We start from the raw sequence: 68,553 nt of genomic DNA, 5'->3' as shown, positions 1-68,553 counted from the left end.
GATGTTGTACTGTCTTGGTTGACACAACTCTACAACATTGCGTGGACATCGGGGACAGTGCCTCTGGACTGGCAGACCGGGGTGGTGGTTCCTCTCTTTAAAAAGGGGGACCGGAGGGTGTGCTCCAACTTTAGGGGGATCACACTCCTCAGCCTGCCTGGGAAAGTCTATTCAGGGTTTCTGGAGAGGATGGTCTGTCGGATTGTCGAACCTCGGATTCAGGAGGAGCAATGTGGTTTTTGTCCTGACTGTGGAACTGTGGACCAGCTCTACACCCTCGGCAGGGTCCTGGAGGGTGCATGGGAGCCCAACCAGTCTACACATGTTTTGTGGATTTTCGAGCCCCTCGGGGGCTCATGTGGGGGGTGCTCTGGGAGTACAGGGTACCGGATTCCCTGATTGGGGCTGTCCGGTCCCTGTATGAACGGTGCCAGAGTTTGGTCCGCATTGCCTGCAGTAAGTCAAACTTGTTCCCGGTGAGGGTTGGAATCCGCCAGGGCTGTCCTTTGTCAATGATTATGTTCATAACTCATATGTACAGCATTTTCTAGGCTCAGCCAGGGCGTTGAGGGGGTCCGGTTTGGTGACTTCAGGATCGGGTCGCTGCTTTTTGCAGATGATGTGGTCCTGATGGCTTCATCGGGCCGTGACCTTTAGCTCTCACTGGAGCGGTTCGCAACCGAATGCGAATTGGCTGGGATGGGAATCAGCACCTCCAAATCTGAGGCCATGGTTATCGACTGGAAAGGGTGGAGTGCAATCTCCGGGTCGGGGAGGAGATCTTGACCCAAGCGTAGGAGTTCAACTATCTTGGGGTCTTGTTTAAGAGTGAGGGAAGAATGGAGTGCGAAATCGACAGGCAGATCGGTGCGGCATCCGCAGTGATACGGGCTCTGCATCGGTCTGTCGTGGTGAAGAAGGAGGTGAGTCGAAAAGCGAAGCTCTCGATTTACCAGTCAATCTACGTTCCTACCCTCACTTATGGTCCCAAACTGTGTGTAGTGACCGAAAGAACGAGATCGCAAATACAAGCGGCCGAAATGAGTTTTCTTCGCAGGGTGTCCGGGTTCTCCCTTAAAGATAGGCTGAGAAGCTCGGTCATCCGGCAGGGGCTCAGAGTAGAACCGCTGCTCCTCCGCGTCGAGAGGGGCCAGTTGAAGTGGCTAAGGAATCTGATAAGGATGCCTCCTGGACGACTCCCTGGTGAGGTAATCTGGGCACGTCCCACTGGGAAGAGGCCCCGGGGAAGACCCAGGACACGCTGGATGGACTATGTCTCTCGGCAGGCCTGGGAACGCCTCGGGGTCGCCCAGGAAGAGCTGGTGGAAGTGGCCGGGGGGGGGAGGTCGGGGCCTCCCTGCTTAGGTTGCTGCCCCCGCGACCCGACCCCCGGAAAAGCGGCAGATGATGTATGGATGTCCGTTCAAAAGCCTGATGGCACTTGGAAAGAAGCTGTTGTCCAGTCTGCGTGTACGAGACCAAATGCAATTATGCAATGCTTCTATGCAATTAGAAGAACATACTTCAAACATAAAATCATTCATGTTGGTTACTTGCTGTGTTGCTTTTTGGATAATAAAGTTGAAAGTTGAAAAATGGACTGGTGAATTTTGATGTCCAACACAAAACTTTGTATGACCAATTGTCACTCTACTACACAGTGTTATTTGGCCAAACGGTTACTTTTTTCTTAACTTAACAGAATCAGTGTCAAGGTTTCAAGGGAGAACCCAAAAGCATACTGGACACATGGCAAGTACTCTATTTAATGTGAAATGTATTGAAGAAAAAGTCAAACAGTATAGAGGTCTTGGGAAAAATAATTACTATTGTCCCTAATGGCCTTTTCATGAGAACATTTAGTCATTATAATGGGGGTTTTAAAACAGATTCTAGAAGATTCTAGAAAAGCATTTAGTTGGCATGTTCACTAACTAATAAATGTTTTTGTTCTTCATGTTTGTTTTTCCATATTGGATCTGTTAAAGTCTTGAAGAGCACTTTGTTGAAATGTTTGTTAAATAAAGGGAAAAAAAAAGTTTCTATGTTCATTTTTGATAACTTCATCACCAAACCAAAGGTAGGACAACTTGGTCTGCTTGTAGTAAAAGAATGTGAAACAAGTTTGAATGGTTTAGTATTCACCTGAAGGTCACACATGGGAGAACCTTGATCCTGTGGAACTGCTGTACCTGAAGTCCAGAGTTTTGCAAGACACATTCTGTGAATGGGTGCTGAACTATTTCCGCTTTCCGGTTTTGGGTTTCCTGTTTAGCGGCTAACCTCTACTAGCGTACCATGGTATCAACAGAGAAGTCAACATTACATTGATTAGAATAAGTTGTGTTTATTTAAATGTTGTTAACATTAGCTCAGGTTCAACTTGTGCCGTTGTTGGTTACCATAACATCTCAAGAAAATTGACAATTTTGTCGGAAACGTCTTGCTTTGAACATCAACAACATCGAAGAAGTTGCCCGTGTCCATCACCCTATGCTTTGCACTCAATGCCAAGAAATGAGGAACGCAAAACAGCATGGCTTGCAGTTTTGAAACTAAAACACCCTCCAAAGAAAGTGTATGTTTGCTCTTTCCATTTCTTAAAAAAAAAAGCCAACCGAACTGTATCCGGCTGATCCGGAGCTTCATCTGGTCTACGCAATAATGTAATAATGGCATCATTATCAATATTGCTATTATGGTAATGTTAATAGTAGGTAGATAAAGACAGTAAGCATGAACATATTAAATTACAAATGTAAAAGTACATTTTGTCAAGTGCTGTACATATGTAGTATTATATTTTTACCTTCCACAGAATAGCTGCTGCATGGCTACATGACTTCCCGAACCCGTCAATGCAAGAGCAGCCGACTGTCTCAATGTATTGTAATGTAATGTAACTTGCTTAACTACATGCTCTTATGGTTCTTCCCTTTGGCACTTATTTTGGTTGTTCACAATATTTGCTTCATGTTTTGGCTACCTGCAATGTTTTTGGGGCTATCTTGATGTTATTATCAGTGACCTATGCACTTTATAAAGCTCTCTCTTGGAAGTCGCTTTGGATAAAAGCGTCTACTAAAGAGTAAATCTCAATGACTCCACTTTCCCTCAGCATTACCCATGCTGTATGTTCAGCTTTATTGACACTCTGACTGGGCTACTGCTGCCTTAAAAAATATAAAGCTGCTGTGTTTCTTCAATATTACTGTACCTATTTTGTTACTATGCAAGTAAGTATGCTTCTGAGCGTGTGTAATTACGCAACTCTTCGCCATAAACACCTTCAGAAAACAAAAGGTAACGACGTCGATGCAGCTAACATTGGGCCATTGCTTCATGTCATCTAGCCACTCCGTCAGACGGGATGGATGAGGGACTGTACGGTACTGTCGTCACGACTTGTTAAAACATCCATGGTGTGTATCCACCTCCGTTTTTCGTCCATTTGTGCTTCATCAATGGAGAAACAAAGGCTTTTACAGCAAACAAGATAGCAATTTACAAGCTATTAAACGTAGGCCTACACAAGCTTCGAACCGGAAAACGATAACCGGCTTCCGTTACTTTCCTCCAGGTAGACTAGCGCTTTCGAGGATCATGTTGTTTAATTGTAATTTGTAACTACATGCTCTTCTGGTTCTACCCTTTGGTACTTATTTGCTTTTCACAATGTATGCTTCGTGTTTTGGCCACTCGAAATGTTTTTGGGGCTATCTCGTTGTTTATGATAATTGACCTATGCACGTTTTGTAAGGCTCTTCTTGTAATTTGCTTTGGATAAAAGTGTCTGCTAAATGAATACATGTAATGTAATTAATGTAATAACATCAGGGCTTCAGAGGAACTGGGAGAACCAAAATAGGTATAGGATTGTATTTCCTACTGTCTCCTTGTACAGGCACAGGATCCATACCTTGGATCTACCTGCCTCCTGACTGTGAATCAGCCTAATTTGTAGCTTTAGCTTTACTATCTATTGTGCTCATTTCAGGCAGACCTTGATTGGTCCCCACCCAGCCTTCTTTCTTCATTCAGCTCTTCATCCTTGGACCCTGTTGTCCACTTAAGCAGGTACAAGCAAGCTTTGCCATACAGACTTTTTGACATCATGTCACTGTGGAGAAGAAGCTGATGGTATTTGGCCCAGGTACAAGACTCATTGGGATAAGTAAGATCTCATTTCGGTTTTAATGCAAGTTGTTTTGTACTAAAATAGTTTCAATCACAGCTTTAAAGCCATTGAGTGAATTATGGTTGTAGTATACATGATTAAACAACAGTTACTTAAGCAATAAGCCCCGCGAGTCCGTGGTTTACGCTGATTTTAGAACAGGTAACGACTCCCCTTACCTGTTCTAAAATCAGCGTAAACCACGGACTCGCGGGGCTTATTGCTTTTCTAAAACTGTTACTACAAATATTTGATATGGTTTCATCAATAAAAACAATTAGAAACAAAACAGTTTAATAATAAACCGTAATTCTTCCGCTACTACAAAGTATAGTTCCTACATACATAATTGCCACGCAACAACCAGATGGACACCTTTGCCGTGTTTTTCAATTTGAAATATTCGATGCGCAGTAATATGGAATGTTAAAGAACGTTATGAGGACAACCTGTGAGGTTATGCTGGATTTTTAAAACGGCATGGAATGCGATATAGCCAATCACAATCAAGGATGGGAACAACCAGTTTTAGAAATGTATGTATTCACTATGACATTATCATAAGTTCCCTCCCATTGCAACGCCCTCCAAGTAAAAACTGGCCGGTAAAAAGCAGGTACAACCAAGCTTTGCCATACAAACTTTTTGACATCATGTCACTGTGGAGAAGAAGGTGATGGTATTTGGCTCAGGTACAAGACTCATTGGGATAAGTAAGATCTCATTTCGGTTTTAATGCAAGTTGTTTTGTACTAAAATAGTTTCAATCACAGCTATAAAGCCATTGAGTGAATTATGGTTGTAGTATACACGATTAAACAACAATTACATGTATGTATTCACTATGACATTATCATAACTTAAGTGACTGGCGTCACGATAAATATTTGGAATACCATAGCTGAAAGTTAATTCAAGATTTAGCTGGATGTCATTGTAAATTGTCTAGACTTTTCGAGAGTGTATAGGCGGCTACGTATTGTAGTATAAACAAGAAATGACGTTGTCCTTTAAATGAAATGTCATCAAGTATTTCCATGTAATTAAATTGTTTACGCCCACACGATTGATTAAAAAAAAAAAAATAAGACAATGAAGTCAAAATACCGAAAGTGACCATCTACCCAGCATTTACGCATCAAAGCAATGGGAGGATCAGCGTGCTGTGTCAGGCCAGTGACCTGTTCCCAGACTTGGTGACGTTTTCATGGAAGATGGAGAGAGAAGACGGCCGGCTGGTGGAGGTGCCTGAAGCTGAGAGAGAAGAGCTGGAGCAGAGGGAGAACGGGAAAGTGACTATCATCAACAATGAAGAGTTGTAGAAAAGTTTTAAAGCGTTTCATAAAAATCGACGTCCTCCATCGCCAGAAATCGTTCAAATTACGATTATAAGCCTGTTTTAGCTATCTGGTCTGAAGTGTCTCAAGCCAGGTGCTTATCAGATGTCAAATAAATAATAATATGTACAAGGACGTCTACATATCTCTGATAAATGAATACAACTTAAAATATAAATGTGGACTTGTAGCCTATCTTATCCCTCTTTGACTTAAGTTCCCTCCCATTGCAACGCCCTCCAAGTAAAGAACTGGCCTCCTTCACGTCCGCTTACTCAACATAAGCTTCCCGGCGCTGTTCAAGCAAGACTATTACCAACATTGAAAACTACGTAGCGGTATCATCATGTCAGGAAGAGGCAAAGGAGGTAAAGGACTCGGCAAAGGAGGCGCCAAGCGTCATCGCAAGGTTCTCCGTGATAACATCCAGGGCATTACCAAGCCCGCCATCCGCCGCCTGGCTCGCCGCGGTGGCGTGAAGCGTATTTCAGGCTTGATCTACGAAGAGACACGCGGTGTACTTAAGGTGTTCCTGGAGAACGTCATCCGTGATGCCGTGACCTACACCGAGCATGCTAAAAGGAAGACCGTGACCGCCATGGACGTGGTGTACGCTCTGAAGCGCCAGGGACGTACTCTGTACGGCTTTGGCGGTTAAGCTATCAAGTAGTTAATCCGACCGAATTTTAAATAAAGGCTCTTTTAAGAGCCACCCACATGGTACACATCAGAGACTTTATTTCCATATTATTGGTGTAGGGTGTCAAAATTGAGTGGAACCTTTTGAAATTAATTATATATTTGTTGATGAGTTCAGTTTCGTCCCCATTTTTGTGGCGCATTTGAACACATCAAATATACTGACAATTACTGTAAAAGTTTCGTTCAAATTTATGTCGGTGATCATGGCTTATCCGAATCATTTGAGCCAATGGTTTTGTAAAGGGGTTCAATATTCAGGCTTCAGCTGTTTGATAGGCTACTTGGGCTTTGGCATCTATAAATGAGTTATATCTGCCGAACAGGGCGAGAGCGTTTGACCGAGATGTATCAGTCTGTACTGTGCGTGAATTTAGATATTAGCATCTGCTCAGTTAATGCTTTATTAAAACTGTTGAAGATAACACTGACTCAGCCCTGGATGCATGCGGGGCTCGCGTGGGACTGCACCAAAACGAAACTTCTGACGTCAATAACCACGTGTTTCTGGTTAAACTAGGCGGTAAACTGCCCAGGGAGTTTGGCTTAATTTCCGAGCTTGATTCTTTGTAGTGTAAAAGGTACATTGAAGTGTAAAAATGTTTTCAAATATTTCCTTTAAGTAATCATGACTGTCAGTTTATGATTACTGAAAGGGTAGGGGGGTTGGTAAATCCCAGACATACGCAGTAGATTTCAGAATAGCTTTCAAAAGTCGTTTCCCAACTGTATGTAACGATAAGCAGGAGGCGTGCCTTAACATTTGCATGTCTCCCACCGTATACTCTGGGTAACCTGCTGCTCTAGACATTATTCGTTTCTGAGAAGCAACGACACTGACAATGCCTGAGCCTGCAAAGTCCGCGCCCAAGAAGGGCTCCAAGAAAGCCGTTTCCAAGACTGCCGCGAAGGGCGGCAAGAAGCGCAGAAAGTCCAGGAAGGAGAGCTACGCCATCTACGTGTACAAGGTACTGAAGCAGGTCCACCCCGACACCGGTATCTCCTCCAAGGCCATGGGAATCATGAATTCCTTTGTCAACGACATTTTCGAGCGTATTGCCGGGGAATCGTCTCGCCTGGCTCATTATAACAAGCGATCAACCATCACCTCCAGGGAGATCCAGACCGCCGTCCGCCTTCTGCTCCCCGGTGAGCTGGCCAAGCACGCCGTGTCCGAGGGCACCAAGGCAGTGACCAAGTACACCAGTTCCAAGTAAACGGGCGTCACCTCAAATTCATCACAAAGGCTCTTTTAAGAGCCACCCACTTGTGTCTTGCAATTGAGGAAAGTCCATCGCACTTTTCGAATGTATTGGTGTATTTTATCAAGAAGCACAGATATCAATGTGAACCAGGACAAGTTGCTGTAGTCTACTCTGGGGTAGACTATGGGTCTTCCCTTTTGGCACCTGTTTAGCTTTTTCACAATGTATGCTTCATGCTTTGGCTACTTGCAATGTTTGGGACAATCTCGTTTTCTTATGATCAGTGACCTATGCTTTTTTGTAAAGCTCTCTCTTGGAAGTCGCTTTGGATAAAAGCGTCTGCTAAATGAATAAATGTAAATGTACTCTTATTGTACAGACAAATGTGTCGTCCCACGTCATTCCCTTTGAAGTCATGATGGTGTATCACGCCTGAAAAGGCTCTGATTGCTGAGTTGACCATGGATCCTTTTCTTGTTATTTGTAGGCTAACGTTTCAATGTGCGTCAGTCCATTTGCTGATTTAGACGTTTTTACCCAAAGCCACGTACAAATGGAACTTGAGTAGTAGGCTGCTGCAGAACCCCAAGTGTGTCGTTTGCCAGTATTGCCGTAGTACCACCTCAGTCACCAGGCGCGGTGAAAACGCTTGGATCACTGTCTCAATAGTTTAAGCACAGCAAAACATCTCGATAACAATGTATGATGAACACAAATACTATACTACCGTGCAATATACTAACGTCTAATTTCCTCAACAATAATCTTCACATGGTCTTTAGCCTACAGTACGTGCCTGTGTAGCCTAGGTTATTGAAGACGATCTTGAGGGAATTGGATATGACTGTACTGTACTTATTGTAAGTCGCTCTGGATAAGAGCGTCTGCAAAATGACTAAATGTAGATATGAATTACCGAGACATTTGCATTTCACCGATCACTTTTTCCATGTACATATTAATGAGTGCATGCTTAACAATGGCTGTGTTTTTTTAAATGTTTTATTATTAGTAATCATGTGTCGTTGGCACCACTGTTGCAGCTGTGTAGTTTGTCTCGTGGCTGCAATGTCATCGGGCGCGCAACTTCAGAGTCAGTCCTGTGGTGGAGAGGTGCGAATGGAAAGAGGAAAATATCTAAATACAAGTACAACGACGTTTATGATTTGAGTTAGGGGAAGGAGAGCGATAGGGACACCAAGATTTCCCCGACGTCCACAGCCACACACTGTGTTTTGTATCCCCCATAAGAGACCCCTTTTAAAGTCCCTCGTACCCCAGCTGTGTATTCTAAAGCAGTTATTTTTTTCGGCAGATCATTTGTTTCACTAGAAAACGTTTGCTCGTTGTCAACGCCAGCAATTTTAGACACTATTGGGGGCAAATGGCACAGACAACAAGGTGCGCACAGCTCCTTCAGCGAGGCCAACGGCAATGATTTGAGCCGGCCACAACAAAACACAGAGTGCCTTCGGTCCACATACCGTCTTGTTTTGAACGTTAAAAAGGCTGTTTGCGGCCTGATTTACTTTTAGATCGCAGAACAACTGCAACAGGGATTTTTAGCCCGTTCTTCACCGGAAGAAAACACAAACTTGCGGACAGATAGCAGCAAGGAGAAAAGCCGGGCCGGGGTTGAGTCTACACAGTTCTCATGTCGTATTTAAGCCCAGCCCTCTGATCGCCGCAGTGCTACTCAACAGCAGAGAGCAGCGTCGCACATTCAAATTTCACACGTCCCACGAGTGTTTTAAACATGGCAGAAGTCGCTCCAGCTCCCGCTCCCGCTCCGGCCAAGGCACCCAAGAAGAAAGCGGCAGCCAAGCCCAAGAAGGCTGGACCCAGCGTCGGCGAGCTGATCGTCAAGGCCGTGTCCGCTTCCAAGGAGAGAAGCGGCGTGTCCCTGGCAGCGGTCAAGAAAGCCCTGGCGGCCGGTGGTTACGACGTAGAGAAGAACAACTCCCGCGTCAAGATCGCAGTGAAGAGCCTCGTCACCAAAGGAACCTTGGTCCAGACCAAAGGAACCGGCGCTTCTGGCTCTTTTAAGATCAACAAGGAGGCGGAGACCAAGGCAAAGAAGCCCGTGAAGAAGGTCGCCGCTGCGAAAGTCAAAAAGGCAGCCGCCAAGAAACCCGCAGTTGCTAAAAAGTCGCCCAAGAAGGTCGCTGCGAAGAAGCCCGCGGCTGCCAAGAAGTCACCCAAGAAGGCTAAGAAACCCGCGGCTGCCAAGAAGGCAACCAAGAGCCCCAAGAAGGTGAAGAAGCCCGCAACACCCAAGAAAACGGTGGCCAAGAGCCCCAAGAAGGCAGCTAAGGCAGCCAAGCCTAAAGCCGCCAAGCCCAAGGCGGCCAAGGCAAAGAAAGCGGCGCCTAAGAAGAAGTAAACCATAGTCCGCGTCTGTGACGGTATCACAAATATTTAAAAAAGGCTCTTTTAAGAGCCAACCACCTCTCTCCTGAAAAGCCCATGTCCATGTTGTTAGCCCATGTACCAAACACGTTCACAGACATGTTGGTGTTTCATCGCTCAGCTAACTTGTACACTTTGGAACTTTATTACAGGCCACGTCTGTTGCACCTTAAATTAGCTTGGTCTCAGACTTAAGCTAAATCGGGTCTGTATGGTTCTGTCTCAGAAGCGTCCTCGTTGACTGGTTGGGTTGATGATCAACAAACGATTTAGAAAATACTTTTGGGGACTGCTTCAGCATAGTTTCACACGAGCCAAACAGAGTAAGTGGTGGCTGCCACCATGAGAGCAGGGACTCGTTAGGGGCAACTTCCTTTTCAAGATGAGGCACAAGATAAAGTGGATTGTAGGGTCCGGATGCACATGTTAATGGTTTAACGCGTTTACTGATAATCCAAGTGGATGCGCAGTCAAATTGAACTGTGATACGTGATGAGCTCCAGTCGTGCTGTTTTTAATAAAACAACGAACATCCCGCTCCAGCCAGTCAAAATTGAGTATTCACCCAGACGAGTTCTATTTCGTGGAGCTCCGCCCCATAGGGGAGCTCTGCTCCTATTGGTTTACCCGCTGCCTAGTGCAGCTAATGACTGAAGATCAAAATGTATCCGCACCTGTCACTCACACAGGGGCCCTATGTAAAGGGGTGACAGCTGTCTCCCTGTGTTTCTCCTTCAAAAATTCAGCTTTGTTCTGAATTTGATTAAACATTTGAAAGAGTATGAATTTTTCCATGTCACCTCTGCCGCATAAAGCTCTTTTAAGAGCTCAGTGCAGGTGCCATCATCTGGAAGCTGAGGGAGACCACCACGAATTTAGCTTCTTGTGTATGGTACCTCGGCATGCCAGAGACGGTTTGGTGAAATCCCCGGACTGTAGAGTGCGCTAGTCTCTCTTGAAAGGAGAGACAGAGGCGTCACAAGTTCTTCCAGGTAGAAGAGCCACGTCTGGGCAGTAACCTCCTGTGGAGGCTTTCTTCCCAGGCACGTTGTGCTCAACCCCCCCTGCACTTCTCTGAGGTAAAAGGGCGCAGCCTCAGAGGATGACGAGGAGCCGGCTCCCGCCCCTCCCGTCTCCTCTGCGTTGTCTCACAGAGCAGACTTCCCTGCTGCCATAGCAAAGGCAGCTGAAATCATGGGCGTTCCCCTGCCGGCCTCTACTCCTGTGGAGGAAGAGGACCCGTGGGATTTTGGCCCCTATGGTAAATGCATGAAAGCCTCAAAGCCCTTATGCCCCACTATGCCAAAATTGGCTTATTATGTGCATGGTTCATGGGATGCGCCGTTGACGGCGAACGCGCCAGTCAAGGCGCTTCTCCTGTTCACGAGCGTGAACGGGCTGGAAGAGGCTGTCAAATTGGGTCCCCCGCCCTTGGAACCGTCCCTCGTGGAGTACTTGGTGCCAGGGGCGAGCACCTGGATGACGGTGTGGAAGACGACCCTGCCGTCCCCCCCGGGACAAGCTCACTGCCTCTCTGGCAGATAAGGCTTATGTCTGGTGTGCGCAGGCAGCAGCTGCCTCTGGAAACGCTGCCCTTTTGATGGCGGCGGTCTCGAAACTTTCCACGGAAAGACCTGAGGGACTGTCGGCCGCGGAGACACAGTCCGCAGCTAAACGCACACCCGCTCTCTCTGCGTGATGCAGAGTGGTGAGTGTCATGCTCACCGTGACGCGTTTGTCTTGCCCGCTGAAGGCACTCGGGCTCCAGAAGGATATAGCGAGTTTGCTGACCAAAGGGACAGTGATCCCGGTTCCCAGAGACCAGGTGAACTCGGGTCTCTACTCCCCTTGTTTTCTGGTTCCCAAGAAAAACGGGGGGATGAGGCCGATTCTAGACCTGAGGGTGCTCAATGAGAGTGTGGCCAGACAGCCCTTTCGCATGCTGACGATAAAGCGTTTGCTGATTTGTGTACAGCGGAACGACTTTGGGATCAGCATAGATCTGAAGGACGCGTATTTCCATGTGCCTATCATACTGAAGCACAGGAGATTTCTGCGTTTTGCCTTCAAAGGGAAGAAGTACGAGTACACGCGCCTGCCATTGGAATACGCGCTGGCCCCTCAAACTTTCTCCAAATGCATGGAAGCAGCTCTATAACCGTTACGGCGGAGAGGAATACGCATTCTAGCTAACCTCGACGACCTGCTAGTTCCAGTCCCAGTCTCCGGACAGAGCTATCCAGGACGCGACCTCACTGGTGAGTCAGCTCAGCCAGTTGGGGTTCGCTGTCAACTGGGAGAAGAGCGCTCCATGGCCCGCTCAACAGTTTACCTACCTAGGTATCCATTTGGACACTGTTGGGATGAGAGCCAGACTGTCGGCACCACGGAGAGAGGCTATTTCGATAGCTCTCCGTGCGTTCCGGGTATCACGCACCATCACCGCGCTGTCGGTGACGTCCCTGTTGGGGTCGATGGCGGCGGCTCATGTAGTAGTACCATTAGGCCTCCGCACAGCGGAGAGGAGGAAATACGCTTACATAGGATGTGTCCAGTGCGCGCTCTCTCGCGCTATCTGGAATGCACAGCAAGCATCAGATCTTCTCCCCAGTTACTGATCTGCTACGGTGGATCGAGGACTGGTTTGCCACTCTCCAAACAGAGACTTTCTCACTGGCTCTGCACGGCTATTGGTCTTGCGTACGAGTCTATGAGATGTCCCGTGCCACCTGGCATTCGGGCTCACTTCCACCCGAGGAGTGGCAGCCTCAGCCGCCATCCTCAAGGGTGTAGGAGTGGAGGAGATTTGTGAAGCAGCGTCTTGGTCGTCGCCTTCACCATTTGTGAGATATTATCTGTTGGACGTTTCCTCCTCATCTTTTGCTCATTCTGTCCTCAGCATGGCTGGTGGATCAGGTGTAGCGAGATGACAACACTCGAGGTTCTTGTGGGCCCTAGATGCGAGTTGTTCGTTGGTTATATCGCCAAATGTGGGACAGTCAGACATTCTCAGATGATATGGTATACTGGATGTGTTCTGTTGCCCCTCCAGCTTAGCTGGTGTGCAGGCGAGAGGAACAACATGATTTTTTGAGTAAACTCTTTCCTGTTTTCAACCTGGACGGCTCTGTGTGTCACAGCAGCGGCCTGACCTCACACAACACAAAAAATCATCAGGAGCATCGGGAGCTCCACAACCGGATCAGGAGACTGCCAACAGGTGTGTTCACTGGAGACATATGCATCTTACTCACAAAAAGAAGAATGGAGTCAAGTGGACTGTCATGTGCTTAGGTTTCCAACAGAGAAGAAGTTAATGATGGTGATGATACTGATTGTAAGTATCCCCCCTAAATTCCGTTGTCTCCCCTAGGATACCTGGTGGGATGAGGAGGAGGAGGAGGAGGAGGAAGAGTCTCTGTCTATCTCTGTGGCCTAGACCAATCTTTGCTATTTGATTTGCTTCATTTCTATCATCTTTTCATGACAGCGTCAATCTTGTACTTTTATAAACCTCCCATGAAACAATCCACGCTTGAAATCAGTGTGTGTATGTATTGACTTTGTACATATAAAATGGAAGATTGTTGACGCGCCTACATCAGTGTTATTATCGCAAACCTGAAAATAATCACAGCCATGGTGAACCTGGATGAGATGTTAATAACGTTAGAAATGATGGTGGGCGTTTTGTATTGAGAAGGCAAACTCTTAAGACCAATGTTAGTATCTTATAATATCCCAAAGCTACTGTTGAGCTGTCTAGTGTCAGTTGAGGGCTGTAGGTCCTTTCAATACCTCTTGGCTGTGCAAAAGATTTACACATCCCTTTTTTCTTAACCATTTCTCCATTTACCAAGTCCATCCACCACAACATTTGATATTTATATATTTTTTATATCTTACATATTGTTAGCTCTTTAGTATTACACTTTTTTACTTCATTTATACATTCAACTTTTTTCCGTGTGTTTATTGTATGCACCTTCCAGCCACATTAAATTATGTGTTTGTGTAAACTTAGATGGAAATAAAAACCGAAAAAATAATACACTATGCTCGCTAGTCTAAGGTTGCATGTCATGGAGTATGTCATGCAAGGTCATGAACCGGTGCACATTCACTGGACTCAGACCAAGGTTTATCTTTTCTGGCATGGTCCCTTTTACATCTCATAGCTTGCTACACTGCAAGTATAGACGAGGTATGACATTTATTGTATTGTATTTTCTGTTCCTTTCTTTACAGCTTAATTCACACATTTGTGGAAATAATATCATTACCTCACCATATTCTTGCCTTACAATAATTAACAATTTGTCAGGAAGTACCTGTGTATATCTGTGTCCACCTACCTCTGTCTAGCTGTGTTATGCCCTCTACATCCACTTTGCCAGCCTCTCCCTGTCTTTCTGTTTCTGTCTCTCTGTTTGCTTTTGTTTGTGCACATCTCCAGGCTCCAGTGATCCAGTCCATCCTGTAAAATGTCCACACCTGCAGTCCAGCTTCCCAATAACTTGCGGTGACATACCCTGGTATGCTATTCACTCACCGCCAGATTGTTGTTTTTGCATCTGCCCATTTGTCTGTCTGCTCTTTCAACTCAATGATGAGTGATTTGTAGTTGATGGAATTGGAAGATGGACTCAGGAGTGCAGATAGATTTTACATCTCAATACAGAAGAGGTAAAGTAGCTTCTGCTTTGTCTGTAGTTAACAGTACAATTTCACAAATTATTGTATTCCTTCTTCCCAGTCCATATAAGATACACGGAGGCGTATTTAAAATACGTGAATAAGAAGGGTTACACTACTTTAACTGCTTTTTCTCTCAGTAGTCCGAAGCAGGGACCGACCGGGGGGGAAAAGTGGCCCGGGAGTTTTGCTGTCAGACCGGCCCACTCAGTAAACGGCACGCGGCCCACTCAAAACACGGCGCGTTGTCCACTCACTGCATCGCACGTATCGACCAGTCATTGGCCTACTTGGAAAAATACCCATACACTTAGCATTATTTTAGATGATTACAAAGAAATTACATCATATATATTTATTTCTTACGTTAAACTTCCAAAGTCCGTAAGCAGTGGCGCCTTAATGCACGGGCTTACCTGGGCCTCGACCAATCAGGGGCCTCTTAATAATAATAAAAAATAATAATGATAATAAACGTCTGTATTCGCGGTGTCAGATCTGTTTTACAACGCATCTCGAGGTGGATATGGAGGGAGCCCCCCCCCCCCCTCCCCCTTATCTAAACAAAATGTAACAAAAACTAGAGAGGGTACAATTTCGATGTGCTTGCTTGAGTCGGTTGCAGATTGGTCCATTTAATATGAAACAAGCTGAACCCCTTTAAGACAAGCTATTCTAACCACGTTGTCACCGGCATTATTTTTCAAATGGAATCGCAATTCAAACAGTATCTACCATCTGCTAACTGAAAATATGCCCCCAAAAGCGCAGGGGCAGATCTAGAGATTTTCATTCGGGGTGGCAATGGGGTGGCAGAAGGAAGTTGTTGGGTGGCCTCCTGGAGGCAAATTAAAACCCAAAATAGGGGGGTACAGTACTCCCTATAGTAAATGATTAGGCTATAACATTGTAGTTTAAACCTGAACCATACCTGAGCGAGTTGGCTGAATTGGACATGCTACCGGGTTGTGAAAATATTTCAAATATGCATACTGGTCGGTAGTCCAAAAAAGGTTGTGAACCCCTGCATTAGACCATGGCCAACACCTAGAACATGATTAGTCTTTTGTTCCAAATGCTGTATTTCAACAGTGTGTTGTGGCAATGTTGGAGTTATGGTATTATTCTTTTTCTCCTCCCTTTTGAACATTTTAATATGCAGCAGCTTGAGGACCTACAGGACTCAGAGAACATTGATTCGCAAGATTTTGTTCAGCAGCCACCATTGTCCAGTTGGAATCAAAGGCAGAAAGAGGACACGGTGAGGCCACAGAACCTTGACAATTTACTTTCTGCTGAGAATAGTGTCAAGATGACATGCAATCACTGTCACGTGAAAGAAGCTGTCATCTGTTGTGGGAAATGTATCCCCTCAGATTGGTTTTGTGCTGAGTGTGATGACTTGGTACAGAAACACCACACTCTACACAACAGCTATAGGGCCCTATTTTACCGATCTGAAACACAAGTATCAAAACGCAAAGCACAAGTAACTTTGTGGGCGGGACTCTGGAGCAGTTGCTATTTTGCCGGCGGGACAAATCTAAAATGGGCTTGTCCGAAGTATATTTACATTTATTCATTTAGCAGACGCTTTTATCCAAAGCGACTTCCAAGAGAGAGCTTTTACAAAAGTGCATAGGTCACTGATCATAACACCGAGATATCCCCAACATTGCCCAACATGAAGCATACATTGTGAAAAAACTAAAATAAGTGCCAAAGGGTAGAATCATAAGAGCATGTAGTTAAACAACTTACAATTAAACAACATGAACCTGAAACAACATTTTTAAAAGTGCAGGAGTGTACCTGTAGAAAAGCAAGCAACAGTAAGCATATTTCACAGCAAGTACAGAGTTTTAAATCAGTTACAGCTAACAAGAGCAACACGTCTTTAAGAGTCATTGTGATCCTGGAGGAAACAAACATCAGGTCCAGCAAATTATTCCTAGGTGCTGTCAGGCCAAATAGTGTCCTAGGGCCAAATAGTGTCCTACCTGATGTCACAATGCCGTTCCGAAGCAAGGACGCGTCCGTCGCTATGCCGACCTTAAATTTTAGAGATAGCCACGTGTGCTAGCAGGAAACTGTCATGGTTGCTATACTGGTTACTAGTTAGAAAGTTTTGTATTTAGGCTTATTTAAACCAGTTTATTCTACTCTACTATTTAAATTTTTCGACAGATGACCTTGAAGCCGCTCTGGCAGACTGGAGGGCAGTGGTGACTGAAAGGAGGGCAGTCTGTGGAGTGGCCAGTCTTGAAGCCCGATTGGTTGGGGTCAAGCAGGTTGTTCTGAGAGATAAAGTTAGACAGTTGGTTAGATACAGCACGTTCAATTGTTTTAGAAAAGAAGGGTAACAGTGATACCAGTCTGTAGTTCTGGAGGACGGCAGGGTTAAAGGAGGGTTTTTTGAGTAGAGGGGTAACTCTGGCCTGTTCGAAGGCAAAGGGGAAGGTGCCGGAGGTAAGAGAGGAGTTTAGGACATGGAGAAGAAAAAGTTATGATGGAAGGGGAGATGGTTTGAAAGAGAGGGGACAGGATCAAGGGGACAGGAGGTGGGGCGATGAGAGAGAATGAGGTCAGAGAGTTCTGCCTCGGACAGGGGAGAGAAAATGTTGAGACATTTAGTTGCGTCAGTCATGGAGGGTGAGAGGGTAGAAAAGGTGGGTTTAGGGAAAAGACTCCTAAAGTCTGAGACTTTTTTCTCAAAGGAGGAGAAGCTGTCTGCTGTCAGGGTGGAGGGGGGGGGGGGAGGTGGGTTAAGAAGGGTGGAGAAGGTAGAGAAAAGTTTGTGGGGGTTTGAAGCAGAGTTCATTTTTATCAGAAAGTAGATGGTTTTAGCACCAGTTATGTGAGGAGAGAAGGATTTAAGGAGGGAGTGATACTTATCAAGGTCCAGACCATCTTTGGACTTGCGCTATCTCCTCTCAGCTGCTCGAAGGGTGGACCGCTCTTCACGAATAACATTCGTAAGCCACAGGCAGGAGGGAGAAGATCGTGCAGGCCTGGTTGACAGGGGACAGAGAGTCAAGTGATGCAGTTAAAGTGGTTAACAGGGTGTTAATGGCAGTGTCAGTGGGGTGGGACGAGAACTCGTCAATGGGAGGGAGGATGTTACAATAGAGGAGAAATGGGAGGGGGATAGCAAGCGGAGGTTGCGCCGGAAAGTTGGGAGGGGACGTTGAGGGAGTTGGAGGGAGAGAGACAGAGAATTGGATAAAGTAGTGATCAGAAATGTGCAGTGGGGTGACAGAGGTTAAGTCAGTGATACAGTTAAGTGTCAAGATGAGGTCTAGCTGTTTGCCTGCTTTGTGGGTCGCCGGTGTGCTCAGCAGCGTCAGGTCGAAGAAGGTCAGGAGAGACAAGAAGTCGACGGCCTGTGTTCCTTGGCCAGGTTGGCTGTGGACGTCGGGGAAATCTTGGTCTCCCTATCGCTCTCCTTCCCCTATAGTTTTGAACCTACAAGGACACAGGTCTACGCGTTAGTGAATGTCCATGTTGTTGGTGATGGGGGATGCATAAGTCGTGAGGACTTTTTAATAGGCTTGTCTTCAACAGCGAGAACCAGCCAGGATATCCAATTCAGAATTCTTTATTCGATTGTTGATCCAATCCAAGTTTACATTCTTTCGGGTTTCGAGTTTGATAATCTACCGTTTGATAACTTGGTTGCATTCAACTCAAATCATAAACGTTGTTGTACTTGTTTTTCGATATTTTCCTCTTTCCATTCGCGCCTCTCCACCAAAGGACTGACTCTGAAGTTGCGCGACCGATGACATTGCAGCCACGAGACAAACTACACAGCTGCAACAGTGGTGCCAACGACACATGAATACTAATAATAAAATATCAAAAAAACACAGCCATTGTTTAGCATGCACTCATTAATATGTACATAAGTGGAAAAAGTGATCGGTGATATGCAAATGTGTCGGTAATTCATATCTACATTTAGTCATTTTGCAGACGCTCTTATCCAGAGCGACTTACAATAAGTACAGTACAGTCATATCTAATTCCCTCAAGATCGTCTTCCATAACCTGGGCTACATAGGCACGTACTGTAAGTTAAAGACCATGTGAAGATTATTGTTGAGGAAATTAGACGTTAGTATATTGCACTGTAGTATAGTATTTGTGTTCATCATACATTGTTATCGAGATGTTTTGCTGTGCTTAAACTATTGAGTGATCCAAGCGTTTTCACCGCGCCTGGTGGCCGAGGTGGTACTACGGCAATACTGTCAAACGACACACTAGTACGTGGCTTTAGGTAAAAACGTTGTCCAAATCAGCAAATGGACTGACGCACATTGAAACGTTAGCCTACAATTAACAAGAAAAGGATCCATGGTCAACTCAGCAATCAGAGCCTTTTCAGGCGTGATACACCATCATGACTTCAAAGGGAATGACGTGGGACGACACATTTGTCTGTACAATAAGAGTACATTTACATTTATTCATTTAGCAGACGCTTTTATCCAAAGCGACTTCCAAGAGAGAGCTTTACAAAAAAGCATAGGTCACTGATCATAAGAAAACGAGATTGTCCCAAACATTGCAAGTAGCCAAAGCATGAAGCATACATTGTGAAAAAGCTAAACAGGTGCCAAAAGGGAAGACCCATAGTCTACCCCAGAGTAGACTACAGCAACTTGTCCTGGTTCACATTGATATCTGTGCTTCTTGATAAAATACACCAATACATTCGAAAAGTGCGATGGACTTTCCTCAATTGCAAGACACAAGTGGGTGGCTCTTAAAAGAGCCTTTGTGATGAATTTGAGGTGACGCCCGTTTACTTGGAACTGGTGTACTTGGTCACTGCCTTGGTGCCCTCGGACACGGCGTGCTTGGCCAGCTCACCGGGGAGCAGAAGGCGGACGGCGGTCTGGATCTCCCTGGAGGTGATGGTTGATCGCTTGTTATAATGAGCCAGGCGAGACGATTCCCCGGCAATACGCTCGAAAATGTCGTTGACAAAGGAATTCATGATTCCCATGGCCTTGGAGGAGATACCGGTGTCGGGGTGGACCTGCTTCAGTACCTTGTACACGTAGATGGCGTAGCTCTCCTTCCTGGACTTTCTGCGCTTCTTGCCGCCCTTCGCGGCGGTCTTGGAAACGGCTTTCTTGGAGCCCTTCTTGGGCGCGGACTTTGCAGGCTCAGGCATTGTCAGTGTCGTTGCTTCTCAGAAACGAATAATGTCTAGAGCAGCAGGTTACCCAGAATATACGGTGGGAGACATGCAAATGTTAAGGCACGCCTCCTGCTTATCGTTACATACAGTTGGGAAACGACTTTTGAAAGCTATTCTGAAATCTACTGCGTATGTCTGGGATTTACCAACCCCCCTACCCTTTCAGTAATCATAAACTGACAGTCATGATTACTTAAAGGAAATATTTGAAAACATTTTTACACTTCAATGTACCTTTTACACTACAAAGAATCAAGCTCGGAAATTAAGCCAAACTCCCTGGGCAGTTTACCGCCTAGTTTAACCAGAAACACGTGGTTATTGACGTCAGAAGTTTCGTTTTGGTGCAGTCCCACGCGAGCCCCGCATGCATCCAGGGCTGAGTCAGTGTTATCTTCAACAGTTTTAATAAAGCATTAACTGAGCAGATGCTAATATCTAAATTCACGCACAGTACAGACTGATACATCTCGGTCAAACGCTCTCGCCCTGTTCGGCTAACAGGACTCATTTATAGATGCCACAGCACAAGTAGCCTATAAAACAGCTGAAGCCTGAATAATGAACCCCTTTACAATACCATTGGCTCAAATGATTCGGATAAGCCATGATCACCGACAGACATTGAACGAAACTTTCACAGTAATTGACAGTATATTTGATTTGTTCAAATGCGCCACAATAATGGGGACGAAACTGGACTCATCAACCCAGTAGTGTTCATTGTGTTCTGTTAACCCAAGATATACAATTCATTTCAAAGGGCTCCACTCAATTTTGACAGCCTACACCAGTAATATGGAAAGAAAGTCTCTGATGCGTATCATGTGGGTGGCTCTTAAAAGAGCCTTTGTGTTAAATTTCGGTCGATTTGTCTTCAGGATAACTTAACCGCCAAAGCCGTACAGAGTACGTCCCTGGCGCTTCAGAGCGTAGACCACGTCCATGGCGGTCACGGTCTTCCTTTTAGCATGCTCGGTGTAGGTCACGGCATCACGGATGACGTTCTCCAGGAACACCTTAAGTACACCGCGTGTCTCTTCGTAGATCAAGCCTGAAATACGCTTCACGCCACCGCGGCGAGCCAGGCGGCGGATGGCGGGCTTGGTAATGCCCTGGATGTTATCACGGAGAACCTTGCGATGACGCTTGGCGCCTCCTTTGCCGAGTCCTTTACCTCCTTTGCCTCTTCCTGACATGATGATACCGCTACGTAGTTTTCAATGTTGGTAATAGTCTTGCTTGAACAGCGCCGGGAAGCTTATGTTGAGTAAGCGGACGTGAAGGAGGCCAGTTCTTTACTTGGAGGGCGTTGCAATGGGAGGGAACCTAAGTCAAAGAGGGATAAGATAGGCTACAAGTCCACATTTATATTTTAAGTTGTATTCATTTATCAGAGATATGTAGACGTCCTTGTACATATTATTATTTATTTGACATCTGATAAGCACCTGGCTTGAGACACTTCAGACCAGATAGCTAAAACAGGCTTATAATCGTAATTTGAACGATTTCTGGCGATGGAGGACGTCGATTTTTATGAAACGCTTTAAAACTTTTCTACAACTCTTAATTCATTGTTGATGATAGTCACTTTCCCGTTCTCCCTCTGCTCCAGCTCTTCTCTCTCAGCTTCAGGCACCTCCACCAGCCGGCCGTCTTCTCTCTCCATCTTCCATGAAAACGTCACCAAGTCTGGGAACAGGTCACTGGCCTGACACAGCACGCTGATCCTCCCATTGCTTTGATGCGTAAATGCTGGGTAGATGGTCACTTTCGGTATTTTGACTTCATTGTCTTATATATTTTTTTTTAATCAATCGTGTGGGCGTAAACAATGTAATTACATGGAAATACTTGATGACATTTCATTTAAAGGACAACGTCATTTCTTGTTTATACTACAATACGTAGCCGCCTATACACTCTCGAAAAGTCTAGACAATTTACAATGACATCCAGCTAAATCTTGAATTAACTTTCAGCTATGGTATTCCAAATATTTATCGTGACGCCAGTCACTTAAGTTATGTTAATGTCATAGTGAATACATACATGTAATTGTTGTTTAATCGTGTATACTACAACCATAATTCACTCAATGGCTTTATAGCTGTGATTGAAACTATTTTAGTACAAAACAACTTGCATTAAAACCGAAATGAGATCTTACTTATCCCAATGAGTCTTGTACCTGAGCCAAATACCATCACCTTCTTCTCCACAGTGACATGATGTCAACAAGTTTGTATGGCAAAGCTTGGTTGTACCTGCTTTTTACCGGCCAGTTTTTACTTGGAGGGCGTTGCAATGGGAGGGAACTTATGATAATGTCATAGTGAATACATACATTTCTAAAACTGGTTGTTCCCATCCTTGATTGTGATTGGCTATATCGCATTCCATGCCGTTGTAAAAATCCAGCATAACCTCACAGGATGTCCTCATAACATTCTTTAACATTCCATATGACTGCGCATCGAATATTTCAAATTGAAAAACACGGCAAAGGTGTCCATCTGGCTGTTGCGTGGCAATGATGTATGTAGGAACTATACTTTGTAGTAGCGGAAGAATTACGGTTTATTATTAAACTGTTTTGTTTCTAATTGTTTTTATTGATGAAACCATATCAAATATTTGTAGTAACAGTTTTAGAAAAGCAATAAGCCCCGCGAGTCCGTGGTTTACGCTGATTTTAGAACAGGTAAGGGGAGTTGTTACCTGTTCTAAAATCAGCGTAAACCACGGACTCGCGGGGCTTATTGCTTAAGTAACTGTTGTTTAATCGTGTATACTACAACCATAATTCACTCAATGGCTTTAAAGCTGTGATTGAAACTATTTTAGTACAAAACAACTTGCATTAAAACCAAATGAGATCTTACTTATCCCAATGAGTCTTGTACCTGGGCCAAATACCATCAGCTTCTTCTCCACAGTCACATGATGTCAAAAAGTCTGTATGGCAAAGCTTGGTTGTACCTGCTTAAGTGGACAACAGGGTCCAAGGATGAAGGGCTGAATGAAGAAAGAAGGCTGGGTGGGGACCAATCAAGGTCTGCCTGAAATGAGCACAATAGACAGTAATGCTAAAGCTACAAATTAGGCTGATTCACAGTCAGGAGGCAGGCAGATCCAAGGTATGGATCCTGTGCCTGTACAAGGAGCCAGTAGGAAATACAATCCTATACCCATTTTGGTTTTTCCCAGTTCCTATGAAGCCCTGATGCTATTACATTAATTACATTACATGTATTCCTTTAGCAGACACTTTTATCCAAAGCAAATTACAAGAAGAGCTTTACAAAACGTGCATAGGTCAATGATCATAAACAACGAGATAGCCCCAAAAACATTTTGGGTGGCCAAAACACGAAGCATACATTGTGAAAAGCAAATAAGTACCAAAGGGTAGAACCAGAAGAGCATGTAGTTACAAATTACAATTAAACAACATGATCCCCGAAAGGGCTAGTGTCCCTGGAGGAAAGTAAGCAATAATAATAATACTATTCCTAGCAAATAAGTAATAAAACAATAATACAATTCCTAGCAAGTTCAAGTGAATCAGTTACAACTAACCAACAAAGGCAGCAGTCCCTCAATAAGTGTCATTGTGTTCCTGGAGGAAATAAATTAACATCTGATGCAAAAGTCTTTCTTAAATACCGCTGTACTCCCGGAACAAGTGTGTCTTTAGCCTTTTCTTGAAGGTGGAGATCTCTGATGGAGGTGGGGAGAGATTCCACCATTGGGGGGCCAGACATAGCCTGGTCCTAATCAGACCCTCGTACATTTCATTTGTACAGAGGGTCTGGGATCGCCCCATTGACAAGCGTTAACTTCCTTGAAGGCGGGTCCTCTGTTGAAGTTTAAAACTATTGGATCTGTCCAGAGCCACTCTGATATGCCATAACCAATCGCAAGCGTTCGCCTTAGCCAACTCCTTCACCACTACTGTAACGGAGCTACACATATTCTCACATATGAGAAACTTCTCACATGTGTTGAAATCAGTATTTCACCACCCCTGTCTGTAATAACAGTGAACAAGGTAAATGACAAAGTGAGAATAGATAACCAATTCTGTATGAACTTGACCTTCACATTAGTCAAAACTCACGCAGAACTCCGCTATCAGGGCCATACTCAATCCAGGTGAATTTCAGTAGGCCTGTATGTTTATTGTCTGCACCTTCCACAGTCAATTCTTTGGTTTTGTAACATACATGGCGAATAAACCGCATTCTGATTCTGATTTCTAAGATCAATTGGGACACTTAAGATTTGAACAAGTTTTCCGGAGTGTACTACTGCACTCATGCCAGTGGGAAATCCAAAAACACGTTGTGGCTATTTCAATAACACTTTGAAATCAATATGATCTGGGAATATGGAATGAAAGATTTAAATTTGATTAGAAACGTTCACAACGGAGAATTCTTGAACCAAATATATACTGTTCATGATATTCAGTGATTTGTTACATGTTTGTATTCTGGCCAAACTTATGATGCATAAAGGCTGTCCCAAGTGCTCCTGGATCAAAACTCAATCAGTAGTGGTACATTCTAGAAATCCATTCATTTATATTCACACATCATGGGAACACCTGGTTATACAAATGTATGCTTTAATGAAATTGAGTTGAATTTGCCCATATGCAGAGTAAACATTGGTGACTGCTTGCACAGTGCTTTAAAGTAATAAACAATAAACAATGCACCATCCAAGTTAAACACTGCCCCAGTCATAGAGAGCTGAAATGAGGGGAAACCATTAGGCCAAAGACACATCTCCAATCCCATTTTAATAAACGGGTCTGTCAGACTGGTAAGACGCCAGTCAAGTTCCTTACCATTAAATCCTTAACTTCCGTGTGAACAGCAACTGGTACGCTGCAACCTCCCTCCTGAGGGCACAAAATAGACGGATCAAGAATGATCCCTGGCAGGCAGGACTGAGACAACCATGTAGCCATATGTCAATGTGGCAATCTCCCACCGACTATTCACAAACGCTAGTCTTCCCTCCACGTTGGTCATGTCAATAAGGATCTTTTTATAGGCTGTGAGATATCCTTTGCTCATGTTGACAACTGCAGTTCAGTCAAGACACGTATTAGATTTCAGCATTAATTGATAACCACATACATGGAATTAAGTTTGACTTTGACAGAGTGGACGTATCTAGGGGAAGTACAACATGTGACCCTGACTGTCACTTATTCTGAAGGGTAGGCCTGGGATTAAATTGGGTAGGCCTGTGCCTACCCAGGCCTACCGGTGGCTACGCCCCTGGTGTATGCGTGTGCACATACTTGGTGAGATGTTGGTAATAAAGTGTGAAAAAGTCCAAGCATATATATTGCTATACAGCTGGGTGGACAGAGAGATGTGGGTGAGGGTGGGTGGGGGTTTGGGTGGGTGGGTGGGTGGGTGGAGGATGTCAGTGAAAGACAGGGTGGGATGGGTGTGTGTGTGTGCAATCATAGTATTTGCTACATGCTAAAATTGAATTCAAGTCAATGCCATTCAGTGGCATGAAACATGATTTAAATGATTTTACACAATATTAATACACTATTATTGTAGGTTTTTATTCTTAGTATTTATGTGTTGTTGACCTTTTAGTTATTTATGTTGATTCGTCAACTTTTGCTATTTATGTCCCTGCTTAAACCACCCAGAATTACTACCTGGTCAAATTTGACCCAAAACACCACAGATGTAACTTTTTTTATTCATAAGTATTTAAAAAAAAGAAAACTGATCAAATTGTGTTTGATTGTATTCAGTACACCACCGTGGAGGCTTTAATGAAGCCTTGTTTCGATCAGAAAAAAAGTGTGTTTTTCATGCATTTAAACTTCAAAATTGATACAATTTGACCCGGAAACAATAGGAAGGGTAAGCACAATGGGCCCCTCAGCTGGGAAATCCGACAACATGTTCTGGCTATTTCAATAACGCTTCAAAATGAATATGGAATGAAAGATTTTAATTGTATTAAAACAAACGTTTACAACGGAGAATCATTACATCAAATATACCGTTTGTGATATTCACTAAATTTGTTACATTTTGGTATTCTGGCTAAATTTAGGACGCATAAAGGCTGTCCCAAGTGATGCGGGATCAAAACGGATAACATTGCTCAGTAATGGTAAAAAGTAGGCATCCATTCATTTAAATTCCCACATCCCCATGAGTTACACAAATATGGTCATGCAAATTTATGCTTTGATCAAATCAGCCCTAAAATGTAATCTGCCCATATGCAGAGTAAACATTGGTGACTGCTTGCACAGTGCTTTGAAGTCATAAACAATTGCTTCAAGGGGCAACATTGAGCAGCCGATTAGTAGTCGGGATGTTCATGGCTCCTTTACTGAGCAGGCGAGTAGCCAGGTCTACTCCCAGCTTCTCTGCTGCATCCTGGGAAGACTGTGGCATGTTTCGGGCTGTTATCCCAACATGCTGGGTGTCCGCTGGCTTTTTAATCTGAAATAGAGAGGTGTCATGTAAAGACCCATGTATCATACCACCACAGGAATACAGTGTTTTGGGCAGTCAGTTAGAGAGGCCTCTGACCTGGTTCCCAGGGTCCACACTGGTCTGCATATCCTCCTTCAAGCTTTCTGCGCCATCAAAGCTAAACACTGCCCCAGTCATAGAGAGCTGAAATGGGGGAAAACCATTAGGCCAAAGACACATCGTCTCCATTCCCATTTTGCTTAACGTGTCTGTCAGACTGGTAGCATGACAGTCAAGTTTCTTACCATTAAATCCTTTATTTCTGTGTGAACAGCAACTGGTACGCTGCAACTTTTCTCCTGAGGGCACAAAATAGACGGATCAAGAATGATCCATGGCAGGCAGGACTGAGGCGACCAGAATAGTTAACCTCTGTAGCAATTCTGTAAACGCCTGGATTTCACAGTCCTTTTCAACTGTTGCAGCTGCCAGCTGGGGGTCACCTGGCTATGGGTATACCCAAATAGAAATGTTAACTTGCCAGGTGTTTGAGGAAGGCACGCTCTGCAATGCAGCGGAGCACTGTATCTGGGTGGTGCAGGGTGGAAACCATCTTCAGGATGTCACTATCCTGCGCTCGCACCTTTACTGCCAGGGCCCCCTGGGTGACATACAACAACAGAGCTTCATCAGTGGATTATCATCATGAGGTTCAAATGGAGCAGGAAAATATGCATTGTTAGATTGTCAAATATTTTTTGGGATTAAAATAGGTTTCAGATTTCTATCTTTTCAGATTGATGTTCCACATGCACATGCATGGCTGCGTGCTTACACACAATCATGCCACATTCAGTAACGGTTGTAACTGTTGCCAAACCAGGTGTTTACTTTTGACGTGCCAGTAGTGGAACAACACTGATGTTTACATATGTAGATATGTATGTAGGTGATAAAAAAAATATTGCACTTAAGTCTTCCTAAAAACACACCCCAAACTTGAATTTGGTCATTTCAACAAGATGTACCCACCTGGCCAACAGCATACAAACAGTCATCAGGTCCCAGAATCTGAAGAGAAAGATAACGGTCACACCTTTCCTTTGTAGGGGCAGCAATATAACTTATGATGAGCATGTAATATGCACCCTGCTGGCTAGACTGTACCTGACTGACTCGTCCCTCCCGGCCCGTCCTCTTCAGGCCTGCTACTGCTTGGATGATGGCAGCGTAGTCTTCCTTCTCATCCAGATTCTTCAGATGAATGTCGAGTTCACCTTGCTATAAAAGTTGTGAAACAATATCAACATATGTATACATTTTGTGGCTTACAGTTTTTACACATTGAAAAACACAGTAGTTATGTGTTAGAAAAAAGCGTACAATTTGCTTAAACTTCAGGTGGGGAAACCTCTTCTTCAATTGGGCAGCCCGGCGCACAGAGCTTGTCCCAATCACACTGTCAAAAGAGACAACATAATCAAAGTGGTTTGGTCTCTACTCTTCTCTATGTCACACACTGAATATATAATGCCTTGAAAAACTTTGTGGCCAAGGAGGTGGTGTGCCCAAAACAGTATATTGCAGGACAGCCGTTCCTTTAATCTCCTCGCACTCGCATTCCTACCTCTCACTTGGCAAGGTCTCCAGAGTGAGTCCAGCATTCTTTGGATGAAGCACCACTGCATCAAGGGGGTTTTCACGTCTGGGGAAACACAGAACAACATGTCAAAGAGGGTTCTGACCACAGAATGACTTAACTTCACAACGCATGGTGTTTCATAAAACAACATGACCACTACAATTAGTATTTGGACAGTCATTCATAGGCGGAATGTTACACATTTCACCGGAACTACTGCTTAGTTTTGCAGCCTTGGCAGCAGTGTTTTAAACATTGTGGATGATGTTAGGTGTACACTCACTCAAGCACAGCTCCAATAGTAGACCCTGGCGGCAGAGTAGTTGGAAGATCTTTCATAGAGTGCACTACAAGGTCTACCCTGAAGGAGAGACAGCCCAAACATGATTAGATTACTGTGAAAAATGTCTGTGAACTAACCCTTGATTTGTACATTAGCCTCTGTGGCGTAACCATGTCATACACTTGTCAAAATCCGCCAAGAACAAATCCAAGACCATAATGTAATTCATTGTTTTGTCAATAGGGGTTATTTAACAGACTTGTAACAGGCCAAGATGTTCAAAGAAGGGAGTGAGATTTGCTCTTTCATGTCCTGTGAAGCACAGTGTCTTCTTGAGGATTAACATGTCAAATATAGTGATACTGTATATAGAACATACTCATTCTTCTCCAAAGCATCATCCAGTTCTTTAGTAAAAAGAACTTTCACTTCAATCTGAAACCACCAAAGCACAATAATTAGATCATCTTGTAATCAGTCAAGCCTGTCTACTGAAATATATCAAGTCAAGTCTCAAAATGCTTTTCTTAACTTCAGCTAACCTTTGATAAAGCAGGGTCCTGGATTATGTCACCAATTGTGGATAGGGCAACTGCAGAGAAAATAACCAAGTTAGCAACAAATAGTGCAAACGCAGCTGTGAGCTCATCAGTTCCATTCGCCAAGAAGAGGCGCCGTGAACGTTTTTGAAATGAACACATTTAGATATGAAATGTCAAAATAATATGAATATAATAATATATATTTGTTTTTATTATAATCATTTTGGGGGGGCTATTGAAACTTTAGGGGGGGCTCCAGCCCCCATGTTCCTATCTGTTCCTATTTCTTAGGGGATTGAAAGGCAGATGGAGAGAGGACAGAAACGCAGAGAGAGAGACAGAAAGCAGGCAAGAGAGAAGGATGGGAGTAAGTGTGTGATAGTGTTCTTGTGTATGCATCTAAACCTTTTCTCACCTATTTCCAGATGGACATCTGGATACAGAGTCTTGAGTTTTTCAGCCACATAGTTTGTCTGGATGCGGGCCAGCTGTAATATAAACATTTCAGACCCCAATTAGTTGTTGTCAGATTGTTGCTGCCTCATATCCTATGAGTGTATAGGGTTAGACCTTTTTCTAAATGTATCTTTATCTTTCCAACAGATACATATATACCTAAAATAAAATAAAATAAATGCCATTATTTCCCAAACCAATATTAGTGGTATTGTATTACAAAGATCCAAACTTGTATAAACAAATGGATGGTGTGCATTGTACTGTCTGAATGAATGAATGAATGAATGAATGAATGAATGAATGGATGCGAATCGATCAATGAATCAGCATGGAGTGAATGAGGTTATAATTAAAATAGGTCAGTAAGTAAATCAAGATAAGAAATGACATTTAGTCATTTCGCAGACGCTCTTATCCAGAGCGACGTACAGTATGTACCGGGGCATTCCCCCTGAGGCAAGTAGGGTGGCCGGGAATTGAACCAGCAACCTTTTGGTTAAAGGCCCGATACCTTACCTGCTCAGCCATCTGACCCCAATAAAATCTGGTATTACCTGGCTCTGCCTGGTCCCAATTCTGATGACTCGGCTCACTTCAATTCCATCCTGTTAAGAGAATAAAAGTAATTTTACTAATAAACTTCTCCAGTTTGTCCTTTTTTAAGCCACTGATTAACTCCACACTGAAGCAAACACTTTCAACTCACTCAAATCCACTTATAGGGTTTTTCCTCCATGATACAGAAACTGAATGATGGATCAATGTGCTGGGAAATAAGCAAATCTACAATGATAGCTCACTGGGGTGTATGTGAAGGTAACTACAGCAAGAGGAAGCCCCTACTCTGAGTCGCTCTTCTGTGTAAGTGTGTGTGTGTGTGTGTGTGTGTGTGTGTGTGTGTGTGTGTGTGTGTGTGTGTGTGTGTGTGTGTGTGTGTGTGTGTGTGTGTGTGTCAGCAAGAGAGAGAAGGGGGGCTGAGAAAGAGCAGTCTAATTCTTTTTTTTTATATTAAATCAAGAAATACATAAAATTGATACATGATTTTAAACATTAGGCTATATTTTCTAGTGCCATTAGATGTATCATTCATACTTTCACTGTTACTGCCCACTGGGAAGGTTAGCCCTTCAAAACCCCTTGCTGTAAAATTGTTGTTGTTGTTGAAAGACCACATTTATCCAATAGCATTGCAAGGCAAGACAATATTTAAAAAAAAATCTTACTTGCAAATGTGTCTTTCTTTGGAGAGCTAAAATCTTTTTATTGGAGAACTAAAGGTGATGATTGTCATTTTAAACTGGGTCTTGCAGGGTTAGTGCAGCCTCTGGAGGTGACTCACCTTGTGTGTCTGTACCCCCTTGTTCACCACGTTCCTGTTCACGCTGTCCATGTCGCTGTCCTTTTTTCTCGATTCAAACTGTTTGTTTGACAGTAGCCAGTTGGGGTTATTCAGCACATTTCTGATACTTGCATATTCAGTTTACAAAGAATTATTGGTGTTCAATATTTTATTTGACTCCTTTGAGAGAACCTTAACTGTGGTAAACCGGAAGATTTTACATAGGATTTGTTTGATGGACCCACCCAGTAATCAAATTGGACCCACAAGCAATACGTTTCTAAAACCCTTTAGAGTACAATGGGAAGTTTAAAAATGCAGTCCCGCCCACAAAAAATAAGAAAATTACATCTCTGCAAAAAGTGCTGACCCTAATATTTGACATACCCTCTTGGTTGTTCACTTCAAGACGAACGGATGTCCGTTTGCGTTCAAGTTCCTCCCAAGACTGAGAATGATTTGACTCTGACCGTTGTACGATGGCCCCATCAATATATACGCTTCTTAATCCAGCCCACATTCCTCATCAGTGTATCCAGTTAATCAAGTTAATGCAAGTCCTGTCGCTTTGGGCGACAGGCGCCGAAGGTGGCAAGAAGAGGGGGCCGCAGTTTGACTGATGTTGCGCAAAAAGAATGTACAGTACAAACGTGCGTTCGTATGAAATTGGTGTGACACTGCTAATGCGTGGGAGTTGTCAGCCCTGTAAATGTGAACATGAAATCTACTTTTGCGCAAAATATTTTTCCAGAGAAACTTCTCATCTGTGTTGAAATCAGTATTCCACCACACACCTGTTTAATAACAGTGAACAAGGTAAATGACAAAGTGAGGAGAATAGTGTTTTCCACAGTGGGAGAATGATAGCCTAACTATACTGCTAATCAATACTGTTATACCAATCACTACCTCAAGTATATACAATGTGTAATGCGTTATACTAAAACATGTATGCAATTGTGATCAATTGAGGAAGTTTCTGTGTAAGTATGATTGTGCTGAAATGTATCTGTGTACTAAGATTTTGCTGAATTGTATCTGTGAATAAGATCATGCTAAAATGTAACTATGGTGTGTGAGCAAGAATGCAGAGGTCAAGCAAACTGACTTGGGAGGCAAGATAATGACGCTCAGGAACTGGTGTTACCCTCCTATTGCGTTCAAAAATTGTTTACACCTTTGGTGTTCGCGGGTCAGATTTGACCCGTTTTTGAATACATTGACAAGCACTGAGTTAAAGCAAAAAATATAATCCAATTAAATGTTTTATCTGCCAAGTAACACATTATCCATCCATATCCATAGTTACATATATATTACTTAGATTTTTTTAAAGTACCTTAGAATATATTGAATTTAAATTGTGCACATTTTATGTACAAAAAAGGCACCATTTATATATTTTATTTTGTTATGATATCCAGAACAGGAATATTATTTATAAGACCATGAGAAGAGGGTAACGATAATGTCATTCCAAAAACAGTGGCCTCATTGTTTGATTTGTACAACCCAGGAAGGTACACCAGGTAAGCATTGAAAGGGCATCTAGCAATGTGTCAATGGCTATGTGGCAATCTCCCTCCAACTACAAACAAGTCTTCCCTCCATTTTGGTCATGTCAATAAGGATCTTTCTATAGGCTGTGAGATATCCTTTCCTCATGTTGACAACTGCTGTTCAGTTGAGACACAAATTAGATGTCAGCATTAATTGATGGGTATCCATGCGGCCATATCGGATGTGGGCCAATAGGTGTGGAAGAAATTTAGATTTCCTGTGTGCTTACATTATTCACTAATCAAGAGAACTAGTCATTGGATACTAGTTAGTATGTTCTCATGTAAGCTTGCTATTAATAAGAGTACATTGTGTCTATGTGTCAGGGTTAATAGATGTTTGAGATCAGGAGAAAGTACTGGCTAAATGGTCCTTGTCATGACTAGAGTTTAGCCAGAATACAAACAAGTAACAAATCACTGAATATCATGAACAGTATAGCCTATATTTGATTTAAGAATTCTTCGTTGTAAACGTTTTCAATAAAATAGGAATCTTTCATTCCATATTCCCAGATCATAATGATTTTGTCATTTTGAAGTGTTATTGAAATAGCCACAAAATGTTTTCGGATTTCCCACTGGCATGAGTGCATTAGTGCATTCCGGAAAACTTGTTCAAATCTTAATTGTCCCAATTGATCTTAGAAATCAGAATCAGAACGCAGGTTATTCGCCATGTGTTACACAAACACAGAATTGACTGTGGAAGGAAGGTGCAGAGAATAAACATACAGGCCTACGGAAATTCACCTGCATTGAGTATGGCCCTGATAGCGGAGTTCTGCGTGAGTTTTGACGAATGTGAAGATCAAGTTCATACATCATTTGTTATCTATTCTCACTTTGTGATCTACCTTGTTCACTGTTTTTGCAAACAGGTGTGGTGAAATATTGATTTCAACACAAATAAGAAGTTTATCTGTAAATTCTTTCTGCGCAAAACTGGATTACACGTTTACATTCACAGGGCCACACGAATTTCATACAAACACACGTGTGTCCTACTGAATACTTGACAGTTTCACAATATGTTGGTGCCGGTCCTAACACATTTGGTGGTTTCGCCGGAAATTGCCGATCCCTTTTCTTGCCGCCTTAGGCGCCTATATATCGCCCAAAGCAAGGACTTGCATTACAGTTTTTTAAAACACAATTTCTCACACTTTATTACATCTCACCGCAGCATGTGCACACACAAACATGAAAATACAATTTCATCTGTCATATTGCATACTTTTTTGCTGTTATTATTTTGGGAACCCTTTCATTGTCATATACGTGACAAAGGTTTTTTCAATTGGGGAGTGGTAACATCATTTTGATAAGACTGTCTTTGATGTCTTACCCTCATCCCATTCTGAAGCAGCATATGAGTGAAGCCGTGTTCAGGCATGGCACCTCACCTATTGGCCCACGTCCGATATGGCCGCATACTCATCAATTAATGCTGAAATGTAATTTGTGTCTCAACTGAACAGCAGTTGTCAACATGAGCAATATCACACAGCCTATAGAAAGATCCTTATTGACATGACCAAAATGGAGGGAAGACAAGACTTGTTTGTAGTTGGAGGGAGATTGCCACATAGCCATTGACACATTGCTACATGCCCTTTCAATGCTTACCTGCTGAACCTTCCTGGGTTGTACAAATCAAACAATGAGGCCACTGTTTTTGGAATGACATTATCGTTACCCTCTTCTCATGGTCTTATAAATAATAATGTTCCTGTTATGTATATCATAACAAAATAAAATATATAAATGGTGCCTTTTTTGTACATAAAATGTGCACAATTTAAATTCAATATAATCTAAGGTACGTAAAAATCTAAGTAATATATATGTAACTATGGATATGGATGGATAATGTGTTACTTGGCAGATAAAACATTTAATTGGATTATATTTTTTGCTTTAACTCAGTGCTTGTCAATGTATTCAAAAACGGGTCAAATCTGACCCGCGAACACCAAAGGTGTAAACAATTTTTGAACGCAATAGGAGGGTAACACCAGTCCCTGAGCGTCATTATCTTGCCTCCCAAGTCAGTTTGCTTGACCTCTGCATTCTTGCTCACACACCATAGTTACATTTTAGCATGATCTTATTCACAGATACAATTCAGCAAAATCTTAGTACACAGATACATTTCAGCACAATCATACTTACACAGAAACTTCCTGCTGCATGATCCCATCTGTTCTTTAATAAATCAATTGATCACAATTGCATACATGTTTTAGTATAACGCATTACACATTGTATATACTTGAGGTAGTGATTGGTATAACAGTATTGATTAGCAGTATAGTTAGGCTATCATTCTCCCACTGTGGAAAACACTATTCTCCTCACTTTGTCATTTACCTTGTTCACTGTTATTAAACAGGTGTTTGGTGGAATACTGATTTCAACACAGATGACAAGTTTCTCTGGAATTTTTTTTTGCGCAAAAGTAGATTTCATGTTCACATTTACAGGGCTGACAACTCCCACGCATTAGCAGTGTCACACCAATTTCATACGAACGCACGTTTGTACTGTACATTCTTTTTGCGCAACATCAGTCAAACTGCGGCCCCCTCTTCTTGCCACCTTCGGCGCCTGTCGCCCAAAGCGACAGGACTTGCATTAACTTGATTAAGTGGATACACTGATGAGGAATGTGGGCTGGATTAAGAAGCGTATATATTGATGCGGCCATCGTACAACGGTCAGAGTCAAATCATTCTCAGTCTTGGGAGGAACTTGAACGCAAACGGACATCCGTTCGTCTTGAAGTGAACAACCAAGAGGGTATGTCAAATATTAGGGTCAGCACTTTTTGCAGAGATGTAATTTTCTTATTTTTTGTGGGCGGGACTGCATTTTTAACTTCCCATTGTACTCTAAAGGGTTTTAGGAACTTATTGCTTGTGGGTCCAATTTGATTACTGGGTGTGTCCATCAAACAAATCCTATGTAAAATCTTCCGGTTTACCACAGTTGAGGTTCTCTCAAAGGAGTCAAATAAAATATTGAACACCAATAATTCTTTGTAAACTGAATATGCAAGTATCAGAAATGTGCTGAATAACCCCAACTGGCTACTGTCAAACAAACAGTTTGAATCGAGAAAAAAGGACAGCGACATGGACAGCGTGAACAGGAACGTGGTGAAGAAGGGGGGACAGACACACAAGGTGAGTCACCTCCATAGGCTGCACTAACCCTGCAAGACCCAGTTTAAAATGACAATCATCACCTTTAGTTCTCCAATAAAAAGATTTTAGCTCTCCAAAGAAAGACACATTTGCAAGTAAGATTTTTTTTTAAATATTGTCTTGCCTTGCAATGCTATTAGATAAATGTGGTCTTTCAACAACAACAACAATTTTACAGCAAGGGGTTCTAACCTTCCCAGTGGGCATTAACAGTGAAAGTATGAATGATACATCTAATGGCACTAGAAAATATAGACTAATGTTTAAAATCATATATCAATTTTATGTATTTCTTGATTTAATATTAAAAAAAAGAATTAGACTGCTCTTTCTCAGCCCCCCTTCTCTCTCTTGCTGACACACACACACACACAAACACACACACACACACACACACACACACACACACTTACACAGAAGAGCGACTCAGAGTAGGGGCTTCCTCTTGCTGTAGTTACCTCCACATACACCCCAGTGAGCTATCATTGTAGATTTGCTTATTTCCCAGCACATTGATCCATCATTCAGTTTCTGTATCATGGAGGAAAAACCCTATAAGTGGATTTGAGTGAGTTGAAAGTGTTTGCTTCAGTGTGGAGTTAATCAGTGGCTTAAAAAAGGACAAACTGGAGAAGTTTATTAGTAAAATTACTTTTATTCTCTTAACAGGATGGAATTGAAGTGAGCCGAGTCATCAGAATTGGGACCAGGCAGAGCCAGGTAATACCAGATTTTATTGGGGTCAGATGGCTGAGCAGGTAAGGTATCGGGCCTTTAACCAAAAGGTTGCTGGTTCAATGCCCGGCCACCCTACTTGCCTCAGGGGGAATGCCCCGGTACATACTGTACGTCGCTCTGGATAACAGCGTCTGCGAAATGACTAAATGTCATTTCTTATCTTGATTTACTTACTGACCTATTTTAATTATAACCTCATTCACTCCATGCTGATTCATTGATCGATTCGCATTCATTCATTCATTCATTCATTCATTCATTCATTCAGACAGTACAATGCACACCATCCATTTGTTTATACAAGTTTGGATCTTTGTAATACAATACCACTAATATTGGTTTGGGAAATAATGGCATTTATTTTATTTTATTTTAGGTATATATGTATCTGTTGGAAAGATAAAGATACATTTAGAAAAAGGTCTAACCCTATACACTCATAGGATATGAGGCAGCAACAATCTGACAACAACTAATTGGGGTCTGAAATGTTTATATTACAGCTGGCCCGCATCCAGACAAACTATGTGGCTGAAAAACTCAAGACTCTGTATCCAGATGTCCATCTGGAAATAGGTGAGAAAAGGTTTAGATGCATACACAAGAACACTATCACACACTTACTCCCATCCCTCTCTCTTGGCTGCTTTCTGTCTCTCTCTGCGTTTCTGTCCTCTCTCCATCTGCCTTTCAATCCCCTAAGAAATAGGAACAGATAGGAACATGGGGGCTGGAGCCCCCCCTAAAGTTTCAATAGCCCCCCCAAAATGATTATAATAAAAACAAATATATATTATTGTATTCATATTATTTTGACATTTCATATCTAAATGTGTTCATTTCAAAAACGTTCACGGTGCCTCTTCTTGGCGAATGGAACTGATGAGCTCACAGCTGCGTTTGCACTATTTGTTGCTAACTTGGTTATTTTCTCTGCAGTTGCCCTATCCACAATTGGTGACATAATCCAGGACCCTGCTTTATCAAAGGTTAGCTGAAGTTAAGAAAAGCATTTTGAGACTTGACTTGATATATTTCAGTAGACAGGCTTGACTGATTACAAGATGATCTAATTATTGTGCTTTGGTGGTTTCAGATTGAAGTGAAAGTTCTTTTTACTAAAGAACTGGATGATGCTTTGGAGAAGAATGAGTATGTTCTATATACAGTATCACTATATTTGACATGTTAATCCTCAAGAAGACACTGTGCTTCACAGGACATGAAAGAGCAAATCTCACTCCCTTCTTTGAACATCTTGGCCTGTTACAAGTCTGTTAAATAACCCCTATTGACAAAACAATGAATTACATTATGGTCTTGGATTTGTTCTTGGCGGATTTTGACAAGTGTATGACATGGTTACGCCACAGAGGCTAATGTACAAATCAAGGGTTAGTTCACAGACATTTTTCACAGTAATCTAATCATGTTTGGGTTGTCTCTCCTTCAGGGTAGACCTTGTAGTGCACTCTATGAAAGATCTTCCAACTACTCTGCCGCCAGGGTCTACTATTGGAGCTGTGCTTGAGTGAGTGTACACCTTACATCGTCCACAATGTTTAAAACACTGCTGCCAAGGCTGCAAAACTAAGCAGTAGTTCCGGTGAAATGTGTAACATTCCGCCTATGAATGACTGTCCAAATACTAATTGTAGTGGTCATGTTGTTTTATGAAACACCATGCGTTGTGAAGTTAAGTCATTCTGTGGTCAGAACCCTCTTTGACATGTTGTTCTGTGTTTCCCCAGACGTGAAAACCCCCTTGATGCAGTGGTGCTTCATCCAAAGAATGCTGGACTCACTCTGGAGACCTTGCCAAGTGAGAGGTAGGAATGCGAGTGCGAGGAGATTAAAGGAACGGCTGTCCTGCAATATACTGTTTTGGGCACACCACCTCCTTGGCCACAAAGTTTTTCAAGGCATTATATATTCAGTGTGTGACATAGAGAAGAGTAGAGACCAAACCACTTTGATTATGTTGTCTCTTTTGACAGTGTGATTGGGACAAGCTCTGTGCGCCGGGCTGCCCAATTGAAGAAGAGGTTTCCCCACCTGAAGTTTAAGCAAATTGTACGCTTTTTTCTAACACATAACTACTGTGTTTTTCAATGTGTAAAAACTGTAAGCCACAAAATGTATACATATGTTGATATTGTTTCACAACTTTTATAGCAAGGTGAACTCGACATTCATCTGAAGAATCTGGATGAGAAGGAAGACTACGCTGCCATCATCCAAGCAGTAGCAGGCCTGAAGAGGACGGGCCGGGAGGGACGAGTCAGTCAGGTACAGTCTAGCCAGCAGGGTGCATATTACATGCTCATCATAAGTTATATTGCTGCCCCTACAAAGGAAAGGTGTGACCGTTATCTTTCTCTTCAGATTCTGGGACCTGATGACTGTTTGTATGCTGTTGGCCAGGTGGGTACATCTTGTTGAAATGACCAAATTCAAGTTTGGGGTGTGTTTTTAGGAAGACTTAAGTGCAATATTTTTTTTATCACCTACATACATATCTACATATGTAAACATCAGTGTTGTTCCACTACTGGCACGTCAAAAGTAAACACCTGGTTTGGCAACAGTTACAACCGTTACTGAATGTGGCATGATTGTGTGTAAGCACGCAGCCATGCATGTGCATGTGGAACATCAATCTGAAAAGATAGAAATCTGAAACCTATTTTAATCCCAAAAAATATTTGACAATCTAACAATGCATATTTTCCTGCTCCATTTGAACCTCATGATGATAATCCACTGATGAAGCTCTGTTGTTGTATGTCACCCAGGGGGCCCTGGCAGTAAAGGTGCGAGCGCAGGATAGTGACATCCTGAAGATGGTTTCCACCCTGCACCACCCAGATACAGTGCTCCGCTGCATTGCAGAGCGTGCCTTCCTCAAACACCTGGCAAGTTAACATTTCTATTTGGGTATACCCATAGCCAGGTGACCCCCAGCTGGCAGCTGCAACAGTTGAAAAGGACTGTGAAATCCAGGCGTTTACAGAATTGCTACAGAGGTTAACTATTCTGGTCGCCTCAGTCCTGCCTGCCATGGATCATTCTTGATCCGTCTATTTTGTGCCCTCAGGAGAAAAGTTGCAGCGTACCAGTTGCTGTTCACACAGAAATAAAGGATTTAATGGTAAGAAACTTGACTGTCATGCTACCAGTCTGACAGACACGTTAAGCAAAATGGGAATGGAGACGATGTGTCTTTGGCCTAATGGTTTTCCCCCATTTCAGCTCTCTATGACTGGGGCAGTGTTTAGCTTTGATGGCGCAGAAAGCTTGAAGGAGGATATGCAGACCAGTGTGGACCCTGGGAACCAGGTCAGAGGCCTCTCTAACTGACTGCCCAAAACACTGTATTCCTGTGGTGGTATGATACATGGGTCTTTACATGACACCTCTCTATTTCAGATTAAAAAGCCAGCGGACACCCAGCATGTTGGGATAACAGCCCGAAACATGCCACAGTCTTCCCAGGATGCAGCAGAGAAGCTGGGAGTAGACCTGGCTACTCGCCTGCTCAGTAAAGGAGCCATGAACATCCCGACTACTAATCGGCTGCTCAATGTTGCCCCTTGAAGCAATTGTTTATGACTTCAAAGCACTGTGCAAGCAGTCACCAATGTTTACTCTGCATATGGGCAGATTACATTTTAGGGCTGATTTGATCAAAGCATAAATTTGCATGACCATATTTGTGTAACTCATGGGGATGTGGGAATTTAAATGAATGGATGCCTACTTTTTACCATTACTGAGCAATGTTATCCGTTTTGATCCCGCATCACTTGGGACAGCCTTTATGCGTCCTAAATTTAGCCAGAATACCAAAATGTAACAAATTTAGTGAATATCACAAACGGTATATTTGATGTAATGATTCTCCGTTGTAAACGTTTGTTTTAATACAATTAAAATCTTTCATTCCATATTCATTTTGAAGCGTTATTGAAATAGCCAGAACATGTTGTCGGATTTCCCAGCTGAGGGGCCCATTGTGCTTACCCTTCCTATTGTTTCCGGGTCAAATTGTATCAATTTTGAAGTTTAAATGCATGAAAAACACACTTTTTTTCTGATCGAAACAAGGCTTCATTAAAGCCTCCACGGTGGTGTACTGAATACAATCAAACACAATTTGATCAGTTTTCTTTTTTTTAAATACTTATGAATAAAAAAAGTTACATCTGTGGTGTTTTGGGTCAAATTTGACCAGGTAGTAATTCTGGGTGGTTTAAGCAGGGACATAAATAGCAAAAGTTGACGAATCAACATAAATAACTAAAAGGTCAACAACACATAAATACTAAGAATAAAAACCTACAATAATAGTGTATTAATATTGTGTAAAATCATTTAAATCATGTTTCATGCCACTGAATGGCATTGACTTGAATTCAATTTTAGCATGTAGCAAATACTATGATTGCACACACACACACCCATCCCACCCTGTCTTTCACTGACATCCTCCACCCACCCACCCACCCACCCACCCAAACCCCCACCCACCCTCACCCACATCTCTCTGTCCACCCAGCTGTATAGCAATATATATGCTTGGACTTTTTCACACTTTATTACCAACATCTCACCAAGTATGTGCACACGCATACACCAGGGGCGTAGCCACCGGTAGGCCTGGGTAGGCACAGGCCTACCCAATTTAATCCCAGGCCTACCCTTCAGAATAAGTGACAGTCAGGGTCACATGTTGTACTTCCCCTAGATACGTCCACTCTGTCAAAGTCAAACTTAATTCCATGTATGTGGTTATCAATTAATGCTGAAATCTAATACGTGTCTTGACTGAACTGCAGTTGTCAACATGAGCAAAGGATATCTCACAGCCTATAAAAAGATCCTTATTGACATGACCAACGTGGAGGGAAGACTAGCGTTTGTGAATAGTCGGTGGGAGATTGCCACATTGACATATGGCTACATGGTTGTCTCAGTCCTGCCTGCCAGGGATCATTCTTGATCCGTCTATTTTGTGCCCTCAGGAGGGAGGTTGCAGCGTACCAGTTGCTGTTCACACGGAAGTTAAGGATTTAATGGTAAGGAACTTGACTGGCGTCTTACCAGTCTGACAGACCCGTTTATTAAAATGGGATTGGAGATGTGTCTTTGGCCTAATGGTTTCCCCTCATTTCAGCTCTCTATGACTGGGGCAGTGTTTAACTTGGATGGTGCATTGTTTATTGTTTATTACTTTAAAGCACTGTGCAAGCAGTCACCAATGTTTACTCTGCATATGGGCAAATTCAACTCAATTTCATTAAAGCATACATTTGTATAACCAGGTGTTCCCATGATGTGTGAATATAAATGAATGGATTTCTAGAATGTACCACTACTGATTGAGTTTTGATCCAGGAGCACTTGGGACAGCCTTTATGCATCATAAGTTTGGCCAGAATACAAACATGTAACAAATCACTGAATATCATGAACAGTATATATTTGGTTCAAGAATTCTCCGTTGTGAACGTTTCTAATCAAATTTAAATCTTTCATTCCATATTCCCAGATCATATTGATTTCAAAGTGTTATTGAAATAGCCACAACGTGTTTTTGGATTTCCCACTGGCATGAGTGCAGTAGTACACTCCGGAAAACTTGTTCAAATCTTAAGTGTCCCAATTGATCTTAGAAATCAGAATCAGAATGCGGTTTATTCGCCATGTATGTTACAAAACCAAAGAATTGACTGTGGAAGGTGCAGACAATAAACATACAGGCCTACTGAAATTCACCTGGATTGAGTATGGCCCTGATAGCGGAGTTCTGCGTGAGTTTTGACTAATGTGAAGGTCAAGTTCATACAGAATTGGTTATCTATTCTCACTTTGTCATTTACCTTGTTCACTGTTATTACAGACAGGGGTGGTGAAATACTGATTTCAACACATGTGAGAAGTTTCTCATATGTGAGAATATGTGTAGCTCCGTTACAGTAGTGGTGAAGGAGTTGGCTAAGGCGAACGCTTGCGATTGGTTATGGCATATCAGAGTGGCTCTGGACAGATCCAATAGTTTTAAACTTCAACAGAGGACCCGCCTTCAAGGAAGTTAACGCTTGTCAATGGGGCGATCCCAGACCCTCTGTACAAATGAAATGTACGAGGGTCTGATTAGGACCAGGCTATGTCTGGCCCCCCAATGGTGGAATCTCTCCCCACCTCCATCAGAGATCTCCACCTTCAAGAAAAGGCTAAAGACACACTTGTTCCGGGAGTACAGCGGTATTTAAGAAAGACTTTTGCATCAGATGTTAATTTATTTCCTCCAGGAACACAATGACACTTATTGAGGGACTGCTGCCTTTGTTGGTTAGTTGTAACTGATTCACTTGAACTTGCTAGGAATTGTATTATTGTTTTATTACTTATTTGCTAGGAATAGTATTATTATTATTGCTTACTTTCCTCCAGGGACACTAGCCCTTTCGGGGATCATGTTGTTTAATTGTAATTTGTAACTACATGCTCTTCTGGTTCTACCCTTTGGTACTTATTTGCTTTTCACAATGTATGCTTCGTGTTTTGGCCACCCAAAATGTTTTTGGGGCTATCTCGTTGTTTATGATCATTGACCTATGCACGTTTTGTAAAGCTCTTCTTGTAATTTGCTTTGGATAAAAGTGTCTGCTAAAGGAATACATGTAATGTAATTAATGTAATAGCATCAGGGCTTCATAGGAACTGGGAAAAACCAAAATGGGTATAGGATTGTATTTCCTACTGGCTCCTTGTACAGGCACAGGATCCATACCTTGGATCTGCCTGCCTCCTGACTGTGAATCAGCCTAATTTGTAGCTTTAGCATTACTGTCTATTGTGCTCATTTCAGGCAGACCTTGATTGGTCCCCACCCAGCCTTCTTTCTTCATTCAGCCCTTCATCCTTGGACCCTGTTGTCCACTTAAGCAGGTACAACCAAGCTTTGCCATACAGACTTTTTGACATCATGTGACTGTGGAGAAGAAGCTGATGGTATTTGGCCCAGGTACAAGACTCATTGGGATAAGTAAGATCTCATTTGGTTTTAATGCAAGTTGTTTTGTACTAAAATAGTTTCAATCACAGCTTTAAAGCCATTGAGTGAATTATGGTTGTAGTATACACGATTAAACAACAGTTACTTAAGCAATAAGCCCCGCGAGTCCGTGGTTTACGCTGATTTTAGAACAGGTAACAACTCCCCTTACCTGTTCTAAAATCAGCGTAAACCACGGACTCGCGGGGCTTATTGCTTTTCTAAAACTGTTACTACAAATATTTGATATGGTTTCATCAATAAAAACAATTAGAAACAAAACAGTTTAATAATAAACCGTAATTCTTCCGCTACTACAAAGTATAGTTCCTACATACATCATTGCCACGCAACAGCCAGATGGACACCTTTGCCGTGTTTTTCAATTTGAAATATTCGATGCGCAGTCATATGGAATGTTAAAGAATGTTATGAGGACATCCTGTGAGGTTATGCTGGATTTTTACAACGGCATGGAATGCGATATAGCCAATCACAATCAAGGATGGGAACAACCAGTTTTAGAAATGTATGTATTCACTATGACATTATCATAAGTTCCCTCCCATTGCAACGCCCTCCAAGTAAAAACTGGCCGGTAAAAAGCAGGTACAACCAAGCTTTGCCATACAAACTTGTTGACATCATGTCACTGTGGAGAAGAAGGTGATGGTATTTGGCTCAGGTACAAGACTCATTGGGATAAGTAAGATCTCATTTCGGTTTTAATGCAAGTTGTTTTGTACTAAAATAGTTTCAATCACAGCTATAAAGCCATTGAGTGAATTATGGTTGTAGTATACACGATTAAACAACAATTACATGTATGTATTCACTATGACATTATCATAACTTAAGTGACTGGCGTCACGATAAATATTTGGAATACCATAGCTGAAAGTTAATTCAAGATTTAGCTGGATGTCATTGTAAATTGTCTAGACTTTTCGAGAGTGTATAGGCGGCTACGTATTGTAGTATAAACAAGAAATGACGTTGTCCTTTAAATGAAATGTCATCAAGTATTTCCATGTAATTACATTGTTTACGCCCACACGATTGATTAAAAAAAAATATATAAGACAATGAAGTCAAAATACCGAAAGTGACCATCTACCCAGCATTTACGCATCAAAGCAATGGGAGGATCAGCGTGCTGTGTCAGGCCAGTGACCTGTTCCCAGACTTGGTGACGTTTTCATGGAAGATGGAGAGAGAAGACGGCCGGCTGGTGGAGGTGCCTGAAGCTGAGAGAGAAGAGCTGGAGCAGAGGGAGAACGGGAAAGTGACTATCATCAACAATGAATTAAGAGTTGTAGAAAAGTTTTAAAGCGTTTCATAAAAATCGACGTCCTCCATCGCCAGAAATCGTTCAAATTACGATTATAAGCCTGTTTTAGCTATCTGGTCTGAAGTGTCTCAAGCCAGGTGCTTATCAGATGTCAAATAAATAATAATATGTACAAGGACGTCTACATATCTCTGATAAATGAATACAACTTAAAATATAAATGTGGACTTGTAGCCTATCTTATCCCTCTTTGACTTAGGTTCCCTCCCATTGCAACGCCCTCCAAGTAAAGAACTGGCCTCCTTCACGTCCGCTTACTCAACATAAGCTTCCCGGCGCTGTTCAAGCAAGACTATTACCAACATTGAAAACTACGTAGCGGTATCATCATGTCAGGAAGAGGCAAAGGAGGTAAAGGACTCGGCAAAGGAGGCGCCAAGCGTCATCGCAAGGTTCTCCGTGATAACATCCAGGGCATTACCAAGCCCGCCATCCGCCGCCTGGCTCGCCGCGGTGGCGTGAAGCGTATTTCAGGCTTGATCTACGAAGAGACACGCGGTGTACTTAAGGTGTTCCTGGAGAACGTCATCCGTGATGCCGTGACCTACACCGAGCATGCTAAAAGGAAGACCGTGACCGCCATGGACGTGGTCTACGCTCTGAAGCGCCAGGGACGTACTCTGTACGGCTTTGGCGGTTAAGTTATCCTGAAGACAAATCGACCGAAATTTAACACAAAGGCTCTTTTAAGAGCCACCCACATGATACGCATCAGAGACTTTCTTTCCATATTACTGGTGTAGGCTGTCAAAATTGAGTGGAGCCCTTTGAAATGAATTGTATATCTTGGGTTAACAGAACACAATGAACACTACTGGGTTGATGAGTCCAGTTTCGTCCCCATTATTGTGGCGCATTTGAACAAATCAAATATACTGTCAATTACTGTGAAAGTTTCGTTCAATGTCTGTCGGTGATCATGGCTTATCCGAATCATTTGAGCCAATGGTATTGTAAAGGGGTTCATTATTCAGGCTTCAGCTGTTTTATAGGCTACTTGTGCTGTGGCATCTATAAATGAGTCCTGTTAGCCGAACAGGGCGAGAGCGTTTGACCGAGATGTATCAGTCTGTACTGTGCGTGAATTTAGATATTAGCATCTGCTCAGTTAATGCTTTATTAAAACTGTTGAAGATAACACTGACTCAGCCCTGGATGCATGCGGGGCTCGCGTGGGACTGCACCAAAACGAAACTTCTGACGTCAATAACCACGTGTTTCTGGTTAAACTAGGCGGTAAACTGCCCAGGGAGTTTGGCTTAATTTCCGAGCTTGATTCTTTGTAGTGTAAAAGGTACATTGAAGTGTAAAAATGTTTTCAAATATTTCCTTTAAGTAATCATGACTGTCAGTTTATGATTACTGAAAGGGTAGGGGGGTTGGTAAATCCCAGACATACGCAGTAGATTTCAGAATAGCTTTCAAAAGTCGTTTCCCAACTGTATGTAACGATAAGCAGGAGGCGTGCCTTAACATTTGCATGTCTCCCACCGTATATTCTGGGTAACCTGCTGCTCTAGACATTATTCGTTTCTGAGAAGCAACGACACTAACAATGCCTGAGCCTGCAAAGTCCGCGCCCAAGAAGGGCTCCAAGAAAGCCGTTTCCAAGACCGCCGCGAAGGGCGGCAAGAAGCGCAGAAAGTCCAGGAAGGAGAGCTACGCCATCTACGTGTACAAGGTACTGAAGCAGGTCCACCCCGACACCGGTATCTCCTCCAAGGCCATGGGAATCATGAATTCCTTTGTCAACGACATTTTCGAGCGTATTGCCGGGGAATCGTCTCGCCTGGCTCATTATAACAAGCGATCAACCATCACCTCCAGGGAGATCCAGACCGCCGTCCGCCTTCTGCTCCCCGGTGAGCTGGCCAAGCACGCCGTGTCCGAGGGCACCAAGGCAGTGACCAAGTACACCAGTTCCAAGTAAACGGGCGTCACCTCAAATTCATCACAAAGGCTCTTTTAAGAGCCACCCACTTGTGTCTTGCAATTGAGGAAAGTCCATCGCACTTTTCGAATGTATTGGTGTATTTTATCAAGAAGCACAGATATCAATGTGAACCAGGACAAGTTGCTGTAGTCTACTCTGGGGTAGACTATGGGTCTTCCCTTTTGGCACCTGTTTAGCTTTTTCACAATGTATGCTTCATGCTTTGGCTACTTGCAATGTTTGGGACAATCTCGTTTTCTTATGATCAGTGACCTATGCTTTTTTGTAAAGCTCTCTCTTGGAAGTCGCTTTGGATAAAAGCGTCTGCTAAATGAATAAATGTAAATGTACTCTTATTGTACAGACAAATGTGTCGTCCCACGTCATTCCCTTTGAAGTCATGATGGTGTATCACGCCTGAAAAGGCTCTGATTGCTGAGTTGACCATGGATCCTTTTCTTGTTAATTGTAGGCTAACGTTTCAATGTGCGTCAGTCCATTTGCTGATTTGGACAACGTTTTTACCTAAAGCCACGTACTAGTGTGTCGTTTGACAGTATTGCCGTAGTACCACCTCGGCCACCAGGCGCGGTGAAAACGCTTGGATCACTCAATAGTTTAAGCACAGCAAAACATCTCGATAACAATGTATGATGAACACAAATACTATACTACAGTGCAATATACTAACGTCTAATTTCCTCAACAATAATCTTCACATGGTCTTTAACTTACAGTACGTGCCTATGTAGCCCAGGTTATGGAAGACGATCTTGAGGGAATTAGATATGACTGTACTGTACTTATTGTAAGTCGCTCTGGATAAGAGCGTCTGCAAAATGACTAAATGTAGATATGAATTACCGACACATTTGCATATCACCGATCACTTTTTCCACTTATGTACATATTAATGAGTGCATGCTAAACAATGGCTGTGTTTTTTTGATATTTTATTATTAGTATTCATGTGTCGTTGGCACCACTGTTGCAGCTGTGTAGTTTGTCTCGTGGCTGCAATGTCATCGGTCGCGCAACTTCAGAGTCAGTCCTTTGGTGGAGAGGCGCGAATGGAAAGAGGAAAATATCGAAAAACAAGTACAACAACGTTTATGATTTGAGTTGAATGCAACCAAGTTATCAAACGGTAGATTATCAAACTCGAAACCCGAAAGAATGTAAACTTGGATTGGATCAACAATCGAATAAAGAATTCTGAATTGGATATCCTGGCTGGTTCTCGCTGTTGAAGACAAGCCTATTAAAAAGTCCTCACGACTTATGCATCCCCCATCACCAACAACATGGACATTCACTAACGCGTAGACCTGTGTCCTTGTAGGTTCAAAACTATAGGGGAAGGAGAGCGATAGGGAGACCAAGATTTCCCCGACGTCCACAGCCAACCTGGCCAAGGAACACAGGCCGTCGACTTCTTGTCTCTCCTGACCTTCTTCGACCTGACGCTGCTGAGCACACCGGCGACCCACAAAGCAGGCAAACAGCTAGACCTCATCTTGACACTTAACTGTATCACTGACTTAACCTCTGTCACCCCACTGCACATTTCTGATCACTACTTTATCCAATTCTCTGTCTCTCTCCCTCCAACTCCCTCAACGTCCCCTCCCAACTTTCCGGCGCAACCTCCGCTTGCTATCCCCCTCCCATTTCTCCTCTATTGTAACATCCTCCCTCCCATTGACGAGTTCTCGTCCCACCCCACTGACACTGCCATTAACACCCTGTTAACCACTTTAACTGCATCACTTGACTCTCTGTCCCCTGTCAACCAGGCCTGCACGATCTTCTCCCTCCTGCCTGTGGCTTACGAATGTTATTCGTGAAGAGCGGTCCACCCTTCGAGCAGCTGAGAGGAGATAGCGCAAGTCCAAAGATGGTCTGGACCTTGATAAGTATCACTCCCTCCTTAAATCCTTCTCTCCTCACATAACTGGTGCTAAAACCATCTACTTTCTGATAAAAATGAACTCTGCTTCAAACCCCCACAAACTTTTCTCTACCTTCTCCACCCTTCTTAACCCACCTCCCCCCCCCCTCCACCCTGACAGCAGACAGCTTCTCCTCCTTTGAGAAAAAAGTCTCAGACTTTAGGAGTCTTTTCCCTAAACCCACCTTTTCTACCCTCTCACCCTCCATGACTGACGCAACTAAATGTCTCAACATTTTCTCTCCCCTGTCCGAGGCAGAACTCTCTGACCTCATTCTCTCTCATCGCCCCACCTCCTGTCCCCTTGATCCTGTCCCCTCTCTTTCAAACCATCTCCCCTTCCATCATAACTTTTTCTTCTCCATGTCCTAAACTCCTCTCTTACCTCCGGCACCTTCCCCTTTGCCTTCGAACAGGCCAGAGTTACCCCTCTACTCAAAAAACCCTCCTTTAACCCTGCCGTCCTCCAGAACTACAGACTGGTATCACTGTTACCCTTCTTTTCTAAAACAATTGAACGTGCTGTATCTAACCAACTGTCTAACTTTATCTCTCAGAACAACCTGCTTGACCCCAACCAATCGGGCTTCAAGACTGGCCACTCCACAGACTGCCCTCCTTTCAGTCACCACTGCCCTCCAGTCTGCCAGAGCGGCTTCAAGGTCATCTGTCGAAAAATTTAAATAGTAGAGTAGAATAAACTGGTTTAAATAAGCCTAAATACAAAACTTTCTAACTAGTAACCAGTATAGCAACCATGACAGTTTCCTGCTAGCACACGTGGCTATCTCTAAAATTTAAGGTCGGCATAGCGACGGACGCGTCCTTGCTTCGGAACGGCATTGTGACATCAGGTAGGACACTATTTGGCCCTAGGACACTATTTGGCCTGACAGCACCTAGGAATAATTTGCTGGACCTGATGTTTGTTTCCTCCAGGATCACAATGACTCTTAAAGACGTGTTGCTCTTGTTAGCTGTAACTGATTTAAAACTCTGTACTTGCTGTGAAATATGCTTACTGTTGCTTGCTTTTCTACAGGTACACTCCTGCACTTTTAAAAATGTTGTTTCAGGTTCATGTTGTTTAATTGTAAGTTGTTTAACTACATGCTCTTATGATTCTACCCTTTGGCACTTATTTTTGTTTTTTCACAATGTATGCTTCATGTTGGGCAATGTTGGGGATATCTCGGTGTTATGATCAGTGACCTATGCACTTTTGTAAAAGCTCTCTCTTGGAAGTCGCTTTGGATAAAAGCGTCTGCTAAATGAATAAATGTAAATATACTTCGGACAAGCCCATTTTAGATTTGCGCCAGGCACAGTCATTTATCATTTAGTGTTTCTGTACCAAGTCATCACACTCAGCACAAAACCAATCTGAGGGGATACATTTCCCACAACAGATGACAGCTTCTTTCACGTGACAGTGATTGCATGTCATCTTGACACTATTCTCAGCTGAAAGTAAATTGTCAAGGTTCTGTGGCCTCACCGTGTCCTCTTTCTGCCTTTGATTCCAACTGGACAATGGTGGCTGCTGAACAAAATCTTGCGAATCAATGTTCTCTGAGTCCTGTAGGTCCTCAAGCTGCTGCATATTAAAATGTTCAAAAGGGAGGAGAAAAAGAATAATACCATAACTCCAACATTGCCACAACACACTGTTGAAATACAGCATTTGGAACAAAAGACTAATCATGTTCTAGATGTTGGCCATGGTCTAATGCAGGGGTTCACAACCTTTTTTGGACTACCGACCAGTATGCATATTTGAAATATTTTCACAACCCGGTAGCATGTCCAATTCAGCCAACTCGCTCAGGTATGGTTCAGGTTTAAACTACAATGTTATAGCCTAATCATTTACTATAGGGAGTACTGTACCCCCCTATTTTGGGTTTTAATTTGCCTCCAGGAGGCCACCCAACAACTTCCTTCTGCCACCCCATTGCCACCCCGAATGAAAATCTCTAGATCCGCCCCTGCGCTTTTGGGGGCATATTTTCAGTTAGCTGATGGTAGATACTGTTTGAATTGCGATTCCATTTGAAAAATAATGCCGGTGAAAACGTTGTTAGAATAGCTTGTCTTAAAGGGGTTCAGCTTGTTTCATATTAAATGGACCAATCTGCAACCGACTCAAGCAAGCACATCGAAATTGTACCCTCTCTAGTTTTTGTTACATTTTGTTTAGATAAGGGGGAGGGGGGGGGGGGCTCCCTCCATATCCACCTCGAGATGCGTTGTAGAGCAGATCTGACACCGCGAATACAGACGTTTATTATCATTATTATTTTTTATTATTATTAAGAGGCCCCTGATTGGTCGAGGCCCAGGTAAGCCCGTGCATTAAGGCGCCACTGCTTACGGACTTCGGAAGTTTAACGTAAGAAATGAACATATATGATGTAATTTCTTTGTAATCATCTAAAATAATGCTAAGTGTATGGGTATTTTTCCAAGTAGGCCAATGACTGGTCGATACGTGCGATGCAGTGAGTGGACAACGCGCCGTGTTTTAAGTGGGCCGCGTGCCGTTTACTGAGTGGGCCGGTCTGACAGCAAAACTCCCGGGCCACTTTTCCCCCCCGGTCGGTCCCTGCTTCGGACTACTGAGAGAAAAAGCAGTTAAAGTAGTGTAACCCTTCTTATTCACGTATTTTAAATACGCCTCCGTGTATCTTATATGGACTGGGAAGAAGGAATACAATAATTTGTGAAATTGTACTGTTAACTACAGACAAAGCAGAAGCTACTTTACCTCTTCTGTATTGAGATGTAAAATCTATCTGCACTCCTGAGTCCATCTTCCAATTCCATCAACTACAAATCACTCATCATTGAGTTGAAAGAGCAGACAGACAAATGGGCAGATGCAAAAACAACAATCTGGCGGTGAGTGAATAGCATACCAGGGTATGTCACCGCAAGTTATTGGGAAGCTGGACTGCAGGTGTGGACATTTTACAGGATGGACTGGATCACTGGAGCCTGGAGATGTGCACAAACAAAAGCAAACAGAGAGACAGAAACAGAAAGACAGGGAGAGGCTGGCAAAGTGGATGTAGAGGGCATAACACAGGTAGACAGAGGTAGGTGGACACAGATATACACAGGTACTTCCTGACAAATTGTTAATTATTGTAAGGCAAGAATATGGTGAGGTAATGATATTATTTCCAGAAAATGTGTGAATTAAGCTGTAAAGAAAGGAACAGAAAATAAAATACAATAAATGTCATACCTCGTCTATACTTGCAGTGTAGCAAGCTATGAGATGTAAAAGGGACCATGCCAGAAAAGATAAACCTTGGTCTGAGTCCAGTGAATGTGCACCGGTTCATGACCTTGCATGACATTCTCCATGACATGCAACCTTAGACTAGCGAGCATAGTGTATTATTTTTTCGGTTTTTATTTCCATCTAAGTTTACACAAACACATAATTTAATGTGGCTGGAAGGTGCATACAATAAACATACGGAAAAAAGTTGAATGTATAAATGAAGTAAAAAAGTGTAATACTAAAGAGCTAACAATATGTAAGATATAAAAAATATATAAATATCAAATGTTGTGGTGGATGGACTTGGTAAATGGAGAAATGGTTAAGAAAAAAGGGATGTGTAAATCTTTTGCACAGCCAAGAGGTATTGAAAGGACCTACAGCCCTCAACTGACACTAGACAGCTCAACAGTAGCTTTGGGATATTATAAGATACTAACATTGGTCTTAAGAGTTTGCCTTCTCAATACAAAACGCCCACCATCATTTCTAACGTTATTAACACCTCATCCAGGTTATTAACACTGATGTAGGCGCGTCAACAATCTTCCATTTTATATGTACAAAGTCAATACAAACACACACTGATTTCAAGCGTGGAATGTTTCATTGGAGGTTTATAAAAGTACAAGATTGACGCTGTCATGAAAAGATGATAGAAATGAAGCAAATCAAATAGCAAAGATTGGTCTAGGCCACAGAGATAGACAGAGACTCTTCCTCCTCCTCCTCCTCCTCCTCCTCCTCATCACACCAGGTATCCTAGGGGAGACAACGGAATTTAGGGGGGATACTTACAATCAGTATCATCACCATCATTAACTTCTTCTCTGTAGGATACCTAAGCACATGACAGTCCACTTGACTCCATTCTTCTTTTTGTGAGTAAGATGCATATGTCTGCAGTGAACACACCTGTTGGCAGTCTCCTGATCCGGTTGTGGAGCTCCCGATGCTCCTGATGATTTTTTGTGTTGTGTGAGGTCAGGCCGCTGCTGTGACACAGAGAGCCGTCCAGGTTGAAAACAGGAAAGAGTTTACTCAAAAAATCATGTTGTTCCTCTCGCCTGCACACCAGCTAAGCTGGAGGGGCAACAGAACACATCCAGTATAGCATATCATCTGAGAATGTCTGACTGTCCCACATTTGGCGATATAACCAACGAACAACTCGCATCTAGGGCCCACAAGAACCTCGAGTGTTGTCATCTCGCTACACCTGATCCACCAGCCATGCTGAGGACAGAATGAGCAAAAGATGAGGAGGAAACGTCCAACAGATAATATCTCACAAATGGTGAAGGCGACGACCAAGACGCTGCTTCACAAATCTCCTCCACTCCTACACCCTTGAGGATGGCGGCTGAGGCTGCCACTCCTCGGGTGGAATGAGCCCGAATGCCAGGTGGCACGGGACATCTCATAGACTCGTACGCGAGACCAATAGCCTTGCAGAGCCAGTGAGAAAGTCTCTGTTTGGAGAGTGGCAAGCCAGCTCTCGATCCAATGTAGCAGATCAGTAACTGGGGAGAAGATCTGATGCTTGCTGTGCATTCCAGATAGCGCGAGAGAGCGCGCACTGGGCATAGACTATGTAAGCGTCTTTCCTCCTCTCCGCTGTGCGGAGGCCTAATGGTACTACTACATGAGCCGCCGCCATCGACCCCAACAGGGACGTCACCGACAGCGCGGTGATTGTGCGTGAGACCCGGAACGCAGGGAGAGCTATCGAAATAGCCTCTCTCCGTGGTGCCGACAGTCTGGCTCTCATCCCAACAGTGTCCAAATGGATACCTAGGTAGGTAAACTGTTGAGCGGGCCATGGAGCGCTCTTCTCCCAGTTGACAGCGAACCCCAACTGGCTGAGCTGACTCACCAGTGAGGTCGCGTCCTGGATAGCTCTGTCCGGAGACTGGGCCAGAACTAGCAGGTCGTCGAGGTAAGCTAGAATGCGTATTCCTCTCCGCCGTAACGGTTATAGAGCTGCTTCCATGCATTTGGAGAAAGTTTGAGGGGCCAGCACGTATTCCAATGGCAGGCGCGTGTACTCGTACTTCTTCCCTTTGAAGGCAAAACGCAGAAATCTCCTGTGCTTCAGTATGATAGGCACATGGAAATACGCGTCCTTCAGATCTATGCTGATCCCAAAGTCGTTCCGCTGTACACAAGTCAGCAAACGCTTTATCGTCAGCATGCGAAAGGGCTGTCTGGCCACACTCTGTCCCACTCTGTCCCTTTGGTCAGCAAACTCGCTATATCCTTCTGGAGCCCGAGTGCCTTCAGCGGGCAAGACAAACGCGTCACGGTGAGCATGACACTCACCACTCTGCATAACGCAGAGAGAGCGGGTGTGCGTTTAGCTGCGGACTGTGCCACAGCCGGTCCTGACAAGCCCTCGCTTGTCACTGCAGCATTGAGCAGGGCAGACTTGTCCGCCTCTGTCATGGCAGTGAGAGATAACCACAGGAGGCGATGAACAACCGCGCAGTTGCGCCATCCTGGCAACCCACGATGTCTCCGCGGCCGACAGTCCCTCAGGTCTTTCCGTGGAAAGTTTCGAGACCGCCGCCGTCAAAAGGGCAGCGTTTCCAGAGGCAGCTGCTGCCTGCGCACCCCAGACATAAGCCTTATCTGCCAGAGAGGCAGTGAGCTTGTCCCGGGGGGACGGCAGGGTCGTCTTCCACACCGTCATCCAGGTGCTCGCCCCTGGCACCAAGTACTCCACGAGGGACGGTTCCAAGGGCGGGGGACCCAATTTGACAGCCTCTTCCAGCCCGTTCACGCTCGTGAACGGGAGAAGCGCCTTGACTGGCGCGTTCGCCGTCAACGGCGCATCCCATGAACCATGCACATAATAAGCCAATTTTGGCATAGTGGGGAATAAGGGCTTTGAGGCTTTCATGCATTTACCATAGGGGCCAAAATCCCACGGGTCCTCTTCCTCCACAGGAGTAGAGGCCGGCAGGGGAACGCCCATGATTTCAGCTGGCTTTGCTATGGCAGCAGGGAAGTCTGCTCTGTGAGACAACGCAGAGGAGACGGGAGGGGCGGGAGCCGGCTCCTCGTCATCCTCTAAGGCTGCGCCCTTTTACCTCAGAGAAGTGCAGGGGGGTTGAGCACAACATGCCTGGGAAGAAAGCCTCCACAGGAGGTTACTGCCCAGACGTGGCTCTTCTACCTGGAAGAACTTGTGACGCCTCTGTCTCTCCTTTCAAGAGAGACTAGCGCACTCGCTACAGTCCGGGGATTTCACCAAACCGTCTCTGGCGCGCCGAGGTACCATACACACGAAGCTAAATTCGCGGCGGTCTCCCTCAGCTTCCAGATACCTGCACTGAGCTCTTAAAAGAGCTTTATGCGGCAGAGGTGACATGGAAAAATTCATACTCTTTCAAATGTTTAATCAAATTCAGAACAAAGCTGAATTTTTGAAGGAGGATGAGTGACAGCTGTCACCCCTTTACATAGGGCCCCTGTGTGAGTGACAGGTGCGGATACATTTTGATCTTCAGTCATTAGCTGCACTAGGCAGCGGGTAAACCAATAGGAGCAGAGCTCCCCTATGGGGCGGAGCTCCACGAAATAGAACTCGTCTGGGTGAATACTCAATTTTGACTGGCTGGAGCGGTTGTTTTATTAAAAACAGCACGACTGGAGCTCATCACGTATCACAGTTCAATTTGACTGCGCATCCACTTGGATTATCAGTAAACGCGTTAAACCATTAACATGTGCATCCGGACCCTACAATCCACTTTATCTTGTGCCTCATCTTGAAAAGGAAGTTGCCCCTAACGAGTCCCTGCTCTCATGGTGGCAGCCACCACTTACTCTGTTTGGCTCGTGTGAAACTATGCTGAAGCAGTCCCCAAAAGTATTTTCTAAATCGTTTGTTGATCATCAACCCAACCAGTCAACGAGGACGCTTCTGAGACAGAACCATACAGACCCGATTTAGCTTAAGTCTGAGACCAAGCTAATTTAAGGTGCAACAGACGTGGCCTGTAATAAAGTTCCAAAGTGTACAAGTTAGCTGAGCGATGAAACACCAACATGTCTGTGAACGTGTTTGGTACATGGGCTAACAACATGGACATGGGCTTTTCAGGAGAGAGGTGGTTGGCTCTTAAAAGAGCCTTTTTTAAATATTTGTGATACCGTCACAGAAGCGGACTAAGGTTTACTTCTTCTTAGGCGCCGCTTTCTTTGCCTTGACCGCCTTGGGCTTGGCGGCTTTGGGCTTGGCTGCCTTAGCTGCCTTCTTGGGGCTCTTGGCCACTGTTTTCTTGGGTGTTGCGGGCTTCTTCACCTTCTTGGGGCTCTTGGTTGCCTTCTTGGCAGCCGCGGGTTTCTTAGCCTTCTTGGGTGACTTCTTGGCAGCCGCGGGCTTCTTCGCAGCGACCTTCTTGGGCGACTTTTTAGCAACTGCGGGTTTCTTGGCGGCTGCCTTTTTGACTTTCGCAGCGGCGACCTTCTTCACGGGCTTCTTTGCCTTGGTCTCCGCCTCCTTGTTGATCTTAAAAGAGCCAGAAGCGCCGGTTCCTTTGGTCTGGACCAAGGTTCCTTTGGTGACGAGGCTCTTCACTGCGATCTTGACGCGGGAGTTGTTCTTCTCTACGTCGTAACCACCGGCCGCCAGGGCTTTCTTGACCGCTGCCAGGGACACGCCGCTTCTCTCCTTGGAAGCGGACACGGCCTTGACGATCAGCTCGCCGACGCTGGGTCCAGCCTTCTTGGGCTTGGCTGCCGCTTTCTTCTTGGGTGCCTTGGCCGGAGCGGGAGCTGGAGCGACTTCTGCCATGTTTAAAACACTCGTGGGACGTGTGAAATTTGAATGTGCGACGCTGCTCTCTGCTGTTGAGTAGCACTGCGGCGATCAGAGGGCTGGGCTTAAATACGACATGAGAACTGTGTAGACTCAACCCCGGCCCGGCTTTTCTCCTTGCTGCTATCTGTCCGCAAGTTTGTGTTTTCTTCCGGTGAAGAACGGGCTAAAAATCCCTGTTGCAGTTGTTCTGCGATATAAAAGTAAATCAGGCCGCAAACAGCCTTTTTAACGTTCAAAACAAGACGGTATGTGGACCGAAGGCACTCTGTGTTTTGTTGTGGCCGGCTCAAATCATTGCCGTTGGCCTCGCTGAAGGAGCTGTGCGCACCTTGTTGTCTGTGCCATTTGCCCCCAATAGTGTCTAAAATTGCTGGCGTTGACAACGAGCAAACGTTTTCTAGTGAAACAAATGATCTGCCGAAAAAAATAACTGCTTTAGAATACACAGCTGGGGTACGAGGGACTTTAAAAGGGGTCTCTTATGGGGGATACAAAACACAGTGTGTGGCTGTGGACGTCGGGGAAATCTTGGTGTCCCTATCGCTCTCCTTCCCCTAACTCAAATCATAAACGTCGTTGTACTTGTATTTAGATATTTTCCTCTTTCCATTCGCACCTCTCCACCACAGGACTGACTCTGAAGTTGCGCGCCCGATGACATTGCAGCCACGAGACAAACTACACAGCTGCAACAGTGGTGCCAACGACACATGATTACTAATAATAAAACATTTTAAAAAACACAGCCATTGTTTAGCATGCACTCATTAATATGTACATGGAAAAAGTGATCGGTGAAATGCAAATGTCTCGGTAATTCATATCTACATTTAGTCATTTTGCAGACGCTCTTATCCAGAGCGACTTACAATAAGTACAGTACAGTCATATCCAATTCCCTCAAGATCGTCTTCAATAACCTAGGCTACACAGGCACGTACTGTAGGCTAAAGACCATGTGAAGATTATTGTTGAGGAAATTAGACGTTAGTATATTGCACGGTAGTATAGTATTTGTGTTCATCATACATTGTTATCGAGATGTTTTGCTGTGCTTAAACTATTGAGACAGTGATCCAAGCGTTTTCACCGCGCCTGGTGACTGAGGTGGTACTACGGCAATACTGGCAAACGACACACTTGGGGTTCTGCAGCAGCCTACTACTCAAGTTCCATTTGTACGTGGCTTTGGGTAAAAACGTCTAAATCAGCAAATGGACTGACGCACATTGAAACGTTAGCCTACAATTAACAAGAAAAGGATCCATGGTCAACTCAGCAATCAGAGCCTTTTCAGGCGTGATACACCATCATGACTTCAAAGGGAATGACGTGGGACGACACATTTGTCTGTACAATAAGAGTACATTTACATTTATTCATTTAGCAGACGCTTTTATCCAAAGCGACTTCCAAGAGAGAGCTTTACAAAAAAGCATAGGTCACTGATCATAAGAAAACGAGATTGTCCCAAACATTGCAAGTAGCCAAAGCATGAAGCATACATTGTGAAAAAGCTAAACAGGTGCCAAAAGGGAAGACCCATAGTCTACCCCAGAGTAGACTACAGCAACTTGTCCTGGTTCACATTGATATCTGTGCTTCTTGATAAAATACACCAATACATTCGAAAAGTGCGATGGACTTTCCTCAATTGCAAGACACAAGTGGGTGGCTCTTAAAAGAGCCTTTGTGATGAATTTGAGGTGACGCCCGTTTACTTGGAACTGGTGTACTTGGTCACTGCCTTGGTGCCCTCGGACACGGCGTGCTTGGCCAGCTCACCGGGGAGCAGAAGGCGGACGGCGGTCTGGATCTCCCTGGAGGTGATGGTTGATCGCTTGTTATAATGAGCCAGGCGAGACGATTCCCCGGCAATACGCTCGAAAATGTCGTTAACAAAGGAATTCATGATTCCCATGGCCTTGGAGGAGATACCGGTGTCGGGGTGGACCTGCTTCAGTACCTTGTACACGTAGATGGCGTAGCTCTCCTTCCTGGACTTTCTGCGCTTCTTGCCGCCCTTCGCGGCGGTCTTGGAAACGGCTTTCTTGGAGCCCTTCTTGGGCGCGGACTTTGCAGGCTCAGGCATTGTCAGTGTCGTTGCTTCTCAGAAACGAATAATGTCTAGAGCAGCAGGTTACCCAGAATATACGGTGGGAGACATGCAAATGTTAAGGCACGCCTCCTGCTTATCGTTACATACAGTTGGGAAACGACTTTTGAAAGCTATTCTGAAATCTACTGCGTATGTCTGGGATTTACCAACCCCCCTACCCTTTCAGTAATCATAAACTGACAGTCATGATTACTTAAAGGAAATATTTGAAAACATTTTTACACTTCAATGTACCTTTTACACTACAAAGAATCAAGCTCGGAAATTAAGCCAAACTCCCTGGGCAGTTTACCGCCTAGTTTAACCAGAAACACGTGGTTATTGACGTCAGAAGTTTCGTTTTGGTGCAGTCCCACGCGAGCCCCGCATGCATCCAGGGCTGAGTCAGTGTTATCTTCAACAGTTTTAATAAAGCATTAACTGAGCAGATGCTAATATCTAAATTCACGCACAGTACAGACTGATACATCTCGGTCAAACGCTCTCGCCCTGTTCGGCTAACAGGACTCATTTATAGATGCCACAGCACAAGTAGCCTATAAAACAGCTGAAGCCTGAATAATGAACCCCTTTACAATACCATTGGCTCAAATGATTCGGATAAGCCATGATCACCGACAGACATTGAACGAAACTTTCACAGTAATTGACAGTATATTTGATTTGTTCAAATGCGCCACAATAATGGGGACGAAACTGGACTCATCAACCCAGTAGTGTTCATTGTGTTCTGTTAACCCAAGATATACAATTCATTTCAAAGGGCTCCACTCAATTTTGACAGCCTACACCAGTAATATGGAAAGAAAGTCTCTGATGCGTATCATGTGGGTGGCTCTTAAAAGAGCCTTTGTGTTAAATTTCGGTCGATTTGTCTTCAGGATAACTTAACCGCCAAAGCCGTACAGAGTACGTCCCTGGCGCTTCAGAGCGTAGACCACGTCCATGGCGGTCACGGTCTTCCTTTTAGCATGCTCGGTGTAGGTCACGGCATCACGGATGACGTTCTCCAGGAACACCTTAAGTACACCGCGTGTCTCTTCGTAGATCAAGCCTGAAATACGCTTCACGCCACCGCGGCGAGCCAGGCGGCGGATGGCGGGCTTGGTAATGCCCTGGATGTTATCACGGAGAACCTTGCGATGACGCTTGGCGCCTCCTTTGCCGAGTCCTTTACCTCCTTTGCCTCTTCCTGACATGATGATACCGCTACGTAGTTTTCAATGTTGGTAATAGTCTTGCTTGAACAGCGCCGGGAAGCTTATGTTGAGTAAGCGGACGTGAAGGAGGCCAGTTCTTTACTTGGAGGGCGTTGCAATGGGAGGGAACTTAAGTCAAAGAGGGATAAGATAGGCTACAAGTCCACATTTATATTTTAAGTTGTATTCATTTATCAGAGATATGTAGACGTCCTTGTACATATTATTATTTATTTGACATCTGATAAGCACCTGGCTTGAGACACTTCAGACCAGATAGCTAAAACAGGCTTATAATCGTAATTTGAACGATTTCTGGCGATGGAGGACGTCGATTTTTATGAAACGCTTTAAAACTTTTCTACAACTCTTAATTCATTGTTGATGATAGTCACTTTCCCGTTCTCCCTCTGCTCCAGCTCTTCTCTCTCAGCTTCAGGCACCTCCACCAGCCGGCCGTCTTCTCTCTCCATCTTCCATGAAAACGTCACCAAGTCTGGGAACAGGTCACTGGCCTGACACAGCACGCTGATCCTCCCATTGCTTTGATGCGTAAATGCTGGGTAGATGGTCACTTTCGGTATTTTGACTTCATTGTCTTATATATTTTTTTTTAATCAATCGTGTGGGCGTAAACAATGTAATTACATGGAAATACTTGATGACATTTCATTTAAAGGACAACGTCATTTCTTGTTTATACTACAATACGTAGCCGCCTATACACTCTCGAAAAGTCTAGACAATTTACAATGACATCCAGCTAAATCTTGAATTAACTTTCAGCTATGGTATTCCAAATATTTATCGTGACGCCAGTCACTTAAGTTATGATAATGTCATAGTGAATACATACATGTAATTGTTGTTTAATCGTGTATACTACAACCATAATTCACTCAATGGCTTTATAGCTGTGATTGAAACTATTTTAGTACAAAACAACTTGCATTAAAACCGAAATGAGATCTTACTTATCCCAATGAGTCTTGTACCTGAGCCAAATACCATCACCTTCTTCTCCACAGTGACATGATGTCAACAAGTTTGTATGGCAAAGCTTGGTTGTACCTGCTTTTTACCGGCCAGTTTTTACTTGGAGGGCGTTGCAATGGGAGGGAACTTATGATAATGTCATAGTGAATACATACATTTCTAAAACTGGTTGTTCCCATCCTTGATTGTGATTGGCTATATCGCATTCCATGCCGTTGTAAAAATCCAGCATAACCTCACAGGATGTCCTCATAACATTCTTTAACATTCCATATGACTGCGCATCGAATATTTCAAATTGAAAAACACGGCAAAGGTGTCCATCTGGCTGTTGCGTGGCAATGATGTATGTAGGAACTATACTTTGTAGTAGCGGAAGAATTACGGTTTATTATTAAACTGTTTTGTTTCTAATTGTTTTTATTGATGAAACCATATCAAATATTTGTAGTAACAGTTTTAGAAAAGCAATAAGCCCCGCGAGTCCGTGGTTTACGCTGATTTTAGAACAGGTAAGGGGAGTTGTTACCTGTTCTAAAATCAGCGTAAACCACGGACTCGCGGGGCTTATTGCTTAAGTAACTGTTGTTTAATCGTGTATACTACAACCATAATTCACTCAATGGCTTTAAAGCTGTGATTGAAACTATTTTAGTACAAAACAACTTGCATTAAAACCGAAATGAGATCTTACTTATCCCAATGAGTCTTGTACCTGGGCCAAATACCATCAGCTTCTTCTCCACAGTCACATGATGTCAAAAAGTCTGTATGGCAAAGCTTGGTTGTACCTGCTTAAGTGGACAACAGGGTCCAAGGATGAAGGGCTGAATGGACCAATCAAGGTCTGCCTGAAATGAGCACAAAAGACAGTAATGCTAAAGCTACAAATTAGGCTGATTCACAGTCAGGAGGCAGGCAGATCCAAGGTATGGATCCTGTGCCTGTACAAGGAGCCAGTAGGAAATACAATCCTATACCTATTTTGGTTTTTCCCAGTTCCTATGAAGCCCTGATGCTATTACATTAATTACATTACATGTATTCCTTTAGCAGACACTTTTATCCAAAGCAAATTACAAGAAGAGCTTTACAAAACGTGCATAGGTCAATGATCATAAACAACGAGATAGCCCCCAAAACATTTCGGGTGGCCAAAACACGAAGCATACATTGTGAAAAGCAAATAAGTACCAATGGGTAGAACCAGAAGAGCATGTAGTTAAACAAATTACAATTAAACAACATGATCCCCGAAAGGGCTAGTGTCCCTGGAGGAAAGTAAGCAATAATAATAATACTATTCCTAGCAAATAAGTAATAAAACAATAATACAATTCCTAGCAAGTTCAAGTGAATCAGTTACAACTAACCAACAAAGGCAGCAGTCCCTCAATAAGTGTCATTGTGTTCCTGGAGGAAATAAACTAACATCTGATCCAAAAGTCTTTCTTAAATACCGCTGTACTCCCGGAACAAGTGTGTCTTTAGCCTTTTCTTGAAGGTGGAGATCTCTGATGGAGGTGGGGAGAGATTCCACCATTGGGGGGCCAGACATAGCCTGGTCCTAATCAGACCCTCGTACATTTCATTTGTACAGAGGGTCTGGGATCGCCCCATTGACAAGCGTTAACTTCCTTGAAGGCGGGTCCTCTGTTGAAGTTTAAAACTATTGGATCTGTCCAGAGCCACTCTGATCTGCCATAACCAATCGCAAGCGTTCGCCTTAGCCAACTCCTTCACCACTACTGTAACGGAGCTACACATATTCTCACATATGAGAAACTTCTCACATGTGTTGAAATCAGTATTTCACCACCCCTGTCTGTAATAACAGTGAACAAGGTAAATGACAAAGTGAGAATAGATAACCAATTCTGTATGAACTTGACCTTCACATTAGTCAAAACTCACGCAGAACTCCGCTATCAGGGCCATACTCAATCCAGGTGAATTTCAGTAGGCCTGTATGTTTATTGTCTGCACCTTCCACAGTCAATTCTTTGGTTTTGTAACATACATGGCGAATAAACCGCATTCTGATTCTGATTTCTAAGATCAATTGGGACACTTAAGATTTGAACAAGTTTTCCGGAGTGTACTACTGCACTCATGCCAGTGGGAAATCCGAAAACACATTGTGGCTATTTCAATAACACTTCGAAATCAATATGATCTGGGAATATGGAATGAAAGATTTAAATTTGATTAGAAACGTTCACAACGGAGAATTCTTGAACCAAATATATACTGTTCATGATATTCAGTGATTTGTTACATGTTTGTATTCTGGCCAAACTTATCATGCATAAAGGCTGTCCCAAGTGCTCCTGGATCAAAACTCAATCAGTAGTGGTACATTCTAGAAATCCATTCATTTATATTCACACATCATGGGAACACCTGGTTATACAAATGTATGCTTTAATGAAATTGAGTTGAATTTGCCCATATGCAGAGTAAACATTGGTGACTGCTTGCACAGTGCTTTAAAGTAATAAACAATAAACAATGCACCATCCAAGTTAAACACTGCCCCAGTCATAGAGAGCTGAAATGAGGGGAAACCATTAGGCCAAAGACACATCTCCAATCCCATTTTAATAAACGGGTCTGTCGGACTGGTAAGACGCCAGTCAAGTTCCTTACCATTAAATCCTTAACTTCCGTGTGAACAGCAACTGGTACGCTGCAACCTCCCTCCTGAGGGCACAAAATAGACGGATCAAGAATGATCCCTGGCAGGCAGGACTGAGACAACCATGTAGCCATGTGTCAATGTGGCAATCTCCCACTGACTATTCACAAACGCTAGTCTTCCCTCCACGTTGGTCATGTCAATAAGGATCTTTTTATAGGCTGTGAGATATCCTTTGCTCATGTTGACAACTGCAGTTCAGTCAAGACACGTATTAGATTTCAGCATTAATTGATAACCACATACATGGAATTAAGTTTGACTTTGACAGAGTGGATGTATCTAGGGGAAGTACAACATGTGACCCTGACTGTCACTTATTCTGAAGGGTAGGCCTGAGATTAAATTGGGTAGGCCTGTGCCTACCCAGGCCTACCGGTGGCTACGCCCCTGGTGTATGCGTGTGCACATACTTGGTGAGATGTTGGTAATAAAGTGTGAAAAAGTCCAAGCATATATATTGCTATACAGCTGGGTGGACAGAGAGATGTGGGTGAGGGTGGGTGGGGGTTTGGGCGGGTGGGTGGGTGGGTGGGTGGGTGGAGGATGTCAGTGAAAGACAGGGTGGGATGGGTGTGTGTGTGTGCGATCATAGTATTTGCTACATGCTAAAATTGAATTCAAGTCAATGCCATTCAGTGGCATGAAACATGATTTGAATGATTTTACACAATATTAATACACTATTATTGTAGGTTTTTATTCTTAGTATTTATGTGTTGTTGACCTTTTAGTTATTCATGTTGATTCGTCAACTTTTGCTATTTATTTCCCTGCTTAAACCACCCAGAATTACTACCTGGTCAAATTTGACCCAAAACACCACAGATGTAAGTTTTTTTTATTCATAAGTATTTAAAAAAAAGAAAACTGATCAAATTGTGTTTGATTGTATTCAGTACACCACCGTGGAGGCTTTAATGAAGCCTTGTTTCGATCAGAAAAAAAGTGTGTTTTTCATGCATTTAAACTTCAAAATTGATACAATTTGACCCGGAAACAATAGGAAGGGTAAGCACAATGGGCCCCTCAGCTGGGAAATCCGACAACATGTTCTGGCTATTTCAATAACGCTTCAAAATGAATATGGAATGAAAGATTTTAATTGTATTAAAACAAACGTTTACAACGGAGAATCATTACATCAAATATACCGTTTGTGATATTCACTAAATTTGTTACATTTTGGTATTCTGGCTAAATTTAGGACGCATAAAGGCTGTCCCAAGTGATGCGGGATCAAAACGGATAACATTGCTCAGTAATGGTAAAAAGTAGGCATCCATTCATTTAAATTCCCACATCCCCATGAGTTACACAAATATGGTCATGCAAATTTATGCTTTGATCAAATCAGCCCTAAAATGTAATCTGCCCATATGCAGAGTAAACATTGGTGACTGCTTGCACAGTGCTTTGAAGTCATAAACAATTGCTTCAAGGGGCAACATTGAGCAGCCGATTAGTAGTCGGGATGTTCATGGCTCCTTTACTGAGCAGGCGAGTAGCCAGGTCTACTCCCAGCTTCTCTGCTGCATCCTGGGAAGACTGTGGCATGTTTCGGGCTGTTATCCCAACATGCTGGGTGTCCGCTGGCTTTTTAATCTGAAATAGAGAGGTGTCATGTAAAGACCCATGTATCATACCACCACAGGAATACAGTGTTTTGGGCAGTCAGTTAGAGAGGCCTCTGACCTGGTTCCCAGGGTCCACACTGGTCTGCATATTCTCCTTCAAGCTTTCTGCGCCATCAAAGCTAAACACTGCCCCAGTCATAGAGAGCTGAAATGGGGGAAAACCATTAGGCCAAAGACACATCGTCTCCATTCCCATTTTGCTTAACGTGTCTGTCAGACTGGTAGCATGACAGTCAAGTTTCTTACCATTAAATCCTTTATTTCTGTGTGAACAGCAACTGGTACGCTGCAACTTTTCTCCTGAGGGCACAAAATAGACGGATCAAGAATGATCCATGGCAGGCAGGACTGAGGCGACCAGAATAGTTAACCTCTGTAGCAATTCTGTAAACGCCTGGATTTCACAGTCCTTTTCAACTGTTGCAGCTGCCAGCTGGGGGTCACCTGGCTATGGGTATACCCAAATAGAAATGTTAACTTGCCAGGTGTTTGAGGAAGGCACGCTCTGCAATGCAGCGGAGCACTGTATCTGGGTGGTGCAGGGTGGAAACCATCTTCAGGATGTCACTATCCTGCGCTCGCACCTTTACTGCCAGGGCCCCCTGGGTGACATACAACAACAGAGCTTCATCAGTGGATTATCATCATGAGGTTCAAATGGAGCAGGAAAATATGCATTGTTAGATTGTCAAATATTTTTCGGGATTAAAATAGGTTTCAGATTTCTATCTTTTCAGATTGATGTTCCACATGCACATGCATGGCTGCGTGCTTACACACAATCATGCCACATTCAGTAACGGTTGTAACTGTTGCCAAACCAGGTGTTTACTTTTGACGTGCCAGTAGTGGAACAACACTGATGTTTACATATGTAGATATGTATGTAGGTGATAAAAAAAATATTGCACTTAAGTCTTCCTAAAAACACACCCCAAACTTGAATTTGGTCATTTCAACAAGATGTACCCACCTGGCCAACAGCATACAAACAGTCATCAGGTCCCAGAATCTGAAGAGAAAGATAACGGTCACACCTTTCCTTTGTAGGGGCAGCAATATAACTTATGATGAGCATGTAATATGCACCCTGCTGGCTAGACTGTACCTGACTGACTCGTCCCTCCCGGCCCGTCCTCTTCAGGCCTGCTACTGCTTGGATGATGGCAGCGTAGTCTTCCTTCTCATCCAGATTCTTCAGATGAATGTCGAGTTCACCTTGCTATAAAAGTTGTGAAACAATATCAACATATGTATACATTTTGTGGCTTACAGTTTTTACACATTGAAAAACACAGTAGTTATGTGTTAGAAAAAAGCGTACAATTTGCTTAAACTTCAGGTGGGGAAACCTCTTCTTCAATTGGGCAGCCCGGCGCACAGAGCTTGTCCCAATCACACTGTCAAAAGAGACAACATAATCAAAGTGGTTTGGTCTCTACTCTTCTCTATGTCACACACTGAATATATAATGCCTTGAAAAACTTTGTGGCCAAGGAGGTGGTGTGCCCAAAACAGTATATTGCAGGACAGCCGTTCCTTTAATCTCCTCGCACTCGCATTCCTACCTCTCACTTGGCAAGGTCTCCAGAGTGAGTCCAGCATTCTTTGGATGAAGCACCACTGCATCAAGGGGGTTTTCACGTCTGGGGAAACACAGAACAACATGTCAAAGAGGGTTCTGACCACAGAATGACTTAACTTCACAACGCATGGTGTTTCATAAAACAACATGACCACTACAATTAGTATTTGGACAGTCATTCATAGGCGGAATGTTACACATTTCACCGGAACTACTGCTTAGTTTTGCAGCCTTGGCAGCAGTGTTTTAAACATTGTGGACGATGTAAGGTGTACACTCACTCAAGCACAGCTCCAATAGTAGACCCTGGCGGCAGAGTAGTTGGAAGATCTTTCATAGAGTGCACTACAAGGTCTACCCTGAAGGAGAGACAGCCCAAACATGATTAGATTACTGTGAAAAATGTCTGTGAACTAACCCTTGATTTGTACATTAGCCTCTGTGGCGTAACCATGTCATACACTTGTCAAAATCCGCCAAGAACAAATCCAAGACCATAATGTAATTCATTGTTTTGTCAATAGGGGTTATTTAACAGACTTGTAACAGGCCAAGATGTTCAAAGAAGGGAGTGAGATTTGCTCTTTCATGTCCTGTGAAGCACAGTGTCTTCTTGAGGATTAACATGTCAAATATAGTGATACTGTATATCGAACATACTCATTCTTCTCCAAAGCATCATCCAGTTCTTTAGTAAAAAGAACTTTCACTTCAATCTGAAACCACCAAAGCACAATAATTAGATCATCTTGTAATCAGTCAAGCCTGTCTACTGAAATATATCAAGTCAAGTCTCAAAATGCTTTTCTTAACTTCAGCTAACCTTTGATAAAGCAGGGTCCTGGATTATGTCACCAATTGTGGATAGGGCAACTGCAGAGAAAATAACCAAGTTAGCAACAAATAGTGCAAACGCAGCTGTGAGCTCATCAGTTCCATTCGCCAAGAAGAGGCACCGTGAACGTTTTTGAAATGAACACATTTAGATATGAAATGTCAAAATAATATGAATATAATAATATATATTTGTTTTTATTATAATCATTTTGGGGGGGGCTATTGAAACTTTAGGGGGGGCTCCAGCCCCCATGTTCCTATCTGTTCCTATTTCTTAGGGGATTGAAAGGCAGATGGAGAGAGGACAGAAACGCAGAGAGAGACAGAAAGCAGCCAAGAGAGAAGGATGGGAGTAAGTGTGTGATAGTGTTCTTGTGTATGCATCTAAACCTTTTCTCACCTATTTCCAGATGGACATCTGGATACAGAGTCTTGAGTTTTTCAGCCACATAGTTTGTCTGGATGCGGGCCAGCTGTAATATAAACATTTCAGACCCCAATTAGTTGTTGTCAGATTGTTGCTGTCTCATATCCTATGAGTGTATGGGGTTAGACCTTTTTCTAAATGTATCTTTATCTTTCCAACAGATACATATATACCTAAAATAAAATAAAATAAATGCCATTATTTCCCAAACCAATATTAGTGGTATTGTATTACAAAGATCCAAACTTGTATAAACAAATGGATGGTGTGCATTGTACTGTCTGAATGAATGAATGAATGAATGGATGCGAATCGATCAATGAATCAGCATGGAGTGAATGAGGTTATAATTAAAATAGGTCAGTAAGTAAATCAAGATAAGAAATGACATTTAGTCATTTCGCAGACGCTCTTATCCAGAGCGACGTACAGTATGTACCGGGGCATTCCCCCTGAGGCAAGTAGGGTGGCCGGGAATTGAACCAGCAACCTTTTGGTTAAAGGCCCGATACCTTACCTGCTCAGCCATCTGACCCCAATAAAATCTGGTATTACCTGGCTCTGCCTGGTCCCAATTCTGATGACTCGGCTCACTTCAATTCCATCCTGTTAAGAGAATAAAAGTAATTTTACTAATAAACTTCTCCAGTTTGTCC

General features: G+C 43.4%; 11 protein-coding genes, 2 long non-coding RNA genes and 2 pseudogenes across 13 annotated transcripts in view; 7 read left to right on the top strand and 8 right to left on the bottom strand.

Annotated features, from left to right (window-relative positions):
* The first annotated feature begins 5,812 nt into the window (after positions 1–5,812).
* Positions 5,813–6,230, top strand: LOC146267888 (histone H4). The gene has a single exon (XM_084667196.1). It carries the CDS (start codon positions 5,861–5,863, stop codon positions 6,170–6,172), a length of 312 nt encoding a protein of 103 aa, XP_084523322.1. The 5' UTR covers positions 5,813–5,860; the 3' UTR covers positions 6,173–6,230.
* A 736-nt stretch (positions 6,231–6,966) lies between these two features.
* LOC146267887 (histone H2B) lies at positions 6,967–7,802 on the top strand. The gene has a single exon (XM_084709507.1). It carries the CDS (start codon positions 7,056–7,058, stop codon positions 7,428–7,430), a length of 375 nt encoding a protein of 124 aa, XP_084565633.1. The 5' UTR covers positions 6,967–7,055; the 3' UTR covers positions 7,431–7,802.
* Positions 7,803–9,140: 1,338 nt separating this feature from the next.
* On the top strand, positions 9,141–10,509 carry LOC146267886 (histone H1 pseudogene; annotated as a pseudogene).
* Positions 10,510–16,082: 5,573 nt separating this feature from the next.
* LOC146267885 (uncharacterized) lies at positions 16,083–18,384 on the bottom strand. Its single transcript, XR_014724674.1, has 2 exons — positions 17,430–18,384; positions 16,083–16,819 (listed from the first exon to the last, which is right to left on the bottom strand). It is a non-coding gene; the product is annotated as an uncharacterized LOC146267885 (long non-coding RNA).
* An 865-nt stretch (positions 18,385–19,249) lies between these two features.
* Positions 19,250–19,800, bottom strand: LOC146267884 (histone H2B). The gene has a single exon (XM_084710182.1). The coding sequence runs from the start codon at positions 19,705–19,707 to the stop codon at positions 19,333–19,335; it is 375 nt and encodes a 124-aa protein (XP_084566308.1). The 5' UTR covers positions 19,708–19,800; the 3' UTR covers positions 19,250–19,332.
* Positions 19,801–20,124: 324 nt separating this feature from the next.
* On the bottom strand, positions 20,125–20,978 carry LOC146267883 (histone H4). Its single transcript, XM_084710184.1, has one exon. It carries the CDS (start codon positions 20,931–20,933, stop codon positions 20,622–20,624), a length of 312 nt encoding a protein of 103 aa, XP_084566310.1. The 5' UTR covers positions 20,934–20,978; the 3' UTR covers positions 20,125–20,621.
* A 4,738-nt stretch (positions 20,979–25,716) lies between these two features.
* Positions 25,717–30,996, bottom strand: LOC146267882 (porphobilinogen deaminase-like). The gene is made up of 15 exons (XM_084709684.1): positions 30,866–30,996; positions 30,479–30,556; positions 29,694–29,744; positions 29,096–29,168; positions 28,681–28,730; positions 28,518–28,573; positions 28,139–28,216; positions 27,841–27,918; positions 27,597–27,672; positions 27,381–27,494; positions 27,246–27,284; positions 26,755–26,874; positions 26,519–26,572; positions 26,331–26,417; positions 25,717–26,240 (listed from the first exon to the last, which is right to left on the bottom strand). Exons 2-15 carry the CDS (start codon positions 30,527–30,529, stop codon positions 26,073–26,075), a joined length of 1,095 nt encoding a protein of 364 aa, XP_084565810.1. The 5' UTR covers positions 30,530–30,556; positions 30,866–30,996; the 3' UTR covers positions 25,717–26,072.
* A 3,716-nt stretch (positions 30,997–34,712) lies between these two features.
* Positions 34,713–39,937, top strand: LOC146267881 (porphobilinogen deaminase-like). Its single transcript, XM_084709657.1, has 15 exons — positions 34,713–34,839; positions 35,148–35,225; positions 35,916–35,966; positions 36,488–36,560; positions 36,924–36,973; positions 37,081–37,136; positions 37,438–37,515; positions 37,736–37,813; positions 37,982–38,057; positions 38,160–38,273; positions 38,370–38,408; positions 38,780–38,899; positions 39,082–39,135; positions 39,237–39,323; positions 39,414–39,937. The coding sequence occupies exons 2-15, from the start codon at positions 35,175–35,177 to the stop codon at positions 39,579–39,581; spliced, it is 1,095 nt and encodes a 364-aa protein (XP_084565783.1). The 5' UTR covers positions 34,713–34,839; positions 35,148–35,174; the 3' UTR covers positions 39,582–39,937.
* Positions 39,938–44,681: 4,744 nt separating this feature from the next.
* Positions 44,682–45,533, top strand: LOC146267880 (histone H4). The gene has a single exon (XM_084709870.1). It carries the CDS (start codon positions 44,725–44,727, stop codon positions 45,034–45,036), a length of 312 nt encoding a protein of 103 aa, XP_084565996.1. The 5' UTR covers positions 44,682–44,724; the 3' UTR covers positions 45,037–45,533.
* A 417-nt stretch (positions 45,534–45,950) lies between these two features.
* On the top strand, positions 45,951–46,697 carry LOC146267879 (histone H2B). Its single transcript, XM_084709490.1, has one exon. It carries the CDS (start codon positions 45,951–45,953, stop codon positions 46,323–46,325), a length of 375 nt encoding a protein of 124 aa, XP_084565616.1. The 3' UTR covers positions 46,326–46,697.
* Positions 46,698–47,273: 576 nt separating this feature from the next.
* Positions 47,274–49,573, top strand: LOC146267878 (uncharacterized). Its single transcript, XR_014768876.1, has 2 exons — positions 47,274–48,228; positions 48,837–49,573. It is a non-coding gene; the product is annotated as an uncharacterized LOC146267878 (long non-coding RNA).
* A 5,436-nt stretch (positions 49,574–55,009) lies between these two features.
* LOC146267877 (histone H1 pseudogene) lies at positions 55,010–56,408 on the bottom strand (annotated as a pseudogene).
* Positions 56,409–58,033: 1,625 nt separating this feature from the next.
* Positions 58,034–58,616, bottom strand: LOC146267876 (histone H2B). The gene has a single exon (XM_084709852.1). The coding sequence runs from the start codon at positions 58,489–58,491 to the stop codon at positions 58,117–58,119; it is 375 nt and encodes a 124-aa protein (XP_084565978.1). The 5' UTR covers positions 58,492–58,616; the 3' UTR covers positions 58,034–58,116.
* A 292-nt stretch (positions 58,617–58,908) lies between these two features.
* LOC146267875 (histone H4) lies at positions 58,909–59,762 on the bottom strand. Its single transcript, XM_084709853.1, has one exon. The coding sequence runs from the start codon at positions 59,715–59,717 to the stop codon at positions 59,406–59,408; it is 312 nt and encodes a 103-aa protein (XP_084565979.1). The 5' UTR covers positions 59,718–59,762; the 3' UTR covers positions 58,909–59,405.
* Positions 59,763–64,492: 4,730 nt separating this feature from the next.
* LOC146267874 (porphobilinogen deaminase-like) overlaps positions 64,493–68,553 on the bottom strand; it is a 5,241-nt gene continuing 1,180 nt past the window's right edge. Inside the window, exons 3-15 of the mRNA XM_084709658.1 lie at positions 68,453–68,503; positions 67,871–67,943; positions 67,457–67,506; positions 67,294–67,349; positions 66,915–66,992; positions 66,617–66,694; positions 66,373–66,448; positions 66,157–66,270; positions 66,022–66,060; positions 65,531–65,650; positions 65,295–65,348; positions 65,107–65,193; positions 64,493–65,016 (exon numbers count right to left, since the gene is read on the bottom strand). Coding sequence (XP_084565784.1) covers positions 64,849–65,016; positions 65,107–65,193; positions 65,295–65,348; positions 65,531–65,650; positions 66,022–66,060; positions 66,157–66,270; positions 66,373–66,448; positions 66,617–66,694; positions 66,915–66,992; positions 67,294–67,349; positions 67,457–67,506; positions 67,871–67,943; positions 68,453–68,503 — 1,044 coding nt within the window. The 3' untranslated portion in view covers positions 64,493–64,848. The remainder of the gene's footprint in view (positions 65,017–65,106; positions 65,194–65,294; positions 65,349–65,530; positions 65,651–66,021; positions 66,061–66,156; positions 66,271–66,372; positions 66,449–66,616; positions 66,695–66,914; positions 66,993–67,293; positions 67,350–67,456; positions 67,507–67,870; positions 67,944–68,452; positions 68,504–68,553) is intronic.

The sequence above is a fragment of the Hypomesus nipponensis genome, chromosome 11 (assembly GCF_054491055.1).
Source record: "Hypomesus nipponensis isolate SF chromosome 11, ASM5449105v1, whole genome shotgun sequence".
NCBI lineage: Eukaryota > Metazoa > Chordata > Actinopteri > Osmeriformes > Osmeridae > Hypomesus > Hypomesus nipponensis.
The sequence above is the reverse complement of the archived record's forward strand: the minus strand, read 5'-3'. Positions and strand labels throughout refer to the sequence as shown.

Bases quoted from the DNA above. Each gene is read 5' to 3' on its own strand.
- LOC146267879 (XM_084709490.1), top strand. From the start codon at position 45,951: ATGCCTGAGCCTGCAAAGTCCGCGCCCAAGAAGGGCTCCAAGAAAGCC.
- LOC146267883 (XM_084710184.1), bottom strand. From the start codon at position 20,933: ATGTCAGGAAGAGGCAAAGGAGGTAAAGGACTCGGCAAAGGAGGCGCC.
- LOC146267888 (XM_084667196.1), top strand. From the start codon at position 5,861: ATGTCAGGAAGAGGCAAAGGAGGTAAAGGACTCGGCAAAGGAGGCGCC.
- LOC146267876 (XM_084709852.1), bottom strand. From the start codon at position 58,491: ATGCCTGAGCCTGCAAAGTCCGCGCCCAAGAAGGGCTCCAAGAAAGCC.
- LOC146267875 (XM_084709853.1), bottom strand. From the start codon at position 59,717: ATGTCAGGAAGAGGCAAAGGAGGTAAAGGACTCGGCAAAGGAGGCGCC.
- LOC146267882 (XM_084709684.1), bottom strand. From the start codon at position 30,529: ATGGACAGCGTGAACAGGAACGTGGTGAACAAGGGGGTACAGACACAC. The intron at 27,495-27,596 runs GTACGCTTTTTT...CAACTTTTATAG, and splicing joins ACCTGAAGTTTAAGCAAATT to CAAGGTGAACTCGACATTCA. The intron at 26,241-26,330 runs GTCAGAGGCCTC...TCTCTATTTCAG, and splicing joins GTGTGGACCCTGGGAACCAG to ATTAAAAAGCCAGCGGACAC.
- LOC146267881 (XM_084709657.1), top strand. From the start codon at position 35,175: ATGGACAGCGTGAACAGGAACGTGGTGAAGAAGGGGGGACAGACACAC. The intron at 35,226-35,915 runs GTGAGTCACCTC...TTCTCTTAACAG, and splicing joins AGGGGGGACAGACACACAAG to GATGGAATTGAAGTGAGCCG. The intron at 37,814-37,981 runs GTAGGAATGCGA...CTCTTTTGACAG, and splicing joins GAGACCTTGCCAAGTGAGAG to TGTGATTGGGACAAGCTCTG.
- LOC146267884 (XM_084710182.1), bottom strand. From the start codon at position 19,707: ATGCCTGAGCCTGCAAAGTCCGCGCCCAAGAAGGGCTCCAAGAAAGCC.
- LOC146267880 (XM_084709870.1), top strand. From the start codon at position 44,725: ATGTCAGGAAGAGGCAAAGGAGGTAAAGGACTCGGCAAAGGAGGCGCC.
- LOC146267887 (XM_084709507.1), top strand. From the start codon at position 7,056: ATGCCTGAGCCTGCAAAGTCCGCGCCCAAGAAGGGCTCCAAGAAAGCC.